The 72089-nt window shown below is 33.4% G+C and overlaps 7 protein-coding genes and 1 long non-coding RNA gene across 9 annotated transcripts; 4 read left to right on the top strand and 4 right to left on the bottom strand.

Annotated features, from left to right (window-relative positions):
- The first annotated feature begins 5742 nt into the window (after positions 1-5742).
- On the top strand, positions 5743-11804 carry LOC105804767 (casein kinase 1-like protein HD16). 2 transcript variants are annotated; one of them, XM_012637519.2, is made up of 17 exons: positions 5743-6072; positions 6887-7349; positions 7689-7814; positions 7901-7974; positions 8078-8147; positions 8247-8302; positions 8416-8487; positions 8586-8680; positions 8887-8953; positions 9036-9165; positions 9255-9473; positions 9560-9690; positions 10138-10312; positions 10405-10495; positions 10863-11020; positions 11125-11313; positions 11470-11804. In XM_012637519.2, the coding sequence occupies exons 2-17, from the start codon at positions 6942-6944 to the stop codon at positions 11527-11529; spliced, it is 2121 nt and encodes a 706-aa protein (XP_012492973.1). In that variant the 5' UTR covers positions 5743-6072; positions 6887-6941; the 3' UTR covers positions 11530-11804. The 2 variants fall into 2 exon arrangements, with proteins under 2 accessions (XP_012492973.1, XP_012492970.1); XM_012637516.2 differs by having other exon boundaries at positions 5744-6143.
- Positions 11805-21068: 9264 nt separating this feature from the next.
- Positions 21069-25576, bottom strand: LOC105804772 (uncharacterized). The gene is made up of 3 exons (XR_008190633.1): positions 25506-25576; positions 24960-25044; positions 21069-21516 (listed from the first exon to the last, which is right to left on the bottom strand). It is a non-coding gene; the product is annotated as an uncharacterized LOC105804772 (long non-coding RNA).
- Positions 25577-28140: 2564 nt separating this feature from the next.
- LOC105804768 (receptor-like protein 46) lies at positions 28141-29615 on the top strand. Its single transcript, XM_052623568.1, has 2 exons — positions 28141-28337; positions 28391-29615. The coding sequence occupies exons 1-2, from the start codon at positions 28141-28143 to the stop codon at positions 29613-29615; spliced, it is 1422 nt and encodes a 473-aa protein (XP_052479528.1).
- Positions 29616-33637: 4022 nt separating this feature from the next.
- LOC105804769 (glutamate dehydrogenase 1) lies at positions 33638-36084 on the bottom strand. Its single transcript, XM_012637521.2, has 10 exons — positions 35973-36084; positions 35746-35879; positions 35549-35662; positions 35254-35475; positions 35110-35184; positions 34874-34990; positions 34535-34785; positions 34378-34453; positions 34205-34291; positions 33638-34093 (listed from the first exon to the last, which is right to left on the bottom strand). The coding sequence occupies exons 2-10, from the start codon at positions 35851-35853 to the stop codon at positions 33908-33910; spliced, it is 1236 nt and encodes a 411-aa protein (XP_012492975.1). The 5' UTR covers positions 35854-35879; positions 35973-36084; the 3' UTR covers positions 33638-33907.
- Positions 36085-55640: 19556 nt separating this feature from the next.
- On the top strand, positions 55641-56519 carry LOC105804775 (uncharacterized). The gene is made up of 2 exons (XM_012637527.2): positions 55641-56140; positions 56260-56519. Exons 1-2 carry the CDS (start codon positions 55982-55984, stop codon positions 56362-56364), a joined length of 264 nt encoding a protein of 87 aa, XP_012492981.1. The 5' UTR covers positions 55641-55981; the 3' UTR covers positions 56365-56519.
- LOC105804774 (uncharacterized) lies at positions 56407-59540 on the bottom strand. Its single transcript, XM_012637525.2, has 2 exons — positions 59446-59540; positions 56407-58890 (listed from the first exon to the last, which is right to left on the bottom strand). The coding sequence occupies exons 1-2, from the start codon at positions 59456-59458 to the stop codon at positions 56678-56680; spliced, it is 2226 nt and encodes a 741-aa protein (XP_012492979.1). The 5' UTR covers positions 59459-59540; the 3' UTR covers positions 56407-56677.
- Positions 59541-60010: 470 nt separating this feature from the next.
- On the bottom strand, positions 60011-61467 carry LOC128034953 (uncharacterized). The gene is made up of 2 exons (XM_052624516.1): positions 60572-61467; positions 60011-60480 (listed from the first exon to the last, which is right to left on the bottom strand). The coding sequence occupies exons 1-2, from the start codon at positions 61335-61337 to the stop codon at positions 60206-60208; spliced, it is 1041 nt and encodes a 346-aa protein (XP_052480476.1). The 5' UTR covers positions 61338-61467; the 3' UTR covers positions 60011-60205.
- A 624-nt stretch (positions 61468-62091) lies between these two features.
- LOC105804773 (putative disease resistance protein At1g59780) lies at positions 62092-67019 on the top strand. The gene is made up of 2 exons (XM_012637524.2): positions 62092-66714; positions 66794-67019. The coding sequence occupies exons 1-2, from the start codon at positions 62746-62748 to the stop codon at positions 66800-66802; spliced, it is 3978 nt and encodes a 1325-aa protein (XP_012492978.1). The 5' UTR covers positions 62092-62745; the 3' UTR covers positions 66803-67019.
- The last annotated feature ends 5070 nt before the right edge of the window (positions 67020-72089 follow it).

Raw genomic sequence — 72089 nt, 5'->3', positions numbered from 1 at the left:
AACTTACTTGAGAATCTCTATGTAACACCCCTAACCCTTATCCGTCACCGGAATAGGGGTACGGAGCATTACCAAAAATCTATAACATAAAAGACATTTATTTCTAAACATTAGATAAATCATATCACAATTCAATTAAATACATGCATATCGTCCCTTATTCGAGCCATCGAGGCCTTAGAAACACTTTAGAAATGATTCGAGACTAAATAAAAAACAATCAGAAAGTTTAGGAAAAAGTCAGAAAATTTAAACTGCAGGGGTCATACGGCTGTGTAACCAGGTTGTGTGGCTCACATGGCTAAGACACACGTCTGTTTCTCAGGCCGTGTAACATTCAAAATGGCCTCACATGCCCATGTGCCAGGCCGTGTGCTAGACCATGCAACTTTTGAAAAATAACCATTAACAACCTACATGGGACACACACCCGTGTCTTAGGCCGCATGGACAAGAAACAGGCCAAAATCAAGCTTTTTCTTTCACTCAATTTCAACGATTACCAATATGCCAAATGAACCTATGATCAATGCACCAAAACATGCCAAAATATGCATAATAAGACCATTTCAATATACCATAAGCCCATTCAACCAATATGCCATTTAGGCACCTCAATCACAACCAAGCATTCATACTTACATTTGCATCAAAAGGATCATGTTTCATCCAAACAAACTTAACTAAATTCTATATCAACACATAACCTAATTGACCACATTTCAACCATGCCAACACATACCACTTTGGCCATTTAACCCATGCATCAATTTGGCAATAAAAACACCAATCATCAAAACATCAAATGCCAAAAGCACACCAATCATATTACTATATTTACAAGCCAAACATAACAACTAGTTCATCAAACACAAGTTCACATCTACATGCCATTATAACCTTGATCAAGATATCAAATCTACCGATATAATCGCTGGATAGTGTGATAGATCACCGACAAGCTTCCAACCTGACCGAGCTTCCAATAATCTGTAAAGTAAGAGAAAGATGACTACGTAAGAAATGAATGCTTAGTAAGCTCGACGAAATAAAATGATAAATTTTACCAAAGTAAATACAATAGTTCAAACAATAATAATCAACCATGAGAATTCCCTATCATCCACAATTTCAACCAATGAATTCATCTATGTTTAGATCAATATTCAATAAATAGCAAATCTTTCAAATTCATTAAACAAATTACCTTATAGAGATTTTCCATTTGAAGAATGACTTACGGATAAGAGTACATCGTTAGATCAACCAAACATACCAGACAGAAGCTCATAAGAGCTGATCCAACCGAAACACACCAGACAGAAGCTCATAAGAGCTGATCCAACTGAAACACACCAAACATAGAGTATAACACGAGAGTTCACAACAAATGTTGAACATTGATTTACTCGGGTAATATACAGATATCTCCCTCCAATACCATCTCCACTCCAAGCCCCCGTAACACACCAAATCACAATTATACTCTATCCTGCTTTGAATCCAAACTGAGTATCAAATTCAATATTATATCTCAAATTACCATTAACTATCAATAATTAAAAATAAATATACAAGTTGTACCATGTTAATCTACTCAACAATTCATATTGATGTTAAATTCTAACCATACGAACTTACTTGGCCAAATCACAGAAATGTCAAAGTATAGGGGCTATTTGATAATTTTTCATTCTCCTCGATTTTCTATTCGATCTTGATCATGCAATGGTATAGCCATAGCCAAAGAAGCATGTCCATGGTGAATTCGGTGGTGAACAAAACCAAAAATGAAGAAGAAAACCTTATGTTTTCTTATTTTAACATTATTATATTATTTTAATATTAGAAAATAATATATAAAACATATAAAATTAAAGGAAATTAAAACTTAAACCGTCCACCATCTTAAGAATGAGTAATTTACCCATTAAAATTTAAAGGAAATTAAAACTTAAACTTTTACACTAATAGCGATTGACTTTTTCAACTATTACGATTTAGTACTTTTTGCTTAATTAACTATCGAAACGTTAAAATTTCTTAATGAAACTTTAACAAATTCACATTAAATAAAATAAGAGATTGCTTGCAAGTTAATTTAAACACAATATATTTTTTTCTAGAAGATTTAACATTTATTAGTATAAATAAACTCTTTTACAACATTAGAAAACACATTCGTTAAAATATTAGAACTCATAACACTTTTGGAGGAGAATTTTGCGTTTACGTGTTTGGTTTTTTTATCTCCATCTTTTGTACTCTTCGTTTTTTTGCTATTATAGTAAATTATCTTTACTCGTGATTTTTTATCCTCTTTAGAGGGGTTTTTCCATGTTAAATTTGTGTGTTTAATTTCTCAATTTCTTCCTCTATTTTTATTTATTCGTTGCTTAATTGAGTCAATCCCTAACAATTTTATTTGTTCTTTATTTTCAATCTTTTTTATTTTATAACACGTTACCAACACTATTCTTTTTTATTTTATAATATGACCACTCCAAATCTGTTGCTTAAGTTGTTGTCGATTGCCTTCTAGAGCTATTACAATTTCTATCTTTAATTGAGGCCTGCGCACTATGGATAATAATTATCCAAAGAAATTAAATTTATATAATCCATACGTAGGTGATGATGATGTTAAAGAACTTTAGTATATTTTACTATGATTTATTTATTATACAATGTTTATTATAACATGTTAAACATTTTCTTTAAATATAATTTTTTTCCTTATTTTCCTCTTTTTATGCTTACGCTAATTGTACAGCCCAATATATTGCCCGGGCCCACTACCCAAAATTTCAGTACCAAACCCATCTAATCTAAAAACCCCATCAGCCCAATTACAATTAAACCAAGCCCAATACCCAAAAACAAACCCTAATAGCCCAAATCACAAAAGAACAAAAATAAACAAAACCCTAGGTGCGCCGCACCTAGGGCTCTCTGTCTTCTGACTTCGGCGCCGCCTCCACTGCCACCATCGCTCTGCTTTGGCCAGCGACGTCCCATTGCCATCACCCCACTTGCATCATCAAGTACACGCAAAGCAACCAAAGCGATGTGAAAGAAGAAAAAGAAATAAAAGAATATTTTTTGTATTTTTTGGGGGGGTAGGAGAATCGGTTTAAAAACCGACCTTGGCATCTGTAATGGGGCTTTTTTGATTTTGTAAGAGCACTTTAGCAAAAAATATACAAAAGATTCAAAACAAACGAATAGATTTACACCAAGGTGGTTTCCGCTTAGATTTCTTTTATTTTATTACTTATTTACTTTTGTCTTTTTTCTTTCTCTCCAAAAAAGAGAGTTCATGTTCGAGCAAAGAAATATATAAAAAGAAAGGTGCGAAAAGGGGGAAAAATACCTTTTTCTGAAATTTTCGGCCATCGTACACGGTGGCCGGCGCGACGCCAGTTTTTCTTTCTTTCTTCTGTTTTTTTTTCTTTTCAATGTTCAAATGATTTTTTTTCTCAAAACACTAATTTTTATACCCCAGTGAAACGGCGCCGTTTTGGCTCAACTCCAAAACACCCAAAACGACGTAGTTTCACTCCCAGTCCTGCGCGGTGACCCAACCCAGGGGGAGGATCCGCGTGTTTTCTTTAAATGAGTTATTTATGCACGCAGTCCCTCCTATTTTTCAACGCATTACAGTTTGGTCCTATTTTGCTATTTTCTTTTATTTCTAATTCGGCCCCAAAGTTTTATTTTTCTCTCAATTTAGTCCACTGCAGATGCTTTTTGGGACTTTGGTTTATTCTTGTTTTGGCCCTTCTACTTTTCGCCTCACATTTTAATCCCTTACTTTATTTTATTTTGATTTCATACGAGATTTCGTTTCCATTTTGATTTAGTCCTATTATTATTATTATTATTATTATTATTATTATTATTATTATTATTATTATTATTATATATAGGAGTATATTTTTTATATTTTTATATATACTTATATACATATCTACTTTTTATGTATTGTATAATTTTGTACATATCCATATACATATTTATATATGTATTTTATTTTCATATATATATATATATATTTACATATTCTTCATTTTTTTAAATATCTATTTTATATATGTATTTTATATTTTATGATTCATATATATATACCTATATGTATATACTTTTCATATTTTAATTTACATACGTATATATGTATGAATATGCTTACTTATATATATATTTTTATATAGTAATTTTAAAATATATACTTATATATATTTTTATATTTTATAATTTTATGTATATACATATATAGTCCCTTTATGTACATACATATTTTCATATTTTATAAATTTCATATCTTTTCCTTTATTTTTATGTTCATTTATGTATTTAATTATATGTTTATTTCTATGCTTTAGTTTATTTATTTGTGTATTTGTTATGGTATATGCATGATTGATTTATTATTCGTTTTTGTTCATTTTATTTACATAATCATGTTTATTACTCCATCATACATATAAATATCATACTTCAAAAAAAGGAAAATATTTCTAATTGAGGCAATATTTAGCGTTTGGAAATTGAGAAACGTGCCCTAAGGTCTTTGGGTGTCGATTTTCTCGTTCAACCAAATAGCTAAATATCCTTTTAAAATTTTACAATAAGGCAATGTTTTGCGTTTGGAAATTCGAGAAAACATGCCCTAAGGTGCTGGGTGTCGATTTTTCTCCTTCAACCAAATTGCTAAATATCCTTTCAAAAATTTCAAAATAAGGCAATGTTTTGCGTTTGGAAATTCGAGGAACGTGCCCTAAGGTGCTTGCCAAATATCCTCTTGAATTTTAATCTATGCTATTCGAGTTTTTTCAAGGATCGTATTTTTAAAATTCTTCAAAGTTTTCAATTTTTGACATCAAGACATTAACTAATCAACTAGGTACCAATTTTGGGCGTTACGAGGGTGCTAATCCTTCCTCGTATGTAACCGACTCCCGAACCCGTTTTCTGAATTTCGTGGACCAAAATCGTTGTTTTAATAAAATCAAACTGTTTGTTAAAAACAACCACTTTTCAAGGTGATCCAATCACACCTCATTAAAAAGGATTGGTGGTGACTCCCGTTTTTTTTGTTTTCGTCAAAACCCAAGTCGACCCCGTTTTCCATCCAAAAAATGGTGTCAACACTAATTTTTTAATTAGATTATCTTCACGTTCGATAAAAAATAATTATTTTGAGTTTGGTTACTATTTCTCTTAATAATATTATTTTAAAAGTTTGAATCAGGTTGTTCTTCAATACAAGAATGTGCTTTTATATTGCATTTTAATTTTAATTTTATATATGCAAGTGGTAATATATAAATAATTGTATTAATATTTAGGGTAAATTATATAAATAGTCACTTAATTATAAAAAATATTTTAGGAATTAAAAGATATACAATTTAAGTACTCAAGTTACATAATTCGATCATTGTAGTCGTTTAAGATTTTTTTGGCATTTTTTAAAGCATTATCCTGTGAATTTAAAAATGAAAGAGTTATCTTTTAATGTGAGTAATTTTAAAAGAGTGATCAAAATGATCGAATTATATAACGTATGCATTTAAATTATAAAATTATAAAATACTTGCCTAAAATTAAAATTTTAAATAATTAAATTACTATAAAATAGTTTACCCTAACAATTATTGAAAATAAGAGAAACTTAAAAAAAGAAGAAGATATTGATAATTTTTAAGAGACATCCATATTTATGTTGATAAACTAGCTAACAACATCAAAGAACACCACTGTCACCACCATTTTCATTTTCACACAAAAATTTTGTTTTTCTTTTTTCCTTTTTGTTTGACCTATTAAAGACTCACCCATTTCTCCACCAAAAAAACTTCTTTGTATCATCTTTTACATCCCATTTCAATCAATCTCTCAAAATTTCCCCCTTTTTTCTGTCTGTAATCGCCCTGAGTTTTGTATCTTCGTTTTTTATCCCCAAAATCCAAGGAGCAAGGCTGCCTTGTTTCCCCCAAGTATTGATTTTTATTTCTGGGGTTTTCCCCTTTATTTAAGTTGAGCCCCAAAAATTATTTTTCTCAACATTTCGTAAGGATCTGAGCTTGACCCAACAAGTTGTTTTGAGGATATTTGATCTGCGAGTTCTTTTGTTTTTGTTGGTACATGTTTTTTTCCTAAGCTTGTTTGATGATCAGTTTTACCCTTGATTATTTATATTTGATGAAAATTTGAATGATCTGTTCTAGAATTGTTTGGTTACTGAGAACCTGATCTTAACTGATTGTGAAATGAAAAGTTTTTATGTGAAAATTTCAATTTTTCTGGTTCTTATATCATATTTTGGGGGTGATGAAATTTGAATATTGCTGATTGAGCATTGTTGTTTTGTTTGATAGATTTAAAGAGCTGAAATATTATTTCTTATATTGTAAATTTTTTATGTTTATTTTGTTTGATACTGAATGACTGATTCCCGCGATCTATGAAGTTTGATTTTTTTATTATCAAATATGTGATGTACTTGCATTGATTTTTGTATGGTTGCAGCTACATTTGCTTTGTAATTGGTAAAAATAAAATCTCTTTTGAAGGGTATTTGCTAAATTGTCTATTTGGTATCCGCTTTGAGAGAAATCTAATGGATGATTTATAGCAAGTATTGCATGTTTCCACATTTTGGTAAATTACTCAATGATTGTGTTTTTATTGTTTATAATTTGGTATCTGGCAATGTCATGACAGCAAAAGCTTATGTAAATCTTGGTTTTTTTTTTTCATAAGGGCGCGTTAAAAAATTTCATTACTTAGTCATTGATCATTTGATCTTTGCAAATCTGCGGTGCTTTGCTATATGTGTTTATTAGTTTCTATGTTGGTAAAGTTGGTTACTTTTTGGTTACAGGAGATCTGGAGTGGTGCTGAGGGAAGTCGGGCAATGTGAATTGCATGGAGTGAGGATGCCAGAATTGCGAAGTGGAGCCCGGAGATCGAAACGCCTTGGTGATCTTGAGCCTCCTTCTCAGCCTGTTGTTCAAGCAGAGAATTGGGTACTGCCTGCTCAAAACAGATCAAGGAGGAGAGTTGGTGGAAGAGGAAGGGGTAATGCTGTAGGTGTGGCCAAAGGACCCTCACCAGCGGTACCCACAAGGCCAAGAGCTGCTGGTAGAGGCCGGGGCATTAGGTTGACAGATTTTGACCCTGAGCTTTGTCAAGTTCTTCCTGAGGCTGCACCTTTGGCTGCGGCTGAACCTGTTTTCAACCAAGCAGAGGTAGTGGCAGATAAAGATATTGCGATGGAGGGTGGAAGTGGTGACAAAATAGTGGGAGTTGAAGAAGAAGCTAGCACAACCCCGGTTCCTGAAATGGTGCTTCATATTACTAATTTAATATTTCCTTTTTGCTAGATATATTTATTTTTAGCTTAAGTCTTCCATATTAAGTTGCCTCACTCTTGATGAGAAAAGCAGCTGAGTACAATTTTTTTCCTGTATGCTTTTTTTCAGTTAAGAGCTGACTATGTTGCTAATACAATTTCAGATATAGTGGTTTCTTTATTTCAGCATTTAAAATTTGCTGAAAACTATTTGGATAATCATTTCTGTTTTGAGTTTATCATTAGTTTCTTACCAACAAAAACATTCCTCGTTAGTGTCGTTCTTCTTAAGGAAGCTCTTGACTGAATATCACTTTGTTACTCATTGCAGGTACAAGTGGGCAATTCTCCTGCATATAAGGTAGAAAGGAAATTGGGTAAGGGTGGTTTTGGCCAAGTTTATGTCGGCCGAAGGGTAAGTGGCGGTAGTGATAGAATTGGACCAGATGCAATTGAGGTATGGCTTGGAAACTCATGCCTTGTTTAAGGGTTTTCCAGGTTAATCCACTTGGGATGTAATGTTATGAGATGTTTTCATCACAGGTAGCCTTGAAGTTAGAGCACCGAAACAGTAAAGGTTGCAATTATGGTCCACCTTATGAGTGGCAAGTCTACAAGTATGGCATTTTTATCATAAAAATTATTAAACATTACTATCTATTTTGGTGCAGTGAGGAAATTCTAACTGTTTTCCTTTTAATCTAATTGTGAAATGAAAAGTACCCTAAATGGATGCTATGGGATTCCTGGGGTGCACTACAAGGGTCGCCAGGGAGACTTCTACATTCTGGTGATTTTTCATTTTCATTTTGTTTTTGTTTTTAGCTCTGTAGTGTCTTAACTCACTAATTACTTAATGTATCTTACAAAACTATAATGAATGTTTCAGGTAATGGATATGCTTGGTCCTAGTCTCTGGGATGTTTGGAATTCTCTAGGACAATCGTAAGAAATAGAATCTTCTTCTTTTCTCTTTGCTGTACCTACCCGTACATTTCTACCCGAGTACATATGTCTGCTATACTCTTTCAGCTTTGTAACATGTTGTACTGTGACAGGATGTCACCAAATATGGTTGCCTGCATTGCAGTGGAGGCAATATCAATTCTTGAAAAGCTTCATTTAAAGGGGTTGGTCATACATTACCCTTCTGCATTTTACTAAATTCACCTTCCTGTTTTGCATAGTAGCAACTTATTGTTATTGTTTATTGTCTGCTTGAAGAAAGGTTTGTGCATGGCGACGTGAAACCTGAGAATTTTCTATTAGGTCAACCAGGATCAGTCGATGAGAAGAAGCTATATCTTATTGATCTTGGTTTAGGTATATTTGCCTCTGTCCTCTCTTCCCTGCTAATTGTATTTTCTTCCTGAACTGTCAACCATGATCACATCATGGTTAACTACTAGTTTATATTCTCTTCAATGGAAGATTTCTATTTTATTTTCAGTCATGTCTTATTGAATTGTAATAAATGCTATTCAAGATTTAGTACTTATTACTGCCTGCCTCCCATGTTCTTGGATCAGCCTCTAGATGGAAAGATGCACACTCTGATAAACACATTGATTATGATCAGAGGCCTGATGTATTCAGGTGCGTATACCTGTTTTTTTTTAAATGTCATTAATTATTGCTTAAGCTTGGTATTAATATCTTTGGATATTTCTTCTGTCAGGGGAACAATTAGGTATGCTAGTGTACATGCTCATTTAGGTCGGACTGGAAGTCGTAGGGATGACCTTGAGTCATTGGCATACACATTGATATTTCTCATAAAAGGACGGTTACCATGGCAGGGTTATCAGGTTTCGTTTGTTGTTTTGATTGATGATTTACATAATCTGATTTTATTTCCTGCCTGAGTTATTCTTGTTTACTTTTTGGAACTGCACAGGGGGATGACAAAAGTTTTCTGGTTTGCAAGAAAAAGATGGGTACATCTCCAGAGTTGATGTGCTGCTTTTGTCCTGCCCCGTTCAAGCAGTTTCTTGAAGCTGTTATAAATATGAAGTTTGATGAGGAGCCCAATTATGCCAAGCTCATATCCTTCTTTGAAAGCCTAATTGATCCATGCATACCATTGAGACCAATTAGAATTGATGGAGCTCTTAAGGTTGTTGTTTTCCCCCCTCAATTAAACTGGATTGCATAGGGTATTCAAATGAACAACCTTTCTCTGTTTGCTTTTTGTATAAATAGGTTGGGCAAAAGCGTGGAAGATTAGTCATTAATTTGGAAGAAGATGAGCAACCTAAGAAAAAAGTACGACTGGGTAGTCCTGCTACTCAGTGGGTTTCTGTTTACAATGCACGACGTCCCATGAAGCAGCGGTAAAGTTGCATTTTCTTGTTAAATATAATATTCATTTGTACTTCTGCTTTTATCATGTACCACTCTATCATTATATCTCCACTGCTGGGTTTAATTGAGTGGTATGAATATCAACATTTGCCAGAAGCCATTCAGGCATTGCGTTAATCTCGTTGTTTCTGCATGTTTTCATCTTCACAGTAATATTGTAGCATATTTGGAGAACACTTCCCATTATTGATGTCTCATATGTGATGACGAAACATATATGGTGTTCAAAGTTGAAAATGGTCCACTCAAATCAGATTGCCGCTCTTTGATGTTGTTTTTATGGTGCATGCTTCTTTGTTAAAAATATGAGATATTGAGCCATGAGGTTTACAAATTGTTCTGCATAGAGTTTGTTCTTTGTCGGGTAGTTCTCAAATGTTGTTCCACGTTTCCGTAACTTTTTATCAATCTTGTAGATATCACTACAACGTAGCAGATTCAAGGTTGCATCAGCATGTAGAGAAGGGTAATGAAGATGCATTGTTTATTAGTTGTGTGGCTTCAGCGGCAAATCTCTGGGCCCTGATCATGGATGCGGGAACAGGTTTCACTTCCCAGGTTTATGAATTGTCAGCAGTCTTTCTGCACAAGGTTATTATTCTAAAGCACTAGTTCCTGTCAATTTTTCTTTTCGGATTACATACATTTTGACTTACTTTAATATCCCAATTGGATTTCATTAGGATTGGATTATGGAGCAGTGGGAAAGGAACTACTATATTAGTTCAATAGCTGGAGCAAATAACGGGAGTTCCTTGGTTGTTATGTCGAAAGGTTGGTAATTTCCTACCAAATATATTTATGCCACTGAATTTTCTAAGACCATAGTCTTGCACTAACTTCATATTTACAATTTAGCCTGGATGATACACTTCCAATTTATGTGCATATTCCTGTACCTGCTGCGAAGATGCTGCAGCCATTGATAGCTTGATGATTATTAACAGATGAATTTGAATATATTTTCAAATCAGCCTAGAGATTGTATCATTGAGGCTTGTTTGATGTAATTAAACCTTAAGCAAGGAAGTGCGCGTAACGTCTAGCTTTGTCAGCTGCAAGCTGAGATTGGCTAAAGTAATGAGTTTTGAGCATGCCTCAGATTGTTACTAAGCTGCTTTCGAAATTCTGTGATTTGTAGGAACTCCTTACACTCAGCAGTCCTACAAAGTAAGCGAATCTTTTCCCTTCAAATGGATAAACAAGAAGTGGAAAGAGGGGTTTCATGTAACATCAATGACAACTGCTGGGAGTCGCTGGGGTGTAGTGATGTCGAGGAACGCTGGATTCTCTGACCAGGTATTCCTTTCTTTTGCTCTTTATGTACATCTATTTCTCTACTGCCCTCCATTTCCAAAATAGCTGGTTATAACTTCATTGTGTATTTAATTTAATGATTCAAGGTTGTGGAGCTTGATTTTTTGTATCCAAGCGAAGGAATACATCGGCGATGGGAAAGTGGTTACCGGATAACATCTATGGCTGCGACCGTAGATCAAGCTGCCTTCATACTGAGCATTCCAAAACGAAAAACGATGGATGAAACTCAGGAAACTCTTCGCACATCTGCCTTTCCAAGCACCCATGTAAAGGTGGGCATAAGCCGATATTCATCCCCTTGTTATCTTTTTAAAACCTCTGGCAATGCAGTTTTTAACTTGTTCATGCATTAAAAGCTCCACCTCTTTGAGGAGTTTAGTTTTTGAATATGTGACGATTATTCACTGTTTCTGGTGGTGTTATTGTAGGAAAAATGGGCAAAAAATCTCTACATTGCATCGATTTGTTATGGGCGGACGGTCTGCTAACTCTGGACTGTAAATTACGAGAGTCCAAAAATGTTAAAAATCTGAAGCTGTTGAGGTATATTTGGTGTTGAGATAATGGGTGGTGGGGGGTTAATTCAGCTATAGAAACCTCTCATATGTAAAAAGGGAGAAAGAAAAGAGCACAAATACAAATTGAGAACCTCAGAAAGTAATGGCAGCTGTTTATTGAATCATAAAATGCTTTGAATTTATTATAAATGGCTGCTACTAAATTGCAATTGTTTTTTCCTTAAGTTGGAAACCATTCAGCTTCACACCGCGGGGGTTCTTTTCAATATACTCATCATCCTCTTCATTCACATTGCTGATCTTATTTATTAATTACGAAAATCATTGTGATTAATCATAAAAATAATGGGAAGTCTGACCACTTCTCCATCCTTTATTACTTCCTTTGATTTCCCCTCGAAACAAATCTGCCCAAGAAATGCATTTTGACATTTCAGAATATGGTTTATAACTCAATTGTTTTTTGTAGTTAGACTATTGGTTTTCAGATTGATTATCGATTTAATAATAATTAAATAAAAGATTTATAAATCGGGTATAGTACCAATAAAGTTCTATTTTTGAAACTATTTATAGAAATGGGTCGTTCCAAAAAAGAATAACGGGTATGGATTGAAAATTCAAAAACGTGCTGACGTGGACGCGTTTTTAGGGGATAACGCAGAAAAGCGTTGACGGGATTGTATTTTTCTTGTGTCAGGCAAAAGCGCATTGACGTGGACGCGCTTTAGTAAAAAGCCCTGACGGGGACGCGTTTTTCCCCCTGTAATCCCCCAACAGTCATCTCCAACGGCCGTTTAAAAAATCTGACCGTTGGGCACAACGGTAAGGAAAAAAAGATAATAAAACCCCCACCCATTTTTCACACCAATTTTATATTTTTTTCAAATTTCTCTCTAAATTTCTCAAAAAAGCTCTCTAAAATTTTAATTTTTGTTTGAATTAGTATTTTTTTTATAATTTCTAAGAAATTTGATCGTGTTAGCAAAGACTCGACAATTAATTCGTCTCGATGATAAACATATCTCTGTTGACCAAATGAAAATGGTAAGGGTTAATTTTACTTTTAATATTATTTAATATTTTTATTTTATTTTTATAATTCAATTAATATTTTTTTATAATTTTTTTATAATAGTCGGTAGATCGAGTGTTACAATGTTTTATTTGTAATCTGCCTGGTCCTCCATCATCGTTGATTGAAAATTACTTGAGTGAAGCGGGTTTTGGCATATGACCAATATAGGCCGAGAGTGAAAGTTGGACCCGAAACTCATTAGCGCGTTTGTGGAGAGGTGGAGACCCGAGACGCACACATTCCATCTTCCATGTGAGGAGTGTACCGTTACTTTAAAGGATGTGCAATTACAGTTGGGGTTATCGGTGGATGAGTCCGTACTCATCGGGCCCGCTCAATCTGCTGATTGGGGAGCCATATGTTATGGTCTTTTAGGTGCAATTCTAGATATTATTTACGGAGGCCGGATCGATATGGGCTAGCTATGAGAGACATTCCTGGTGCCAAGGGATGGTTCGACTGAAGTACAAAGAGTACGATATGCTAGGGTGTACATCCTTCAGATCATCGGAGGTTATCTGATCCCGGACAAGTCACGAAACCTCGTACATCTAAGGTGGCCGCTAAAACTCATCGATTTTAGAGCAGCTGACGAACTCAGTTGGGGGTCTATCGTGTTGGCGACATTGTACCGAGAGATGTGTCGAGCGACGCAACCAAATAAATCAAAATCAGAGGTTGCCTCTCACTGCTACAATCATGGACTCGGTTTCGCTTTCCATTTTTACGTCCTCAAGTGGACCATTTGTATACATTCTCACTCTTAATAAGGTAAAATTTATTTTAGATTTTATAATTATTAAATAGATTTAAAATAAAATTTTATGCTAAAATTTTATTTAAATAGGTGGAACCATTCGTCGAGTTACGAGAGAATACCTACCGCTCTTGAAGATATACAACTTCTATTAGACCAACGGTCGGAAGTGCATTAAGTATTTATTTCATTTTGAACTATATAGACATAACATAGTCAATTTCGTATTTAGTATTTTCTATATAACTAATATTTTTATCACGTTCATATAGTTTCAATGGATATCATACGAGGATCCGGCAATTCGGGCAGTAATTCTAGATGAATTCCTACAGAATCTGAACATCTGGCACATTAGGGTTCGATTGGTCAGCTACGCTACCATTGAGATGCACCAGACAGATAGAGTGTTGCAGCAATTTGAATTTCGAAAACCGATTCCCGTGGCACCTGAAGTGCTCGATGATGAGCACAAAATCGACTTACGACGACCAGATACGCATTGGCGACTTTTCCACTCGAAATATATCGAAATGTGGGAAAATCGGTACGATAATATACCTACTCGCAAACCGATTATCGTTCCGAAGTTAGCGTGTGATCCAGATTATGTGCCATGGTTTAGGATCCATGGCAAGCCATATTTGCCCTCGGAAGAGGAGAGGCATCGGCTAATTTGTGTCGAAAGAGAACGACAGGGCCCTTTAAATCCAATGACAAGGGATGGCGAGGCGGGTGCATCAATAGCGCCTATGCAATCACTAGTCCCAATGAAGCAAGCGATGATACCTACACCATTGCCTTTTCAGACTATGCAAGGTGCGTATCTTAACCCTTATGTGTATCCTAATCCTTATATGTATACTTTTTCCAGTCTTATGCAAGGTTGGCATGTATGACCCAGTGCAACTCATTTCCTGATGACTCCGAGTCAACCGATGATATATAGGCCATCGTCCAAGGAGGGACCATACCAGACACCGTCGGAGAGCTCAACTCATTTCTAATCCCCATTGCCTTATAAGATTCAAGCCGGTTACATTCATTCGCCGTGGGTAATGCAAACACCTCCGTGATCTTTGTTCTATCAAGGTGGGTCATCTTCCCAACACCCACAACCATAAGCTGATCCCGAACAACCACAACCCCGACCAAAAACTGAACCCAGAAGGAATCCAGCACGTAACTATCGACCACTCCTATGTGGCACTGATTTCGACCGACACATGCATTGATTTATTTTTGAATATTTTTGTACAAATTATTTTTATATTGTTTCATTTAATAAAATAGAAGTTTTTTTTTGAATATTTTTGTATAAATTATTTTTATATTGTTTCATTTAATAAATTAGAAGTTGTTGAAACCCTTTTTTAGAAATCGACTTTAAATTTTAAAAACGAAAATGGAGTCGCCACCAATCCTTTTTATTAGATGTGATCGGATCACTTCGTAATTTGATCATTTTAATAAAAGGTTAGATTTACTAAAACGATGATTTTCGGTCTACAAAATCCATGAAATGAGTTCGTGATTGGGTTACGCATGAGGAAGGATTAGCAAACTCATAGCGCCCAAAATTGGTATCTAGTTGATTACTTGATGTCTTAGTGTCGAGAATTGAGAATTCAAAGAAAATTTAAAGTATGATCCCCTTTTTTTGCATAATGTTATTTGATTAAAATATCGCTAACTAAATTAAATTTTATGAAAAATGCATTCTTATTTCGAGTTAATCGAGAAGAAAAGATCATGCCCTGTAAGTCAGGGCACGAGGTCTTAAATCCTCGAAAACAAGAATAATAGTCATTTAATTATTACCGAAGTCCTATGTGTACTGAATTTTAAAAGGATGTTTGATTATTTTGATTCTAGGAAGAGGCCATACTCTGTAAGTTAGGAGCATGACTCCTTGAATCCCAAAAATAACAAACATTGCCTTGGTTTTAATTATTTTTTCTCTTTATGCGCTTGAGCCGAAAAACAGATGAATGTATGTAGCAATATTTACAATGCACGATGATGGCAAAATTATGATATTAACAAAATAACAACATAAATAATGAAATAAAATGACAAACTACAGTGAATACAATAATAATAAATAATAACAATAAAAAATATTCAATTAATAATACTATATAATAATGATAATAATAATGAAATAATACAAAATGTATGATAATAATATAATTACATAAAATATTGATATTTGAGCAAATTTTAACAAAAATAATATTAATTAGCAACGATAATCACTTAATAGTATTAATAGCATCAATAATTAAAAATAAAGGACTAAAGTAAAATAATTAGGAAATTGAGGGAAAAATGTAAATTATGCAACTTGGGTGAAAATTTAAAAAAAAGCAAGTACAGAGATTTAATTAAATGAACAAGGGACTAGATTGAAAATGCAATAAATTTTAAAGTATAAATTATAAAAATAGAACATAAAGGCTCAAATTAAAATAAAATAGAAAAGTACAGGGACTAAAAATGAAATTATCCCAAACCCATTTCATTCCCTTAGGCCAACACTGGGTTAAGGGACTAACTTGTAAAGAAATTAAAATTAAAGGGGTGAAAGTAAAACAAATAAAAAAGAAATAGGACGTAATTAAAAAGGGGAAAAAACGGAAGGACCAAAGTGGCAATTAGACCCATCCCTTGCGAAAACACGCGGATCCTAGGAGGATCAAGTCGGATATTCAGGTCAGGCTTGAAATGACATCGTTTTGGGCGTTTGAAGCCAAGCTTAAAGTGCAGCCGTTTTGTGGGGGCTATATAAGTTAAAATGTTTAAAAAAAATTCATTTTTATCAGTTTTTAAAAAAAAACTATTCCCTTTCTTATTTTTTCTCTCAAATTCTCTCTCCGCCTCTGGCCACAAGGCTGCCGCATGCTGCTACAGCTACCGATCATTGGCATCGGCGATCGCCACCTTTGGTGGTCGAAAATTCTCAAAAAATTCTCTTTTTGCCCCATTTTCACTTGGAATACAAATCCGAGGTTAAAATCCTCAAAAACTCAGCCAAATTTCGGCTATGGACCAAGAAACCCTTCGGCTTCTCCCTTTTCAGATGAGGCCCTTGACAGAACCCTAGGGGTTTCGAGGCTTCTCAAGTCAAGGAAAAGGGGGGTTCCACGACGACACTTTAACAGGTAAAAAAAGTTAAAATTTTTTTCTTTTTTTTGTTTGCTTCGAAAATTAAAAAAAATAAAAGAACTACCTTTTTTTTTTTCAAACTTCTGTTCTGTTTTTTTTTTCTATTTCATTCTCTCCCCTTTGTGTTACATGGTGGCTTAGGCTTTATAGCCGAATATTACAACATATTTCCTTTTTCTTTTTTTCTTTATCTATGTTTCTGTCTTTCCTCTGTCTCTGTTATTTTTGCAGGTAACATGGCGATAGTGGCTAGGGGCGTGCTTACTGACATGGCGTGGGGAGCAGTGCTGGAGGGATTAGGGTTTTGTTGTTAGTTTAAGACAGTGGGCAAATGGGCTTTAGGTTTTTTGGGCTTTTAGGGTTTTTTTTGTATTTGTAAATGGATTTTTAATGAACTATTTATTATTTTTATTTGTTTGTTTTTCTTTGTGGGGCCGGATGAAATTGGGCCTTTACAGAAGTTATTTCGATGTGGGCATGTTGGCATTGTATGACCCGAGTTCCTACACCATCCGTATAACCTCTATTGGTTAGTTTTTTCCCAGATATCCATATTATCACGTATTCTAGTCGAGAACGGTCGATCTTTTGGTTTGCGACGCAATTCTCTATCCGGTAACAACTTAAACGGAGTAAGCGATACAGATGGGCACTTATAGTCATCTGGGATTGGTAGGAATACATGTCTCTACACGTTGTACATGTATTCTAATTTGTACACGTCGTCGACATAGCTCATGGGATCGAAACGGAGATTCTGACAAGCTGCAATTAGATGAGTGCATGGATAACAAAGTGTGTCAAACCTCCCACAACCGCAAGTCCTATTTATGAGGTGTACACGATATTGTTCGCTGGGAATACCTTGGTTCGATCTATCGAACTCTGTCGTACGAAACCATAGGTTGTTTCGATCGTGATAGACTACGTGCATGAAGTTGGACTGCGCCTTGGCCTTATTAATTTCTTGAACTACCTTCCAGCACCATACATGGCCTCCTTACATTAGGCCTTTATAACTCACTACTTGGTTTGGGAACAACTAAGGTTATTGGCAACCGAGGTTATCGGCAAATAACTCGTTCCTTTTAAAAACAAAATTGATGCATTCAACTAGGTTTGAGGTCATCTGACCATATCGTAGGCCGCTGTCGTATGATTGTGTCCACTGATTAAAAGGTATGTTACAGAGGTAGTTTGCACCTTGATCGTTAATTGACCGTAAAATCGTAAACATCTCATGAAAATAGTCCTTATTGATCTCATACCCTGACAATATAAGTGGATAGCGATAATTACATACCACTCTTCCATTCAGAACAAATTGAATGTTACAAACCAAATAATATTGGTTGCGATTAAATATCCATGTTGGTCACTTGTCGTCGTTCAACAGTAGACCGATATTGCTCGTAGTAGTTGGACGTAACGTGCCTTAGACAATATCAATGGTGTGTACGATCCAAAGGTTTTCCTGTAGTTCAATTGTGGCTAGTATTCCAGGGCCCCGATCCGATATGACATAGATATTAGGTTGGGGGCATACATGCCTCCTCAACCCAGAAAGAAAGAAATCTCATTCGTCACCTGACTCCCCCAGTGTTATTGCAAATGCAATTTGAAGGATCCTCCCATCACAATCCTTTGCCACAACTAGCAATAGCCAATGGGTATATCTACTATACATAAAGGTACCGTTAATTTGTACCAATGGCTTGCAGTACTAAAATGAATCCCAACATTGCTTAAAACTCCAAAATAGACGCTTGAATGCTTGGCATCCACGGAGCAAGCGGTCGTTGTAGTACGCAGGAACCTTTTCAATGTCTGTTACATAACCTGGGATGCACCTCTCCAGCACCTGACACCACTACCACACCTCATTATATGAAGCATCTCACCCACTGTGCACTTTCTCCAACGCCTTTTACTTAGCTATCCAAGCCTTGAGGTAAGAAGGTGTGTGTTTGAATTGGTTACGAATATTGACAATTAAGACCGACATAGCAGTGCTGGGTTCCGCTTTCACCATCGGCAGTATTAAGCCCTCTACCATATCTGAATCTAGCTTGGGATGATCTTGTGAAACACCTACCAATGTATGAGTACGTTAAATAATGTAACATTAAATAATATCCATAATATTGAAAAACCCTAAACACCTAGTGATATTGTACAAGAGGCAACACATATATGGGGATCGGTGAACTTCTTTATCTCCCACAACCCTGTCCTCTTCTTAACCGAAGCCATGATTTTCCATGAACATGTACCGTCTCGCACTACACACTTGGTCTCGAACTTTTCAGATTGGAATTTAACCACATGGTAGTTAACCCTATTTTTGATGCTATCTTGCTTCAATGCACTGAGAAAACCTTCCTTATCTAAACCCCCTTCACCATCTTCAGGTTCAGTTGGAACATACTCCGATTCAAAAAATAATGCAACTTCTGCACAATTGGCAGTGGGCTCCCTGGGTGGATCCACATCGGAGTCATCATTTGACCCACCAACATCTGTAATGTAGGAGGTCCCTTTGTCGGTAGACGTCATAGGGAGTACATCATCCCTCATCGTGTACGTTTTAGAACGTCCCCAATCAGATGTGGATTGCCAACCACTAGAAGTTGATGCCATTCCCCAGTAAGTATTTCTAGCATTGAACATCGACCCATCGAGGTGCATGTCCGATCCACTAACGGAGTGTCAGGCAAGGGTCGTGTATTCCGTCTTGCCACAAAAAATAGACGATTCCGTGTTCTACCTCCCACTAGAGGGTATCGGGCAGGGGTTGTGTATTCCTCTCGAACATTAGTAGATGTTGAAGTAGCTAGTGCAACACCCCTAACCCGTGTCCGTCGTTGGATTAGGGTTGCGAGGCATTACCGATCAAAATACAACTCAGAACAGACATTCATTTCAATTCAAGTTCCAAAAAATATAATCATTTCAATTCTATTCATCTAGTATAATTTTAAACCAAACTAACGTGCTTCGATTCTATAATTCATACTCTGCCCAAATTAATATTCAAACATTATAACCAATGAATCATGGCAATCAAATACTTAACTTATAACCAAGTATAATTTTTTTTTCATATACCGATCATATATTAAGACATCCATTCATATAAATCTATTTCATTAACTACTTTCCAAAAGTGTTATTTATAATTATGCACTTCTTCATATTTTACTAAGTCAAGCCAAACCACATGATTTATTAAACGTTAATATATATATATATATATATATATATATATATATATACGATGTTAACAACTTCACATAATGGTCAAGTATAAAATTTGGTTTTACCATATTATGCATATTTTACCAAAATAATAACTACCAATTTTATATATAAAAGAGCCGAATCAAATCATACCATAATTACAATACCCTTGACTAATAAATATCCAAAATACCTATCTATCCTTTACCAAATTCACAAATCACATATATGGTATATTTTAAACTCAAGCATTTGACTTAACAACTTAACCATTAATTACCAAAATCACGAACAAAACATATCACAGGCATGGATAAGTATATTTTTCCTATTATTAGCCAAATATAAATACACACCCTTTACCGTTTCCAAAATACATATGCACAATCGATCTTTTAACCATATATTCGGTCATAAAATTTATCCTCCGATAATCCAACCAATTTCACAATTCGAATCAAAAGCTAATTATACCATTTATAACCGTACCTAAATGACCATCAAATAAATTACAATATATGTTCATATTTTTACTATCACAATCTGTACTTTAACAATCAATATGCAAGCTATCACACATACATAACTTATGTGAGCATATGTATTATGTCAAAAACACATCATTTACCACTTTCAAACCTCTATACAAGACAAATTATACATCCAAAATGAGCTACTTTCATGGCCGATTATACATCATCATTAACATTTCTCATTGCCGAATCATATAACCAACATCACAAACATATTTAACATGAAACATACCTCCAAATTAAGCTTATAACATGACCGAATATATTTATACCAACATTAGTATCATGATCAAGCCATTTTCGCATGGCTATATACATATATACAAATTTCAAAACCAAACTTATCAAAACAAGCCTATACATGCCACTTAACCAAAAACTCAAAGCTTATATTTATCGAAGCGATAACCGAATAGTGTGATGAGGTCTCCTATGACTTTCAACCCGAGCAAGTCTCTGAAACTCTATAAACATAGTAAAAAAGCACACATAGTAAGCTTAGAAGGCTTAGTAAGCCATAAGCAAATAAATCATCTCAATGATATTTATAATTCAATTTAACTGGGCAGAATTTAGCAAATCTCAACCACATATACATTCATCATACTCGTAAATTCTTATGACCACATTAAGTAACTTCACTTATCTTATTTATCAATGAACATATAAACCATGCTTTCAAATTCGAATAGCAAATGTTAGCTTAATCATATAAATTAAATTTGCACATATTAATTACATAACCAACCAGAACAAGTCATGCTTTACTAGCCATTTCACATATATGCTAACCATGCATCATAACACCACCATCTCGATATCAATTATCTAATCCAAATTTCAAACCAAATTAGCATACCTCAACACCATGTTTCATGTTTCATAATTCCCATGTTCGAACATATGACAACAATTTCATATAATGAGCATATGTAACACAACGTTCATTTGTATACATTCATTTCATTCATTATCATATATTTCACATATCGTCATTTTAAACATACTCACCTTTCAATTTTTGAATAACATATACACTTCGTATGTACCTGAATCGGATATACTTTCACATAGTCATCCATTTCTCAATATTACCTGTTGAACCATTCGAAATCAATAAGGATACTTGTAATGGCCTGAATTTTCAGTGATGTCGGAATGGTGATTCGAGATCACTAAATCTGACAAATGAGTAGAAAATATTATTAATTTAGTGAGAATGAGTAAATGTGAAGTTGGGAAAATTTTTGAAATAGTGAATAGTGTACTAGGAATAAATATTAAAAAAATTAAAATTGAAAACGAGGTATCGAGACCTCAAAGATTTTAAACCGAGCCATAAGTATTTTTAGAAATATTTTTAGAGTGTCATTGAGTTGGTATTAAAGTTTCAGTTAGAAAATTTTAACGCTTGGATAGTCAATTAACTAAAAGGACTAAATTGAAAATAGTGTAAAATTTGTTAAATTGTGATTAAATAGCTTAAGTGATTAAAAGGAGGATTTAAAGGAAATTAGGCCCAAACTATATGGGCTAGACGGTTGGGCAAGAAAAATCTGGAAAAGTGATGTAATAAGGGTAAAATTGGAAATTTTGTAAAAGTTAACAAATAAAAATCTCAATTAAAAGAGTTTCTAGGCAATTCTTCATAATTATCAGCCATAAAATGCCATTGAAGAGTCCCTCCAAGCTGGTTTTTCATATATTTGAATCACGTAAGTTTAATTCTTGATTATTTCTTCTAATTTTTGTGGTTTTGATACTTTTACAATTACGTCCAACTAATTGTTTCATTAGTTATTGATCTTATGGCTGATTTGAAAGTTACCATTGATGAGTACTGAATTTTTATGATGAATAAGCATGTAATTAAAGATTTGATTTTGTTATATGATGATTCTATTAAAGTAATTTTGATAGAAATTGATTTTAGGGACCTAATTGTGAAAAAGTTGGGAATTAGGGTTTGGTGTTGCGGTTTTGAATATGAAAGGCTATGTAGTAGTCTAAAATAGTTGGAAAAGGTGTTGATTGAGAAAAATTAGATCAATTGAGGGGTTAATTGAGTAGGGACCAAATTGTAAAAACTATAAAGTTTGGGGTAAAAGTGTAATTTCGAAAATTTAAGGGCATAAATTGTGAAATGGATTAGAATAGAATTATATGCTGATGAATGAATAAATTTGTATTTTAGATCGAGAACCCGAAGCAAGCCGAGGAAAAGAAAAAGTAGTTGATTAGTCCCTGAACTTTTACAAATTCTGCAAATCGACCCAGGTAAGTTCATATGGCTGAAATTTAATGATTAAATGTTAATTTCATGAATTATATAATGTATGATGAAATGTATTTAGTGTTGAAAAGAGAGTAAAATAAAAATGCGAAAATCGAATAAATGATCAAATTAAGCGGAACGCCGGATTTGAGTACTTCTGATCAAGAGATAAAGTGATAAGTGGTAGCTTTAGCTACACTTATCTGATCAAGCGAAAAAGTGATAAGTGCTACACTTATCTGATCAAGAGACAAAGTGATAAGTGGTAGCTATAGCTACACTTATCTGATCAAGTGAAAAAGTGATAAGTGTTATACTTATTTGATCAAGTGAAAAAGTGATAAGTGTTATACTTATCTGATCAAGTGAAAAAGTGATAAGTGCTACACTTATCTGATCAAGAGACAAAGTGATAAGTGGTAGCTTTAGCTACACTGATCTGATCAAGTGAAAAAGTGATAAGTGTTATACTTATCTGATCAAGTGAAAAAGTGATAAGTGCTATACTTATCTGATCAAGTGACAAAGTGATAAGTGGTAGCTTAGCTACACTTATCTGATCAGGGACAAATGATAAATGATCATACGTAAGACCATAGTTATACTATGGCAAAGTGAAAGTGAAGTACTCAATTTTCCGTGACCGTTCCTTAATTTTGATCAAGGATGGTAAGTGACAAATGGGCCCAAAGGAATTATGGTCAAAGAATAAGTAGTAGTGAGTTTATACCAAGGAACTCACCAAAGATTGTGGTTGACAGGTAAATTTAGTAATGGTGTATATTGTATAAGTGTACAAGTGTTTGGTAAGATTTATGTTTTATGCCTATGAACTTACTAAGCTTTTCTATAAGCTTACATGTGTGTGTTTATTGTTTTTGTAGATTAACGTATTTATACATTCGGAGGATCGGATCTACATCAAGAATCACACTATCCAGATATACTCCGTAGATTATGTTAAGCAACTTTTGGATTTATATGGCATGTATAGGAATTGAAGTAAAAGTAATAGAATGAATGACTAAGTATGCAAAGTAAATTTGAATGTTATGGTTGTGTTAGATATCGAAATATATACATGTCTTTAGTTTGAAATGGTTGATTGGTCGAACTTCATTAGTATTTAAATGAAGTAGATGAAATACTGGAATTGGTTGTGATTTGAAATTTGCAGGGAAGGTTAGACAATTATAAAGGGGTTGTATTGAATTTTTTTTAAAAATTGCAATGGAGTAGTTCTTGGACAGCAGCATTGATGTAACTTTGAAAAATCACCAAAAATAGTGGAAATAGAATTAGAAGTTGAGTGAGATATGAAATCAAAGCTGAAAGAGTATACTTTCACATGAAAGAAATGGAGTAAGAAAAAGAATTATATACTTTCACATGAAAGAAATGGAGTAAGAAAAAGAATTATATACTTTTAGATATTTGAATTTTAGTGAAACAGGCAAGAATGTTTTGAAGTCCCTGTTCGACTTTAGAAATTCATTAAAATTGTAAAGAAGTAATTATGAGTTATAATTTATATTTATAGATTCCTTAATGAGTCTATTTTCAGTCGAAATAATTTTAAGCACCATATGAACTCTATAATAAGAGATAATTAAATTTTAGTGATGAGTGGTCAGGATAGTCAATCAGTGAAACAGGGGATAATTCAACTAAGAAACTGTACTAATTGGATAAACCAAAAATTCTTAAAAATTTATGGTGAATAGATATATGAGTCTAGTTTCAGGGAAAATTTACGGATCTAAATTTAGAGTTTTGTAGCTTAAATTATAATTATTTTAGTGGCTTCTGCGCAAGTGGACAGCTTTATTATGAATGATGAAATTAAATTTGAAAGTAAATTTTTATGCCCCGAACTTTAAAGTTAAGTCAAGTAACGCCTCATGCTCGACTCCGGCAACGGTATTGGGTAAGAGGTGTTACAATACTCGGATAGCTCGGAAAGCTCATACAGCGCCATATCCCAGATATGGTCTTACATGTTATCACATATCGGTGCCACTGTCCCAGACAGGGTCTTACACGAAATCATATACGATACCGATGTCCCAGACATATCTTACACGTAAATCACAAATTGATGCCAATATCCCAGACGTGGTCTTACACGATGACACATCTCGGAATCCTATGTCATGACATATATATCCTATACTATTCCTATAGTTCGTACGGGGCTTTCGGACGTCATAATTCAATCAATTCTAGCTCGAAACACGTCATTCCATGCTCAATTCAATTCAGCAATATGTATATAAATACAATTCAATTCGGTAATATATAAAACATATACATTTGAATTCAAGAACATTTATTCACTTATGAACTTACCTCGTATGGACACGAACGGACCGGAACGACTATTCAATAACTTTCGACTTCCCCCGATCCAATTCTGATTTCTTCCTTTCTTGATCTAAATTAATACAAAATTTACTTATTTAATCACTAATTCACTAAATTTAACACAATTTACACATTAGGGTAATTTTACACTTTTGCCACTATACTTTCACATTTTTGCAATTTAGTCCTTATCACATAAAATCACAATTTCATGAAATTAAACACAAATCCAAGCTAGCCGAATTTTATTATTTCCATAACAGCCCATATTTTCATTTATTCACACTTTTACCACACGATTTATTATTTTTCTCCAAAATTGACATTTTTACTCAAAATCACTTTTCCAAACATGTAAAACTATCATCAAAATTTCATATTTAATCATCAAACATCAATTAACACATGTATTCAACAATGGAAACTATCAAAATCTTTAACAGTTTCGAAATCGGAGGTACGGGCTAGCTAGATTACGAAACAACGATCTCAAAAACATAAATATCATAAAAAATCGAGCAAAAAACTTACCTTGATCAAAGATAGAAGTGCCGAATGCATGAGAGCTCAAAAATGGTGTTTTCTTTCTTTAGAAATTCGACATTCACCAAAAAGATGGAATAAAGTCATGTTTTGGTTTATTTAATTAACCATTATTTATTTAATTACCAAAATGTCCATTAATAAAACATAAATAAAACACTTAATGGTTTTCCATCTTTGTCCACTCAATTATTCAATGGTCAAATCACAACATAAGGACCTCACCTTTAATTAAGTAAAGCAAATAAGCACTTTAACTTATAGCATGCTACTTTTCAATTTTACGCGATTAAGTCCTTTTTATCGAATTAACCACTCAAACGGTAAAATTTCTTTACGAAATTTTCACACAAACATTCTATCATGCTGTAAACATTAATAAAATAATAAAATAATAATTTTGACCTCAGATTGTAGTCCCAAAACCACTATTCTGACTAACCCTAAAATCAGGCTGTTACAGCAAGTGCTTTTTATGACCTTGAAAATTCAACATATAACTCAAGATCGGGTGATCAACTAGCGAGGTGTGTTTGAACCATCGCCTTCAAGCCACAAGCACCTTTGATATCAAACGAGTCATATGTCACGGGATTAGCCGAAGCACAAAATTGATACTTAATAGACGAAACTCTCATTGGCGTCATTCTGAATATTTTGCGCTTAATTCTTTTACGAAGTTCTGTCAATTCTATGTTTTGGTTAAAAACTAGTCATGCTGTGTTCTCCAATAAAAAAACAACGTCGTTCTCGGTGTTTATGACCTCACCGTCGTAGTAAATAACATTACTAATACGTCCACTCATTTTCAACCAAATTATCTGTCGAAAGAAATTCAAAAAAAAAACCATTATGCAAAAATATAATGATTCGTATAAATATTAACACGATAAATCAACTTATACCTTCTCAGCTTCTTCAATTTCTCTTCTTCTGAACTTCTTCAATTTTGCTTGCTACAACTTATGCAACAAGAGAATGAAATTTGGGTCATTTATAACCTAAGGGATAGTGGGATGCTCATTTCTGTATAATTCCTCAGATAGTGGGGGTTGAAATTTGTAGGGGAAAAATGCTCTAAGAAGGATGCACTATCACCAGCATTATTGAAAAGGTCGTCCAATTGGGAGCTTTGTTAGTACTTTTGCTGACAGTGCATCCTGTTTGGAGCGGTTTTCAACCCCAACTATCAGATTTCTTGGGAATCTTGAGATATTTTTTTAGAATCATCAGTACAAAACAAGTGTCTAGCTGGAAGCTTTTTCTGTACTATTACTGCCTGCGCATCCTACTTAGAGCGTTTTTTCGAAAATAAAATAAAATAAAATCCACCTCGTCAAAATAATTTTTTCAGAACACATCATGTCAAATTTATTTTTTCTAGAACAATACTTAGCAATTAAAAAAATAAACTTTAAAACCCTAAAATCCTAAACCTTAAACCCTAATTTAATTTTTCTTAAACCCTAATCAAACCCAAAACTCAAAACCCAAAACCCAAAACCTAAGCCCTAATTTGCAAATAACCCACGGGAGACTACACGGCCCAAAGTGCGTTCCTGTCAGCGGTTTTTACTAAAGCGTGTCCACGTCAGCGCGCTTTTACCTGACACAAGAAAAATACAATTTCTATTCACTTTCCCTTTGACTGCCATGTATGAATTAGTGTAGTTTACTTCCCTCCTTGAAATATAGCAATAACCAGTAGCAGATTTAGTGAAAAAAGTGAACATCAAAAAGCTAAAATGATGGCCACTTTAAGCCTACTTTCTAAATCATACTACATAGTTTTTGTTCTAAGTCTCAGCTTCATTGGTTCCTTTCCATGCCTTGATGATCAACGAGATGCTTTACTGGAATTCAAGGATTTACTATTTGGAGAGTTGATGACAGACAACTCTCATCAACTCAACAGACATGTTTCTTGGTGGCTTAAAGACATGGAATTCCAATTCAGAATGTTGTCAGTGGGCTCTGGTGGAATGTAATTCACAACAAGTGACTGGTCTGAATCTTTTCAGTGTTTTTCCTACACTAGGAAAGACTTCAATTGTTTTGGCTCCTATTTTCAGGATAAAGACCTTGATGTCACTTGACATCCTACAATTCCATACAAGATGAAATTTTAGGGATTGGATTGAGAAACTTGAGCGAGCTGGTGTATCTGGACATGGGAGGAAATAGCTTCAATGGTTTAATTCCTTTGGAGTTGTTTCATTTGGCTAACCTGGAATTCATTGATCTAAGTGATAATATGATTGAAGGGGTGTTACCTAATGATGTTGTTGGTCTTAAAAGCTTGAAACAATTGAGCTTGGATGCCAACTTCATTCATGGACAGCTTTCTGAAGAGATTGGAAATCTCATTGAACTAAAGCAGTTTACAGTTCCTGGTAATCAAATTTCTGGCAGGATTCCATTGTCAATATTGCAACTAAGAAAGCTTGAAGTTCTAAACTTGCAGAACAACTCATTTTCCTTAGAGATTCCAGCTGATATTGGGAGCCTGACGAATCTAACAACTTTAGACTTGAGCAAGAACCGGTTGAGTGGCGAAGTCCCATCATCGATAAGGAATATGCTGTCTGGTGAGTTCCCAACATAGTTATTTGATCTCAATGAGATGAAGAAGTTGCACCTTGGAGGAAACAAACTAGCATGGAACAATAATCTGGCTATCGAACCAAAATGTAAGTTATCTTCTTTATCATTGAGATCATGCAGTGTTAAGGGGCAAATTCCTAGCTGGATCTCTAATCAAACTGATCTTATTTACTTGGATTTGAGTGAGAATGATCTTGAAGGAGACTTTCCACAGCGGTTAGCTGAAAGAAATCTTGGAACTATTATTCTATCAAATAACAAACTCACAGGTTCTTTGCCATCTCAGTTGTTTCAATCTCGAAATCTATCGGTCCTTGCATTGTCAAGGAACAACTTTTCTGGGGAATTGCCAGAAATCAATACTGCTTCAATTATGGTCCACTGCCAAAATCTATCTCCAATACCCACAGGTTGTTGCTACTGGACTTGTCAAAGAACAGCTTCTCTGGCAATGAATTTCCAGCATTTGGACCAAATAGCTTAATTGCTTTTGTTGATGTTTCTTCCAACACTTTCTCCGGTAAAGTTCCTTCGAATTTCAGACTCTTTACGGTGATGCTTTCGTTAAGTCAAAACTGCTTTTACGGTCCATTGCCTAAAAATTTCAGCAATTTGATTATGCTTGAGCACCTTGATCTTCATGGCAACAATATCAGTGGTGAATTTCCAGCTTTTTTCTCTCAAATGTCCTCTTTTCAAGTTCTTAATAATCTTAGGAACAATTCCATTAAAGGATCAATCTCCAATGATCTGTCAAGTCTTAGCAGTCTCAGAATCCTAGACCTCTCCAACAACTACCTCAAGGGTGAAATCCCTCAAAGCTTGGGAAACCTTACAGGGGTGATTGAAACACCTGATGCCCCATTAACACTTTCTGAAATTTTCAAATTTCCAGTTGAAATCCATGATTTGATAGTAAATTGTAAGAAAGCAAAGCAGGGCCTTTCGATCCGAAATCGGGATATCTATACATTTCTGGACTTGTCAAAGAACAGGTTATCAGGAGAAATTCCATATTCATTGGGTGGTCTCAAAAGCTTGAAGCTACTTAACCTTTCATTCAAAGAACTTTCAGGCAAAATCCCAATCAGTTTTGGTGATCTAGAGAGTGTCGAGACCTTGGATTTGTCACACAATACCCTTGATGGTGAAATACCAGTGACATTTTCCAAGCTCCTGGAACTAAATTATTTAGACTTGAGCAACAACAAGCTTGGTGGTAAGATTCCTGGAGGACATCAAATGGATACCCTGGTTGATCCAAAAATGTATGCCAATAACAGTGGACTATGTGGGGTGCAAATTGAGGTTCCTTGTGAAAAAGATTTGGTGCCACCGGGGCCACCATTGAGGAAGAAACAGGAACCAATGTATTCATGGATAGCAACAGGAGTTGGGTACCCTGTTGGGTTCTTGTCTTCTACTGCAGTGATGTATGTTTTAGGTTATTTCAACACTGCACCGGCGTATCACCGTCGTAGTTCCCTGAGATGATTGACCCAAAGATACACTAGAAATACTAATTAATCTTAGACAAAAGTTATGAGCTAAGAAGCACAGACACAAACACGGACGCGGGCACGGACACGGACACACAATATAAGTATAATGTGATACAAAGATGATTATACTGTGATTTTTTAAAAATAGGACAAGGATATGACAACAAAAAAATATTTTTAATATATATGTTATGTTAAAATATTTAATGTAAATGAAAATATTGATATAAGTTCGTTGAAAGTAGTAAAATATTTTTTAAAATGTGAAAAATGGAAACATCAAAGATAATAAAGCAAGTACAAAGCTTGAATGCTTTTCAAACAAATTAAATTTTTGTTCGAAACGGATTAAGAATTCCATTCAAAGAATTAAAAATAAAAAAGATACTGTTATTTTTTCACAGCCACCAAGTCTTGGGCCCCACAACCCATTTAACCAACACTAAAGTCAAAAGACAAATAAAAACAAAATAAAGACCATAAATAAAAATGGCGAAAATAGTAAATCAACACTCATAGCAACAAAGTAAATAGAAGGACACACCAAAAAACCTAGCAACATCTCCTCTTCTTTACATTATTTTCTTCTCGCCACTTTTGAAAGCCAAAATTTCAACCGCTGCTCGTCAGTCACTGATGCGGTCGTTGAAAGCACTAAAAATATCCTATCCCTAATAAATAATGAAAAAGAATAGTAAAAGGGAAGTAAGGTCAAATCCTCAGGGACTGGATTTGCACAATATCTTGTTTCGTGAAATCCCAAGAAGAATCTTAACCAAGAAAACCTGTATTCATGGAAAAAAAATAAGAAAATAACAAAATTAAAAGTTTGGATCTGGAAACGAAAAATAAAATAAAAATAGAATTAAGAATATTGAATCGAAAATTCGAGAAATTAAAAATAGAGTTGAGAGAAAGGAAATTCTTATGGGAGGTTCCAACCTCTAGTTGTCTCATTCCGCCTTGGGTTCAATCATCGGCTTTAGATGATGATTCCCAAACCGAATAAGCCAGTTATAGTGGAAGAGGACGCCTACGACCACTAGCTCCAATGATTTAGACTTACGATTTAGTGGAACCTGACTCTAGCCAACAATCGCTTCTGTCGGATCGTCTTATGCTAGATCAATGCTTCTCAATGGCGAATCCTGCGCCATTTTGTCTCTTGGGCTCGCCAACCTCTGACGCAGTAAGCTAACGAACCGACTGTGCAACCTTCCCAAAACATACAAAGCAACCGCCTTTGCATACGTTGAAAAACTTACTTCTTAAGGGACATAGACAGAAACGTCAGCCCTGCAGTGCGGAGAAATGATAAATACTTGGCGAGGAGGCTAAGTACGGACTCTAAGCCTCAAGAACCCTTTTTGGGGAATATCAACAACCTTCGGCTAGATACGTTTAGTGGCTCATGGTTGTGGTGAAAAAGAAAATAAATAAAATAAAAATAGAGATTTTATTGAAAGGAAATATGAGAAGAACAAAAGCCTAGATTTTTGGGGAGAGAGTGTTTACAAAAAAAGATGGATCTCTTTTGAGTCACTTCACCCCCTATTTATAGTGTTAGGGGAGATAGTCTAATCCTACTTAAACTCCTAAAAGATAAATACATTTAATTGAAGATAAATAAAGATAAATAAAATAAAATTCTAAAATTAAATAATCCTTAATAATTATCTTAATATTAATTATCCTAATATAATTAAAATAGAGTCTGATAGAATAAAATCTATTCTTTTTGCATTTCAACCATTGTGTCCTCCATGCTTGCACTTTTGGCACCAACTTTTCCTTGTGTTGCATATTGGCTCATTTAATCTCTAAATTCACGCTTTTGGCCCTTAATTTTGCTTTTGCCTCAAATTTAGTCCTTATGAGATAAAAGATCATAAATAGCTCAAATTAGCAGGATCATACTCAGAATAAGTACATAATTAATACATAAAAATACGTTATTCTAGAGTGTTATCAGTCACCATTTACTTTTCCTACGTTTGTCACGTGTTCGTTTTTAGACACCCGTGTTGTGACGGTGCCGAGACCGTGTTCGATTTCTTATTTTCTTTTAATTTATTCCGACGTGTCTCGTATATATTTGGGTGTGTTTGACGAGTGTCCATATCGAACACACATATGACAGCAATACGAGGAGAGATGAATCGTGTCCGTTCTTCCTAGGTTATGAGTTATATCATTAATCTTTTATTTTTCAAGAAAGCTTGGAAGGTAAGTAAAATACTTTTAATGTATATATATATTAGGTATAATAACTTATTCGCCCTCCAATTTTATAAAAAAGTTTTTATTTATTTTTTGCGTCTTTTTAGCCTTTAAATTAGTATTGTTTGTCAAATCATCCAAAATGAATAAAAATTAACATTTGTTAACTTTCTTGATGTGACATACACGTGGATTGTCACATCAAGAATTAATTAATTTTTAAAATATTAAAAATAAAAATATTTTAAAAATTAAAAAGTTAATTTAAAAAAGTTAATTAATTATTAACGTGGTTTCTAATTTTCTATTTTTAAAATATTGCAGTTTGGCGAATTAAAGGTAAAATTATTGATGCATATTTGTACATATTTAAACTCATTTTACATGGTCGAAAAATCGTGATTTTTTATTTAAATTAAATTTATAGTTTTATGTACATTGAATGGTAGTTGATCTTAGACTTACGACTAAACAAATAAATTTTATAAACATTAAAATATAATTCTTTTGGATTTGTGACATGTTGTGGCTAAAAATATTTAAAATAAATAAATATGATTTTCTCATTAGAAGCAAACCTTTCAAGAGGTTTATGATAAAGAAATCTAAAACAAAACATCATTTGTGTAAGAAGAAGAATGTCAGACAAAGAATTAAAATGATTTTATTGATTAAATAAAATAAATGAATCCAAGCTTTAAATTTTGTATTTATTTTATTTTGTTGAAATAAGATCAATAATACCCAATTTTTCTCTTCTTTTTTCCTTTTATCATGTAATTAAATTATCAAGGTAAAAAAAAGATAATATTTACTTTCAAATTTAATTTTTTTAGAGAAAGGGTAGAATGTAAAGCAAGATGTTAGGGTTATTAAGATTAATGAATTAGTGTATTTTCTTGATTTAAGTTAGATCTCGAACTTAGCAATTGTTTACATATTAAGTTTTGAACTATGTAACTATTCCCACATCAGATTTGAACATTTTTGTTATTCAAGTTAAGGTTTAAACTTGACAATTATTCTCACATTAAGGTTTAAACTTGACAATTATTCCCACAAACAATTGTCAAGTTTAAGGCTTAACTTAAATAAAAAAATTAAGTCCTAATATAGAAACTATAGTGCAACTTAAAAAAAAGCCAAAATATAATTTAACCCTAAGAGAAATGTTAAGCTAATTATTTTTCATTTCAATCCACCAAGCCAAACACAAAGTAATGGTGCAGTTGATTGATAAAAGAGGTCAACTAGATTTCACCGACACCAATTAATTATTTAAGAAAAAAATTATTTTACTTCTTCTCCTCTTTATTACATCATTCGTAATCCCTATCAATTAAAATAAACATAACACATGTATAATTGGTAAAGAAAGATCATAGATAATATAGAAAAGAACCATGCCTTTATTTTTAATTAGTAGAAATCATTTTTAATTGGATACGAGGCTGGCAGGGTCTCGCCTCCCCTTAAAATATAAATTTTGTCAATATAAAAAAAATTAAATTAATAAAAGTAAAATTGTAATTTATCCCCTAAAAATAGTAAAATTTAATTTAATCTTTTAAAATTATAAAGATAACAATTTAATTTCAGCCCTAAAACTTTTTCTCCTCCATATGAATACCCATATGCTTTGATTTATATAATTTACCAATTTTGGAGTAATAACAAATGGTAATATTACCAATGCCCTCTTCTGCTATCCCATTAGGAAGCCATAAGGATACAACTTATGAAAAATTAGATACAAACTTCAATTGTAACTCAGTTCTATTCTTCAGAGATATATTTATTTCATAATTTTTGTTTATCGAAGATGCAATATATGGATTTTGTTGCTATCAATTATGAATATGATTCAGCCATAAACCTTATCAAAATCATACTAAGTAATGAAACATCTTTTGGGGGACAAAACTGCTGGTCATAAAGCAGCAAACGAAAATGGTAAAACTAATTTTGTTGCTCCTCATGAATGAGGGTTTACAGCAATACTGTGGACAAAAATCAGGGGCTTCATGGTAGCTTCCCTCTTTATTCAACCCAGCATATAGCATCTTATGCTTCCCAACCTCGCATAACAGTCGCTCGCGCAACACGGTTAACCCCGAGAGTGAAGGCTCCCATACGGAGGTCGCAGTTGTGCACCTGGCACATTTTTTTAACATCTTTGAATGCTTTGGTCATGTATGTCTTTAGCTCATTGTTCACCTTTTCCTCATCCCACAAGAAGCCTTGAATGTTCTGCAACAAAAAGTAATGACCTTAGACTATTTATGTGCATCTTGTGTGAAGAATGGTAATGGAAATGAGGATTGGCCTGTAACATAGGCACACGAGGTTCGAATACGGTACCTGCACCCACTCGAAGTAACTAACCGTCACTCCACCGGAGTTGGCGTATATGTCGGGAAGGATAATGACCCCTTTCTTCGACAAGATCTGTAGGTAAAGAAGATAATGAAATGAAACTGTTTGCACATTTTTATAGTTGATTGTAGTTCAGAACTTGATAAACAAGCACTAACCTCGTCAGCCTCGGGATCGGTTGGATGATTAGCAGCTTCAATGATGAACTTAGCTTTAATCTCATTTGCATTTTCCCTTCATTAAGATCAAAGGGCAACATTTAGTTTCAAATATCAAAAGAAACAAATCATTTTCTTGATTGCAGAAAAAAGAAACCTGTTGATGATGCCACCAAGTGCTGCTGGTATGAGTATGTCACAGTCTTCGACCAGAATTGACTCCGGATCTAACGAATCCGCGCCCTCAAATCCTTTGACACCCTTGTTTTCTTTGACATGGTTGAGTAGCCTGGGAATATCAATCCCTTTGCTGTTCTTTATGGCTCCTGTGATATCACTTACAGCAACAATCTTCCCACCCTTTTCATGGATGAGTCTAGCAGCCCAGGAACCGACATTTCCAAAACCCTGAAACCGAATTTACATTCATCAGTTTAACAACTTATACTTTGAAGTGTATCTCAGTATTTAAGTTTGTGCGGCATAAAAGGTGCACCTGTATTACAATTTTTTTCCCAGAGATGGCCTTTCCATGCTCATTAAGAAGGGCTTCTGTGGCAAAGAGCACTCCTCTTCCTGTAGCTGCATCTCTGCCGAGTGATCCTCCAAGATCCTAATGGAAAAAATTAATAATACAATGTGGAGTTTTGTAGTCTATTTACTCTATGCTTAAAATTTTCATATATACAATGTGAAGTTGAATGCTCTCTCTCTTTTTCCAGATATACTTACAATCGGTTTTCCAGTCACTACAGCAGGTGAATAACCATGGAATTTGGAGTATTCATCTAGCATCCATGCCATTGTCTGTTTAACCAAACAGAAAATGTCATCATTGATTAACAATGAGATACTTGAAGCATATATAAATTGTACCTGTGGACCTGTACCCATATCAGGTGCTGGAACATCAGCGTGGATACCAATCAGGTCATGTATCTTCTGGGTGAAAACTCGAGTAAGCCGTTCTAACTCAGATATGCTTAAGTCTCTTGGATCACATCCTATCCCACCTTTAGCACCACCATATGGGATATTAGCAACTGCAGTCTTCCATGTCATTAGTTGTGCTAAAGCATTCACTTCATCATGTTCAACCTGTACATATCATTCAAAGGATTATCAGAATGACATGTTTCCAAAAGATTTCAAGTAGAATAATGTAGATTACCTCAGGGTGATATCTTATTCCTCCTTTCATGGGACCTCTTGCATTGTCATGTTGAACCCTGAACCCAACAAAAGACGCCAAGGTGCCGTCGTCTTTCGGTATGGTGCATTCAACCTGCAAAATATGTAAAAAAAAAAATAGTGTTTCTGCAGATTAGAATAGAGTAATGGAGAAAAAAAAGGGAGAAATTTAACCACCTTGATTTCCCTGAAAGGGATGAGCAAACTTTTTTCAAGCTTAGAGTCCAAACCAAGAAGCCTGGCTGCTAGCTTAAAGTTTCTGTTGGTTGCTACTAATGCATTCATTGTTGTTCTTTAGGATATAACACTTTCTGAAGAGAAACAAAATGGATTCAGAATTCAAAAGATGAAGAAGATAACACAGGCACTCCAAAGCTGTTACAAAAGAACATAAGAGACGTTACCTTTGTAATTGTGAATTACTGAGTATTTTCAGATTGGCATCAACATTTGTTTAAATAAGGTATTTTAAAGTAATTAATGGTGTGGGATTGTGGAGTACTGGTAGAGCTGGAGATCTTATCTTTAAATGAGCATTGATTCGTAGCCCAATCATGAGGCAAAAATTGTAGGAAAGATAAAGGTTAAGAATCAAATAAGGTAAGTTTTCCTCAGAGTTTGATTTGAGTTATTTATTAATTTGGTAATACAGGTCATATTGAGGCTGGCGATTAGTTAATTTCTTACCAGGCAGGGCGTAATAGGGAGGTTGGTAGGAGCTTGCCTAAAATGAAAAAAAAATTATTTGTTTTTTTTTAGAATTTTTATAATTTTAAATTAATAAATATAAAATTATACTTTGATCTTTATTTAAAATAACAAAATTTGATTCAATTCTTTAAACATTATAAAGATATAAGTTATTAAAATGCTGAAATTATATGCATTTCCTGAAGGCAGCATTAAGGTTTTTAAGCTGATCGAATACACCATTAGTTTTTGTTCAACTAGTTCAACCGATTGGTCTAGTTTTAATTAAATAAATTGTTAAAAATTTATAAAAAATAAAAAGAAAAGACAAAATCGGTTCAACTAATTTCAGCATTTTGTTCAAAACTAACCCTAGATCGATATGCTATCCGATTTCTAATCTAATCAATTGCCCTGGTTGGATTCTAAAGGTAACATCAAAAACTAAAATATTTATATTTAAGATAAAATATATCATATATCTTATCCGAGTTTTTTATTTTCTTAATGTATTTTTATTTGACAATTGTTTTCACAAATATTTAGACATGACAAGAAAGTATAATGTCCAAAAATATATGAATTTGACAGTAAAGACAATATGTAAAAACAATAGATTTCACGGGATTGGTGGTGTATGCATTGAATCGATCCATTATTGACGATTCGAAATTCGGTTGTTTAATTTTGGACTATTTAAAGCTGAATACTTTGTTTCAGCACTGATTCTTGAATTAGGTACGTCGGTTGACCAATAAAGTAACTCATTCACTTTCTCGAATTCACTTTCTCGAATAGCCTTATTACATGTCACTCATATTGGATGCTCTACTTTATTGTCTTCGTTTTTAAGAGCATGTTTGGTTGGGGGAATAGAAGGGGAATAGAAATGCATTCCCCCTATTCCCTGGGCCCACCACCAAACAGACGTTTAGTTGGGTGTAATCCTATTACACCCCTATTCCCTTCCGTGTCTATTACTGATATTGGCTGTAATAGCCATTCAGAGTTTGAAGCGGGGAATAGAGATTCCCCATCAATTCCCAATTTTATTTTCTTTTTTCTGCCCTCATCCTCTCCCGACGTTTCCCAATTTTTTCCCTTCCAGATTTCTACTTCTTCTTCTGGTACGGTACGCTTCTTTTCTTCTCACATTTATTTTCTTTTCTCCATTTTCTTTTCTCTAGATTTCTGCTTCTTCTTCCAAATTTTTTTCCCTGTTTTTCTTTTCTTTTCTGTAAAATCGATTTTGATTTTGTTTTGCTTTTGGTTTTGCTTGTGCTCAAATCTGGAATATTTCTTTTCTGTAATATTTTCATCGCTTTATAGCTTTGTTAATGTACTACATTTCATACTTTTTTTAGAACAAAAGTTCTTTTTTTTGTTGTGTTCTTGAACAGTCCTTCAGAAAGCTAGTTCAGATCGAGCACGCCTTGACAAAGAGAGGATCAGTCAAACATCTCTTGGAATCAAAGGTTTCTTTGTTTTCTTTTTAAAAAGGGTTTTGGGATTTTAGAAGTAGTAAAAAGTTGTTGATGGTTTTGATTTTTATGCTAATAAATGGTTTTAAATTACAATTGCTAATGGGGTAGTAATTGCTTGAGAAGAAATTGCCTTCAATCTTGGTTGATGAAACCTCTGTGAGTATATTATTTAGTACCATACATTCACACTTTCTATCTGCATTTGAATTTCTAGATTTTCCCATGTTACATCGACCTCGGTGTTAATATGACCTTGGGTATTGGGTTTACCAAAAATTAGGGAATGGTTGAATGCACTCACTTCCTAGCGATAGAAACATGCAATGCTTGTACTTGCTTAATTACATTTAGTTTTTGTTTTGAGAAAATATGTGAGGCTCTATGTTATCATGTAAAAGATAACTAATAATTGATGATGCTTTAGTTTTCTTTTCCTGGTAGAATTAGTTAGTTCTTTTGAAGCAATTCAACTTTATAATGTATGAAGATTAAAAGCCTAGGGTATTCAATTTCTAGTTCCATGCTGATGATTTTTTTGTTAATTACCACAAAATGTGGACATTTGATGTCTGATTTCAGGTTTAGAAAATACAGTGTCTGACCCCAAATATTGGAGTTGTTTACAGGTTTCTTTTCATTCTGCAATTATCTGGAAAGCTCGGTTATTTTGTTCTTTTATTTGGAGATATATTGGATCTGATTAACATGCATATTGCATTAAACTGCTTGAAAATCAAATCTGCAATTATCTCTATGTTTCGCCAATGTCTTGAGCAAGTACCAGTTCATGTGCATCTATGACATTGTTGACTTACCAAACAGGGAGTTCAAAAGGAGCACCCTAAGTTACTAACTTCACGTTTCATAAGTTGGACTATCGTAGAATACTCATTTTCTAAATATCGACTATCCAGTACATGACCATTTTTTGTTTCATGGAATTTATTCCTTTTTTAAAAAGCTTTCCTTCCTTTTCTTTTTGTTCTATGCCTTGATTGATATATGAAGAATTCATTTACTCATATCCTATTTGTCGAGAATTTTTATTTATGATCTTCTTTGTCTTGTTATGGTTTTTTGTAAGGAAGTTCTGTAAGTTGTTAACCATGTAATATAGTTTTTTTTAGGGTTTATTATTTTGTGCCACGTATTGCTATATCCAACAAAAGAAAGGAGACTGTGCTTTTGATTTTGAAAGACGGTTAGGCATGTAGAAAGGTGAAATGCGTTTCTTTCAAAATACGTAGGTTTGATTACTAGGCTACTAAGTAAGTAGCTCATCACCATTTCTATGTTTTAATACAGTTCTTTGCTGCTAATATAACTTCTATATTTCTTGATATATAGATTCACATAAATCTTCATATTGTTCTGCAGTGGTATGGGCCCTGATTTTTGAGTTTTGGTTCGTAAAAGTAGAAAGCAAAAGTAATAAAGATCATAGATTGTATAAGGTATTGATGGCTCTTAATGACGCTTAGTTTACTTAATTTCTAACCTATGTGCATCTGGGAAAAAATTATGTCAGATCAAATCGTGGTATTGTAGCTTTGGTATGTTCTATTGATCAAAGTTAATATTTTGGCCTTAATATTTTTGCATTATGTCGGAGCTGAAAGTGGAATATGAGAAGGGAACTTTAGAGAAAAATGGCAATGTTGTAGATCACTATTTTTTCACATGCCTTATGATCCATGGCCTTGCTGCTATGTTTTGAGTCCGTTTGAATTGGACCAAAAAAGTGGAAATGCTAAATTGTGCAATCCTCTTGCTTTGATGGTAAGTTTGATGTATCTTTCTTTTTCTTTGTAGTGGTGTAAGGCCTTTTGGTGTATCTCTACTAGTTGCTGGATATGATGACAATGGTCCACAATTGTATCAGGTATTTCTCATAGATAATAGTTGATTATATTTCTCATAGACCAAAATTAATGGTCTTCTTAACTGCTCCATTTTTGGGCATTATTTTTGTATCTCTTTTATATTATCAGGTTTTTGGATTTTTCTAAGCTCGGGTATATGTGCACAAGTCATAGAATTTTAAAAGTTTTCCCTTGGATCACGTTTAGGACGTGAAAGCAGTTGGATTAACACAGGGTGATGCGACTATGGAATCTTCCCTAGTTTCTCAAACAACAGATCTGAGGCCTACTTTTTCAGATAATGTACCTAATCTAGGTAATGGTGGAAATGTTCCGACAATGAATGTGAATAATAAACTGCCCACATTATAGATTTGTAACATTCTATACCCGACTCGATTGTCGAATTCGAGTTACGGGATATCATACTTGTTGTCGGAACAATTATGATCAATTTCAATTCAATTTAACAATTAGTATATATTATAAAGTTCAAAATATCATTTTGTCATGTTATACAATCGTATACGAGACTTGTACAAGTTTACGAAAGCTCAATAGATAATTTAAGATTGAATAAGGATCAAATTGTAAAAATTTTAAAATATCGAGTTGATGACATGATTTTGGGGGTTCTAAGTCGAGATGTAACTGATTAACTTGTCCTCATTATGACATTGAGAGCTTGACATCACGATGCTTGTGCAAAGAATAAACAAACCGCACGCTAAGTGAAAAAGCTCAGTGGTACTTTCAAGGCTCAAATCATATAAATTAAAACATTAACATAATAAGCATATAAGAGATGCATAATTCAATTTTAACCAATTCAAACAATGTATTCATGATTCATATGCTAATTTCATTCACTATCTCATTTAGCAATTCAATAAAAACATGACATGACAAATTTTCTACCATTAAGGATGTATGTGATACCATTTGATTATACCAATATCACATTTCTTTATCGAATCTACTGATTCGCTAAGTTTCCATATCGACCCTCCAAGATTTTATAAACCTATTCGCTTGGTCTTTTACATGCTACTGATAATCACATATCTCATATATGCATTAGTAGTACTATTTCATATTATCAAATCAATTCAAATATCATTTAATCGATTCAAATTTTATTAATTTAAATTATATTTTATAGTATTATATATTATGATTTTAGTAAATTTATATAAGAATATTTAATATTAAGAATTTTATTAAATTATATATTTTTATTAAATTATATTTAAAAATAATTAATTTAAATTATATTTTATAGTATTATATATTATGATTTTAGTAAATTCTAAGAATATTTAATATTAAGAATCTTATTAAATTATATATTTTGCTAAATTATATTTTTAATAATAATTATTTTAAATTATATTTTATAGTATTATATATTATGATTTTAGTAAATTCATTTAAGAATATTTAATATTAAGAATTTTATTAAATTATATATTTTTACTAAATTATATTTTAATAATAATTAATTTAAATTATATTTTATAGTATTATATATTATGATTTTAGTAAATTCATTTAAGAATATTTAATATTAAGAATTTTATTAAATTATATATTTTTATTAAATTATATTTAATAATAATTATTTTAAATTATATTTTATAGTATTATATATTATGATTTTAGTAAATTCATTTAAGAATATTTAATATTAAGAATTTTATTAAATTATATATTTTTACTAAATTATATTTTAATAATAATTAATTTAAATTATATTTTATAGTATTATATATTATGATTTTAGTAAATTCATTTAAGAATATTTAATATTAAGAATTTTATTAAATTATATATTTTATTAAATTATATTTAATAATAATTATTTTAAATTATATTTTATAGTATTATATATTATGATTTTAGTAAATTCATTTAAGAATATTTAATATTAAGAATTTTGTTAAATTATATATTTTACTAAATTATATTTTTAATAATAATTATTTTAAATTTTATTTTATAGTATTATATATTATGATTTTGGTAAATTCATTTAAGAATATTTAATATTAAGAATTTTAGTAAATTATATATTTTTATTAAATTATATTTAATAATAATTATTTTAAATTATATTTTATAGTATTATATATTATGATTTTAGTAAATTCATTTAAGAATATTTTAATATTAAGAATTTTATTAAATTATATATTTTATTAAATTATATTTAATAACAATTATTTTAAATTATATTTTATAGTATTATATATTATGATTTTATTAAATTCATATAACAATATTTAATATTAAGAATTTTATTAAATTATATATTTTATTAAATTATATTTAATAATAATTATGTTAAAATATGATTAAATTATTTATTATTTATATTAATAAGCTTATTAAAATTTAATAACAATAACAATAATCATCCACCTAAAAAAAATCTGCTAAGGGTATTCTAGTCATTTTAATTTTTTTCCTTATGCTATTATACCTCTATTTTATTCAACCAAACACAAGAATACCATTACGCCTCTATTCCATTCCATTCAACCAAACAAAAGAATTACCTATTACGCCTCTATTCCATTACGCATCTATTCCATAACGCCTCTATTCCAATACAGCAAACCAAACGTGCTGTAAATGTTTTAAATGATAATAAGTTCCTGTTTCATCGAATGGAAATACTAGATAATAGAATATGGGTGTATGGAATGAATTTGCTGGCTCCGGTCATAGTATTGTTTCTCGTTAATTGTTGATTTCTATCGTTAAATTTTTTTTTTTTATTTCTATCGTTAATCAGAAAAAATAGCATACAAATGAAGTTGATTAGCGTAATGCACATTTAAGATTATTATTTTATAGAATTTTGAAAATAAACATTTAACATTATTATTTTTATTGCATTAACATTCAAAAGAGAAGAATAAACTACGTCATAAATCATTAATTATTGCTATTTTTTTGTCACTCAACTATTAATTCTTTTAATTTGGTTACTCAATTATTGTTTTTTTGGTCACCTAATTATCATTTTTTAATTTGATCATTCAACTAATTCCATGAGCTGCCGTTGATGTGACAGTAAAAAGTTTGATTTAATAACAAATTTATCGATTATTTTATTAAAAAAGGCATATTTCCTACTTTATTAACAGAAATGAGACACTTTAAACTTTATTTACTGGAATGAGCCAAAAAATTAAAAACGCGTTCACGTAGGCGTATTTTAAGGGGAAATTTCAAAAAAGCGCGTCTCTAGAGGAGCGCTTTTGCCATGTCAGCATCAAACGCGCTAGCATGGATGCGCTTTGTTGACATGGCAAAAGTGATCCCTCAAGGACAGTCTTTAACTCGTGTTTTTGGCCCCAATGGTCACCCCAACGGTCATTTAAAAATTTGACCATTAGGGGGCGAATGGTTATGAAAAAAATATATAAACCCCACCTATTTTTTTCACACAATTTTCTTTAATTTCATCTAAATTTATTTTTAATTTCTCAAAAAAGCTCTCAAATTTCTCTCTAAATTTCTCAAAGCTCTCTTTAAATCACAATTTCCTTTAAATTTTTTTCTAAATCAGTATTATTTTTTTTATAATTTCTAAAATATTTGATCATATTAGCAATGGTTGGGGAATTAATTCGTCTCGATCATAAACATATCTCCGTCGAGCAAATGAAAATGGTAATGGTTAATTTCAATTTTTGAATATTATTTAATATTTTTTTCATTTATGTAATTTTAATTAATATTTATTTTATAATTTTTTTATAACAACTGATAGATTGAATGTTACAATGTTATATTCGTAATATGTCTGGTCCTCCATCACCGTTGATAGAAAATTACTTAAGGGAAGCGGGTTTTTGGGATGTGGCCAATATAGGCCGGGGATGCAAGTTGAACCCGAAACTCATCAGCACGTTCATAGAGAGGTGGAGACTCGAGATGCACACATTCCATCTTCCATGCGGGGAGTGTACCATCACTTTGGAGGACGTGTAGTTATAATTAGGGTTACTGATGAATGGGCCCGTACTCACCGGGTTCGCTCAATCTGTTGATTGGGGAGCCGTATGCTACGATCTTTTGGGTGCGATTTCAGATAATATTTACGGAGGTTGGATCGAGATGGGTTAGTTATGAAACACATTCCTGGAATCAGGGGATGATTCGACTGAAGTAGAAAGAATACGATATGCTCAAGCATACATCCTTGAGATCATTGGAGGTTATTTGATGCCAGACTTGTCACGGAACCTCGTACATCTAAGGTGGCTGCTGAAACTCGTCAATTTTAGAGCAGTTGGCAAACTCAGTTTGGGGTCTACCGTGTTATCGGTATTGTACTGGGAGATGTGTCGAGTGACGCAACCAAGTAAAGCCAAAATTGGAGGTTGCCTATCACTGCTACAATCATGGGCTCAATTTCACTTTCTATTTTTACATCATTGAGTGAACCACTCGTATACATTCCCACTCTTAATGAGGTAAAATTTATATTAGATTTTACAATTATTATATAGATTTAAAATATGATTTCATGCTAAAATTTTATTTAATTAGGTGGAACTATTCGATGAGTTATATTGGAATACCTACCGCTCTTGAAGATATACGGCTTTTATTGGACCAACGGTCGGAAGCGCTTGTAAGTATATATATAAATGAAATATATATACATAACATAATCATTTCGTATTTAGTATTTAGTATTTTGTATTATCACGTTCATATAATTTCAATGGATACCATATGAGGATCTGGCAATTCGGGTAATAATTTCGGATGAATTCCTACAGAATCCGAACATCTGGCATGTTAGGGTCCCATTAATCGACTACACTACTGTCAAGATGCACCAAACAGATAAAGTGTTGCGGTAATTTAGATTCTGACAACCGATTCCCGTGGCACCTGAGGTGCTCGATGAAGAGCACATAATCAACTTACAACAATCGAATACGTATTGGCCAGTCTTCTGATTAGATTATATCAAAATGTGGGAAAACCGGTATGATCATATACCTACTCGCGAACCGATCATTGTTCTAGAGTTAGTGTGTGAGTCGGATTACATGTTATGGTTTAAGATCTATGACAAGCCATATTTGCTCTTCGAAGAGCAAAAGTGTAGGCAAATTCGTGTCGAAAGGGAATAGTGGGGCCCTTTAAATCCAAGGAGAATGGCTGACGAGGCGGGCCCATCAACAACACCCACGTAATCACTGGGCCCAACGCCCATACCACAGCCCTTTCAGATTATGTCAGGTGCGTATCCTAACCCTTATATGTATCCTAACCCTTATATATTTTCTTTTCCCAATTCTATTCCAGGTTGGAATGCAAGGCTCAATGCATCTATTTTCCCGATGACTCTGACTCAACCTACAACATATAGGCTATTATCGTAAGAGGGATCGCATGAGGCACCATCAGCGAGCTTATCTTATTTCCAATCTCCATCACCTTATAGGATTCAAACACCTACGCTGAGGGTGATGCAAGCACCTCTGCAGTATTTGTTCTATCAAGGTGGGTCATCCTCCCAACACCCACAACCAGAACAACCACAACCCTCGCCGAAACAACCACAACCCCCGTCGAAAGCTCAACCAAAAAAGAATCCAGCGCGTAACCGTCAACCACCCGCATGTGGCATTGATTCCAACCGTCACATGTATTAATTTTTTTAATATATTTGTACGAACTATTTTTATATTGTTTCATTTAATAAAATAAAAGTTGTTTTGAATATATTTATACAAATTATTTTTATATTTGATCCTATTTAATAAAATAGGAGTTGTTTTGAATATTTTAATAGTCAATTATTTTTATATTTTGTCCTATTTAATAAAATAGAAGTTTTTTTTAATAAGGCAATAGAAATAATGCAACATAGTTTTATTTAATCAATTATGAACTATTTCAATTTGGACATATTTGAATTGTATGACCTGGGTTCCTACACCATCCGCACAACTTTTGTTAGTTCGTTCTTTCCCGGACATCCATATTATCACGTATTTTAATCGAGCAAAGTCGACCTTTTGGTTTGCGACGCAATTCTCTATCCGGTAACAACTTAAATGGAGTAAGCCATACAAACAATCACTTACATTCATCTAGGATCGGTAGGAATACATGTCTCCACACGTTGTACATGTATTCTAATTTGTACACTTCGTCGACATAACTCATGGAATCCAAATGAAGATTCTGACAAGCTAGAATTACATGAGCGCATGGATAATGAAGTGCATTAAACCTCCCATAGTAGCAAGTCCTATTTCTCAGGCGTACACGATATTACCCACCGATAATACCTTGGTTCGGTCTGTCAAACTCTGTCACACAAAATCATAGGTTGTCACGGTTGTGAGACACTGTGTGTATGGTGTTGGCCCGCACATTCGCCTTGTTAATTTCTTACACTACCTTCCGGCACCATACACGGCCTCCTTACATTTGACCTTTATAACTCGTTACTCGCTTTAGAAATAGTACCGCCAAACGGAAGTATGTCTCTCGCACAACGGAGGTTATCGACAAATGACGTGTTCCTTTTAGAATAGAATTTATGAATTCAGCCAAGTTTGAGGTTATATGACCATATCGTAGGCCACCGTCATATGCTTGTGTCCACTGATCAAAAGGTATGTTACAGAGGTAGTTTGTACCTTGATCGTTAATTGACCACAAAATCGCTAACATCTCATGAAAATGGTCCTTATTGATCTCATTCCTTGTTAATATAAGTGGATAGTGATAATTGCATACCACTCTTCTATTCAAAACAAATTGAATATTACAAATGAAATAATATTAGTAATGATTAAATTTATTATCGTTCAGTGGTAGACTGATATTTCCCGTAGTAGTTGGACGCAACGTGCCTTAGACAATACTGATAGTGTGTGCAATCCCATAGGCTTCCCTGTGGCTCAATTGCGGCTAGTATTCCAGTATCCTGATCCGATATAATGCAGATATTAGGCTAGGGGTAAACATGTCTCCTCAACCTAGAAAGAAAAAAATCTCAGTCGACACATGACTCCCCTAGTGTTATTGTAAATGCAATTGGAAGGATTCTCCCACCACCATCCTGTGCCACAGCTAGCAATAACCGATGGGTATATCTATCATACATAAATGTACTGTCAATTTGTACCAATGGCTTGCAGTACACAAATAGGTCTCGGTATTGCTTAAAGCTCCAAAATAGACTCTTGAACACTTGGCATCCGGAGCAAGTGGCCGTTATAGTATGCATGGCTCGTTTTAAGGTCTGTTACGCAACCTGAGACGTACCTCTCCAGCACCTGACACCACTGTCACACCTCATTATATGAAACGTCCCGCCCACTGTGCATCTTATCCAACGCCTTCTGCTTAGCTATCGAGGCCTTGCAGTAAGAAGGCGTGTACTTGAATTGGCTACGAATATTGACGATTAAGACCGACACAGAAGTCTTGAGATCCGCCTTCACCATCGGTAATATTAACCTCGTTATCATATCTGAATCCATTTTGGGATGATCTTGTGAAACACTAGTCAACCCATAAGTACGTTAAATAATGCAACATTAAATAATAACAGTAATATTTAAAAACCCTAAACACCCAGTGATACTGTATCGACAATGCACATATGTAGACCTTTAAACTTCTTTATCTCTCACAACCCTATCATTTTTTTAACTGAAGCCATGATTTTCCATGAACATGTACTGTCTCGCGCTGCACACTTGGCCTCAAACTTCTTGAATTTGGATTTAACCACGTGGTAATTAACCCCGTTCATGATGCTATATTATTTTAATGCACCGATAAAACTATCCTTACTGGAAAACTCCTTACCAACTTTTAATTCACCTGAATTCAACGACGAACTTGTGTGGTCACAAATTCTGTGTGGTTGATCTGGAAAATCCAACGTATCATCTATCGGTAGATCAACATTACGTATGTAGGCTGGAGACAAGTACGTCGTTAATCGCGAATCTTCTTCTTCTTCATCTGAACCCCTTTCACTTTTTTCAGGTTCAGTTGGAACAGGCTCCGGTTCAGAAAATAATGCAACTTTTACACTATCGGGGTCGGGCTCTCTAGATGTATCCACATTGGACTCATCATTCGACCCACCATCATCTGCAACGTATGAGGTCCCCTTGACGGTGGATGTCGTAGGGAGTACATCATCCCTTCTCGTGGACGTTTCATAACGTCCCCAATCAGATGTGGATTGCCAACCACTAGAATTTGATGTCATTCCCCAGTACGTATTTTCAGTATCGAACATCGACCCACCAAGGTGCATGTCCCATCCACTAACGGAGTGTCTTGTAGGGGTCGTGTATTCTATATTGCAACCAAACACGGACACTTCCGTGTTTTGCCTCTCACTAACAAAGTGTTGGGCAGAGGTTGTGTATTCCTCTCAAACAATAGCAGATGTTGAAGTCGCAAGTGCTTCATCTGGCGATGAAAATTGTACATATAACTCAAGATAGGGTGATCCACTAGCAAGATGAGTCTGCACCATCGCCTCCAAGCTACTACCACATTTGATATCAAATGAGTTATATGTCACGGGATCAATCGAAGCACAAAATCGATACTTAATAGATGAAACTCTCATTGGCGTCGTTCTGAAGATTTTGCGCCTAACTCTTTTACGAAGTTCTGTTAAATTTATATTCTAGTTAAAAATCAGTCGCGCTATGTTCTCTGGTAAAAAAATAACGCCGTTCTCAGTGTCACGGACCTGACCGTCATAGTAAATAATGACTCTAATATGTTCACTCATTTTCAACCAAATGATCTGTTGAAAGAAATTCAAAACAAAAAAATATTATGCAAAAATATAATGATTCGTATAAATATTAATACGATAAACCAACTTATACCTTCTGAACTTCTTCAATTTCTATTCTTCTGAACTTCTCTAATTTCTCTTGCTGTAACTTATGCAACATGAGAATGAAATTTGACGCATTTATAGCCTAAGGTCAAGTAGGATGTACTGTAGAAAAAGAGCGTCCAGGTGGGAATTTTTTTCAGTACTTTTGTTGACAGTGCATCTTGCTTGAAGTGTTTTTACCCTATTTTTTCAGAACCATCTTCTCAAAATTATTTTTTTCAAAAACTACTATAGAAAAAAAAGGTCCATTTGGGAGCTTTTTTTAGTACTTTTGCTAACGGTGCATCCTGTTTGAAGCGTTTTTGACCCTATTTTTTTAGAATCATCTTCTCAAAATTATTTTTTCAGAAACTACTGTAGAAAAATAACGTCCAGCTGGGAGCTTTTTTAGTACTTTTGCTGGCAGTGCATCTTGCTTGAAGCGTTTTTTACCCTATTTTTTCAGAACCATATTCTCAAAATTATTTTTTAGAAATTACTGTAGAAAAATAGCATCCAGCTGGGAGCTTTTGTCAATACTTTTGCTGACTGAACAAAAAATAAAATAAAATCCATCTTGTCAAAATAATTTTTTCAGAACTCATCCCTAAAACTATTACAAAAATCTTAAAACCCTAAACAGAAATTTATTTTTAAAAATTCCTAAACCTTAATTTATTTTTTTTAAAACAATAAACCCTAATTTAATTTATTTTTTAAAAACCATAAACCCTAATTTATTTTCTCCAAAACCCTAAACCTTAAATAAATAAAACCCTAATTTATTTTAACAAAAACCATAACCCTAAAATCCTAAACACCTAAACCATAAGCCCTAAACATGCAAATAACTCACCCTAGAAAAAACACGGGATAAAGCGCGTCCTTGGGGGAGTGCTTTTGTCATGTCAGCAAAGCGCATCTACATCAACACGTTTTATACTGACATGGCAAAAACGCTCTCTCAGGGACGCGTTTTTCTGAAATTTTCTCTTGAAATGAGCGTACATGGACTCGTTTTTTGTTTTTTGGCCTATTCCGGAAAATAAAGTTTAAAGTGGCTCATTTCTATAAATAAGGTAGGAAATTGGTCTTTTTTTAGTAAAATAGTCAAATTTATCCTTCAATTTCTATATATTATATTGATTTAGTCAAAAATTTTAAAAGTTAACCCTTAAATGCGCTTAAAAGATGAGGAAAAAACATACACCAGGATTTAATGGATATTATATTGAAGCTTACCTGTTGAATGCTTTTGTGAGAACTAAAGAATAAAACAAAAAGGAAAATTAGGATCTTGAAAATGGCCTCAGACGGGAGCTCAGTAGTTTGAATTTTGAACGGTGGAGCTACATAATCATGTCTAATACCACCGTAAATTAGGTTCAAATAGAAAAAAAAAGGGGATATTTTTTTGAGAAACGTGAAGGAAGAGGTAGGGGTGGAGGGAACAATGGTAGTGGAAGTAGGAGTAATGAAAGAGTAAGGTAAATTTTGAGGGTCAAGTTGAAATAATTTATGAACTTTGGGAGTTAATATTTTAAAATTATAACTAAATCGATATAATATTTAAAAATTTAGAGGATAAATTTGTTATTAGATTGCTTAGTTTTTTTTTTTTTTTGATGAATAGATTGCTTAGTTGAGTGACAGAAAAAGGGGGGCAATAGTTAGGTGACCAAATTAAAAGAATTGATAGTTAAGTGGCTAAAAAAGAAATAGAGGCAATAATCAGGTGACCTGTGCTGTAGTTTACCCAAAAAACTTTTTACCGGACTCGACTTCGTCGTTCAAAGTTTTGAAGGCTTTAGGCAATTGAGCTCGCTTATCTGTAATTCGATTTTAGGTTCATAATTTCTTATATTTTCGACTTTTTTTTTTGGTTTTGTTTGATGCTAGTGAACATGCTCAATAACATTAAAATGATTATTCAAAATTAATATATATATATAACTAAATTAAATTTCAAATATTCAGTATGTATTTGTATAAAATTTTAAAAATAAATAAAATCTAAAAAAGAAAAGAAAATATAATTATCATTAATAACAATTTTATAAAAATAAACTTACATAGTGAATCAGATTTTAGCTTAATAACAATGTTAAAGCCTTAAGTGTTTTAGATCACATGTTTGAAATTCACTCTGTATAAAACATGTATGAGTTTTTAGTTCATATTTATTTCAATTTATGTTCCACTAAATGTGGGTTCTTTTTAGATTTATTTTAGTTTAAGTTTAAAGGTATTATGATTATAAGTTTAATCAAGTTTTATAATAATTAATTGGATTATACTTATTCGATGACTTCATGTAATTACAATTATGAATATACTTGTAACTACAAAAGATACATATATGGATTGAAAAAACACTATGTTTAACGATGATTATATTAAAATATAATAAAATTATAATATAATTAATTAATTAAAATATTTTATAACTAATTAGACTTTTATTATTTTTAATTAAAATTATGGCATATAAAATTTAATATAACAATAATAAATAGAATAATTAATAATTAATAAATGATAAAATTATTCTTTATTTAAAATTTGTCTAATAAATAAAACCTTATGGGTTAGCAATCAAACTTTAGGTGTAAGAGGATGCTTTTCAAACCATAAAGGGGTTCAATGAACTTTTATCATATTTGAATACTTTTTCCTATTGGATATTTATATAGCTCTAAAAAGTAAGTTTTATTTTTTGAGCAAATTATATTAATAACCACTCAATTATTAGTAATTTTTCTATAATTCAACTATTAAAATTTTCTTTAGTCATCAATCGTTAAATGATTAATCATGGTAAATTTTAAAATTGTCATAATTATAAATTTAACACTCAACGTCTATACATTATGTCAATTTAATTTTAAATTTTTAAAAATTAGGTTCAACATTTACACGTTACCTTATTTTATTCTCTTTTTTTCACATGAAAACAAGGTGTAAATTAGAAATAAAATAAATGGTTTATTTTAAACTAGAAAATCTACAAATATGTTGTTTTCTTTGTACTTCAAATGGTTAAAAACTTAATTGATATCAAAGCTTAAATTTTTTTAACTTATTAGACTTAAAATTGGATTAAATTAGTGGAGTCAATACTATTTATTTCCAATGGATTGGATAGATACTTTTTAAAATTTGGGTTGTTTTGTTTGTTTGTTGTTCTTTGGTTTTTCATGGAGTCAAGGACAACATTGCAAAAGGATAAAGTGGTAACACTCTAATCGCTCTTATTTACCGACGAAATTCATAATTTGATATCGGTTTTGGCAATTGGTAATGTGATGAGTTCATTCACAAGTTTGTTCAAACTTCCAGATCTCGAAATCGTTCAACTTATCCACTTGGACTCAACTAAGCTTATTACCATTCCAACTTCGAAGTTGATAATTTCAAAGGCACTTTTATTTTTCTTTTAACCGTGGGTTAATGGAACAAGTGACGAGGCTCTCTATTTTCTTTAAAGATTACAATAACAATAATGAGAATAACAAGAGCAACTCGACTAAATTGAACTTGAACAATTCAAGCACAAATCTTAAGAAATCAATGATGAGTGAACCGATGAAGCTCAAGTCCTCTCAACCATTGGCTTTCTATCCAACAATGGAGGACCGGAGAATCAAGAGAAAAAAAAACATGAAAATTATGATATTGTATTTTAGGGTGTTTCCATTTTGTTATATTTTCAATCGAATTTAGTTGATAACTTTTTTGAACTTTTTAAGTAAAAGAGTTATAGAAAAAAGAAAGCAAAATTTTAGAAGGATCAAATTACACAATATGTAAAACATCAAAGGTTAAATTTTTTAGAATCAAAATTAAATTGACTCAATGTAAAAATCTTGAAGGTTAAAATTGTTATTATATTTATTTGGAAAGTTGTCATATCATTTTTTTTCATTAGTGTAACGGATAAAAAAGAGGACAAATTTAAATAATTAAGTGATATTTTGTAAATTTTTATAAATTAGTGATAAAAAGAAACAGTGATGGATGATTGATATGGTTTTGCTTTTTATTTTGTTTAATCAGGCCCTATCATCCTTGTTGCTTGAATTCCATCACGTGTCCTTTAGACTTTCACTTTGATGTTCTCCCTTCGAATATGCACGATGGGGTGTGTATCCCTTTCATGATATTTACTTTTTTTAACGTAGAAAAACATTCGGTGCTCCACCATGGAAGATAGATAAATAATTTGCTTATATTATCAAGAACACCAAAAACATTTTAAAGTTAAATAAAAAATGTTATTTTTAAAATAATTTTTAATATAAAAATTTGTTGAAATAATCCATCAAAGGAATATGCCAAAGGAATCATGAAAAATAAAAATATAAAAAACCCGTTGAAATAAACTAAAAGAAAGGTATTTATAGCTTAAAAAAGAGAGACTAAATTAGCAAAAAAAAAAAAATTCTGTTTTTTTTTTAAATTTAGGGAAATAGGTTGAATTTGGAGAGTGTGTGAAAGTGCATCCAGTTAGACGCGTTTTCTGCACAATTAGACGAGTTTTCCAAGAAAAGCACGTCCAGTCAAACACGTTTTTCCTTTAAGCCGTATTTTCTAACCTTTTAATATAATTAATTTTTTGTCAGATAGTTAAATGTTAATGGTTTTGTACTTAGTTTCAGGTTTGATTCCTCTCCTATTCACATTTGTATTTTTTTTATTTCATGTTGTTTTAAACTTTTATTATTTTTAATTAATACTTTTAACATACTAGCTCATTTGATTAGATGATTAAATAATAATTTCATCATCGAGTCCTAAGTTTAATTCCTCTTCTAAACACAACTGTAATTTTTATTATATGTTTCAAGTCTCTTTTAAATTAAGAAATATATTGTTTTCAAATTTTTATTTTAATTCATCTTTTTAATTAATAATTTTTATTTATAAAATTAAGTAAAAATTATATAATTATATAATAAAAATATATTATATATATCATTATGTTAAAATATTTGAAATCAATAACTCCTTTATATATAATATAAACATCAACTAATTTTTTATATATTTTTCTTTATATATAATATTTATTCTCTCCACGTATATTGTGAGTACAATAATTTCTAATATTATAAAATGAAATAATTATTTCAAATATAATTATGATTTTTATATGTAAAATATTTCAAATATAACTGTTTTTCATCTACATTGTGGGTATGATATTTCAAATATTTTTAAATGTGAAATATTTCAATTAATTATTTCAAATATCATTATGTTTATATGTGAAATATTTCAAATACACATACAAAAATATATAATACTAAAATTTACTACACTCATAATATGGATTAAAAATAAATATTACACATATAAAAATTAAATTTACTAAAATAATGATATTTATAATAATTATTTGATGTTATAAATAAAAGAATTATTAATTAAAAATAAAAAATTGAAAACAATATATTTATTAATTAAAAAGCTTAAAATAACATGAAATAAAAATTACAAATGTGTTTAGAAAAGGAATTGAACAATATTACACATATAAAAATTAAATTTACTAAAAATAATGATATTTATAATAATTATTTGATTTTATAAATAAAAGAGATATTAATTAAAAGTAAAAAAATTGAAAACAATATATTTATTAATTAAAAAAGCTTAAAACAATATGAAATAAAAATTACAAATGTGTTTAGAAAATGAATTGGACCTAAGAATCAAGAATGAAATCATAATTATTTAACCATTTAACTAAGGGAGCTAAAATATTTAAAATATTAATTAAAAATAATAAAAGCTTAAAACAAGCTGAAATACAAAATACAAATGTGAGTGAAAGAGGAATTGAACCCAAGATTCAAAAATAAAACCACTAACATTTAATTATCTGACCAAAGAAATTAGTTATATTAAAAAAGTTAGAAAATGCGACTTAATAAAAAAACTTGTTCAGCTAGGTGAGGTTTCATGTCAACTTTGCAAAAAATGCGTCCAGTTGGACGCGCTTTTATACACTCTTTTTAAAACCAACCTATTTTCCTAAATTTAAAGAAAAAATTTATTTTGTCAAATATTTTTTTCAACAATTTTTTTGCTAATTTAGCAAATAAAAAAAACAAAAAAAAGTAAAAAGAGATAATGATAAATAAATAATTTAATTAATTAAGCTTTAAAATTTAATATTAAAATCAAGAAACTGAAACTTTAATAAGTATTTAATAGAAGTGATTAAGAAATGCAATGCTTGCTACCTAACAAACCATGAAGACAAGAAAGTATAACTTTAGGAATCAATTCCATATAGACAATATTAGATTAATCCAATTAAAAACCTTATATTTGATACCTATTACCTATTATACCCTTAATGCCCTTACATCACAATCTTTTCCCTTTGCTTACTTGTGATCAAACCTAGCCTTCTCAATTCTCAATTTCAAGCAATTTCACATCTAATGTAAACTATGAAAATGCTTTTCTTTTTGGTTAAGGAAATGTCCATTTTGACCCTATTTACTTCATAAGATTCTTTTAGAAACTGATTTTATATGGTAATGACATAATGATAAATTTAGTCCCTAACATTGATCTCTTTAGTTACTTTTGGTCCTAATTTTTTTTATCACTTTGATACTTGACTTTCAAAATTTAATTGCACTAATGCAATAATCTACATGACAATCTATATATACGAAGACTTGAAATAATTTTAATTTTATGAAATACACTGAACAAATGACCACAGTATTATTACAATCAATTTTTCATCTACAGAAAAATTATTTAACTAAAATGTGAAAGTAAAAAGCCAAAGTGATTTGAAAAGTAATTAGGTTAGAGACCCAAAACAAAATAAAAGTTAAGGACTATTATGACTGTATTAATATAATTTATACCCAAAACTGCCATTTATCAATTAATATATAATTTGTCTACAAATACAATTTGCAAAGTTACAAAGTCATTCTCTACTTAAACCGTTTACAAATTTGCATCTGAAAAAAAAAAGGAAATAGAAATACAATTCTCTACTTTTGCAATTTACAAACAAAATTGAAAAAGTAAAATGCATAGAATTGATAATGTAGTTGGTGATTGCTGACTTGTGAGCCATTATTGACCTTGTAAAATTATTCATTAATCCCAGTACCAAATCCTCAATGCCTTTGGGGAGAAAAATTCAATCTCCAGCCACCAGCAACGTGGTTTCCACATGGATATGATTTTTGACATAATAAAATATTGCACAGTTTGCCTTCATAGAATGAATATTTCTCCCATTTCTTCTTTCCCTTGCTTTTGTTCTTATTAAATCCAATCTATATTATCTGTTATCACAGTAAGCAAAGGAAAAAAAAAAAGAGAAAAAAAAGTTTGGGGTTGTTAGAATCTTCTTTAATTCTTTGTCTATTGAAGGCAACCCAGGGCAGAGATTGTTTTTCCCCATTGGGACTGAAACTAAAAGAAAGAGAGGCGAAATGTGTCCTATGAGGTTCTTGTTGGTGTTTTTCTCGGCCATTTTAGCAGGGTATTTCGCATGGAGGACGGTACGTTCATCATCTGATATCGACGGCCAAGTTTCTGAGGATTCCGAGAAGATTATTGTAAAAGATAAGCAAGAATTCAGTTTCAAAAGGGTATGAAAATATTTTCTTTCTTTTCCAGGAATGTTTCCTTTTTTTTTTTCTGGGTTTCTGTTATTCTTGTTTGGGTTTTATTTCTTCTTGTTTCTAACATTCATATTCCTGAATTTCAGATGGTTCAGAATGGATTCTGGGTATTTGTGGATATGGCTAGTGGGAAGTATTTGTGGAGGAATTTCAAGGAACTGAAGAATGATAAAAAAATGAAGAACTCTTAACAGTTTTAACATATTGTACAAGTATGTTGAACTAGTTTTTCCTTTTTCTTTTTATTGTATCAATAATTGTACCATAAGAACATGTGAATCCTTTCTTGTTCTTCTCAGACAGAGGGAACTTGAAATATAAAGATATGAAATCCTCACTTTTTCTAGATCTATACAATGTTAGGATTGTGAATTCAATTTATTCAAGTAGAATCTTTGCTAGAACACAACTGAATCCCCAGTGAAATTGTTTCTTGAATTGTTAAAAATGAAATTCATTTTCATGGCTGCTAAAAAAATACATAATAAAATTGAAGAACTGAGGTTATTTTGCTGTCAGCAAAGCTCTTGCATAACCTTTAGATATTTGGAACTGCTCACTCATGCCAAAATGTGCCATGAGAAGCCAAACATGAGTCAGAAGCTCACCACCTCGTCTCAGCTGTTGGCAATGCTGACTCCCCCTGCTGTGACTAGCAGCATAGGTTAATATCTCCAACCAGATATCTCTAATCATATCCCACTTAACTTTCTTGTTGGTGACTCCGTTTAGTGCTGATGCTAGCCGGCATGCATCGAACAACACAGACTTGCTGCTATCCCCCTTCACTTTCCCAGGCAGAACATCAATGTTTTCTCGAAGCAACATTCTGCAAATTGCAATCATTTGGTACATTGTTGGTTCTTCCAAGAACATCATGGCTTGATTCAATGACTTCCAACATGTACTTGTGTTGCTTTCCTCTTCTTGCATTTCTAACTCACCGTCAATGGCTTGAAGAAACATTTTGTTACATGTAATCCTGTGTTTTGCCTTTGTTCTTGAAAGGGTTAATCTTTCTTTGAAGAACCTCTTGGCTTCAGCCTGAGTGTCCCGGAACCTGATAAGTCCAATCCCAATTGGCAACAGGAAAGGAAAAGTGACCAGCAGACAGAACATATAATTTGAGATGCAATAGCTCACTTCACGGGATGATTGAATATCGCTTGTTATGGTACTGAGCTCTCCCTCTGAGAAGTAGCAGAGCTCTGTGGCAATGTGCCAAATAAGGATACTCTGATCAAATTCGACATTGATACTCCACTCAAGGCTAAGGCGAGTTTGCCGCTTATACATTTGAAGTATGTTGCTTCCCCTTTGGCTGCACAAATCCCTGAAATTGCCATCATCTTGTTTCTCCTTAAACTGATTAAATTTCTCTTTGACATGCTTGAAAATCAGCCTTTTGAGATCATCATCAACTTCTGCATAAGTTTCAGGTGGCCATTTCTCCACTACCCTTTTCAGGAGTCTGAAGTAAGGCTTTTCCTTGAGGAAACTTCCAAGTAGACTTGACTGTGGCACCCGACTCGACCACCTTTTCCTTACTGGTTGTAAAGAATGGATGAGTTTGAGACATGATGTTTTGTTGTGCTTGATCAACCAATGATTGGTTTGGTCTGAGAAAAGTAGTACCAGTGCTGCATATATCTCCAGAAAAACAGCTACAACAAGGAGAAGAAAAGTAATGAATATGTCTACTTTTTTATACTTCATGTCCTCAAAAGAGAAAACCAGCAACACCAGGAAAGTGAGACAGAAAGTAGTGATGCGGCGAATCAAACCCATAGGAGTATAAATGACAGCTGCTTTTGTGTATAGCTTGTCATACATGAACCCTAGTTCAATAGCAACCACATCAAAAGCATCTTTACCAGACATTTTCTGGAACAAAGATTGGCTCTTCTCCCTGTCTTTGAAGCTTAGAATGAGATCTGCAAACAGGCACTTGAATGTTTGAAACAACACATGAGCTTTGATTATGTTTTGGTCATCAGGAGTGGTTCCTTGAGGGGCAGCTACATCCAATTCTTGCTGAACATCCTTAACCTCCTCAATTTCCATAAAGAAACCTTCAGCTTGTTTCTGCCTGTATTCATTCATCAACTTGGAATAGTTTGGACCAGGATCTGGAGAAGTCAGCATTGAGTCTCGAAGTTCATCACTGCTTGCTTTCCAAAGAGTCCAAGTCCTCTCTCCGTACTTAATTGATCCCACCACAATCATCGGAATGCTTAGCAGCGAAAGACGGCTATCTGACCAGGCCATCAAGAAGATGTATCCAGTCACAACTGTCTGTATTATCAGTCCAAAACAGTGCCTTAACCACAACTGATTGTCTTCCAAGGCATAAGCTGTAATGGTATCGGGGCCACCCAAGTGCAGCAGTAAAAAAGGCGCCCAAAATGCTGTAAGTTTAGTGTTTATGTCAACATCACCTCTTTCATCATATATATCTCCCAGGTTATTTGTTAGTATGCCAAGTGCAATGGTTGCAACAGAGTCAGCCAGCAAGTAGGAACACCAAACAATGGCTCTAATCTTTACTTTAGGAATGTATTTCCTTTGGCTGCCTAATACGATGAGAATTATTTGGACAAGAAGGCTCGTTACAACCATTGCTCGAAGCTCCCATTCTTTCCATAACTTCATTAGCTTTGGGGTAAAAACCTCCATTGTCCCCCTCCCCCTCCTCATTGTAATCAAGCCAGTAATAACTGAATAAGCATAAACAGAAAGTTAAGTTTGACAATTGTTTACATAACCTCTTCATTAAATCACAATTGGTAAGAAACTCAATCTTTTCTCTCTCTCTCTCTCTCTCTCTCTCTCTCTCTCTCTTTATATATATATGTTGTTTTGTAAACCCAGGGTATCCCCAATCCGTATTGGACTTAAGTCTAATAATCCTTGTCAGGCTGGAAGTGTTTAAAGTAAAGCCTTCCCAACAAGTGTGTTTCTTGGGGATTGAGCTTGTGTTCTCACCTTTACAAGGGAGAGATTGCTTCCAACTTGACCAACAGCTTGTTGGTTCAATCTTTATCTTTAGTCTTTTGAACTAAAATATCTAGAAATCGATTAAATGATCATTTAAAGGTTCCTAACATTGCATTCTGAAAACGTTGTACTAAATGTATATGCCAATAACTTGTTATCTCCCATGCTACAGATCTTCTTATTTTTCTTACAATGTGATGATTATCTCAACATAAACAGAAGACACTACATTTGAAACATCATTATAAAAGAAGCAGCAGAAAGCAGTTACTTACCAGCGGTAATCATTGGAAATACTAATGCTGTTCCTCTTCCTGATACCTCTTGTCAGACAAGGTATTTTGAGTTGCTCTTTAAACTACATTTTTAGACCTTCAGAAGGTTTTAATAGTTTCATTACTTTTAATGGAACTTTACATTACTTAATCTACAAAGTGTATTGCTTGTGCTTGACAGTTGATTAATGAGAGTGAGGGCTAAGTTAAATCAGATTCTTTGTTTCTAATGGGGGATAAACTGCAAGGAAAAGAAAGGGTTCATTTCTTTAACTGAGGAACTATTAAGTTCCTTATATTGATCCAAAGGAAAGGATCTTGACATTTAAAGGGTTGAGTTTTAATAAACTGAATTCAATGCCATTACCCGTGGATAAATGCTCATGAAGGATTAATATGTTCTTAATGTTTCATTGAATCTGTGTGATGAAACCGTGTTTTAGTTCGTGGCATTGATTGGTGAATCAAAGATATATCAGGTTAAACATATTTATAGCCCACCTTCCTAAGAAAATAGAATAGAAAGCATAAAATTTTAGAAAGTCTAGATTGGTTTTAAACTAAATTTGAATAAAACTGAAATCACATTTCCTGACATACAGTCTCCATAAAAGAACCATTGGCTATTTGAATTAGCCAGCAATCATACATGGTTAAAGTTGCAAACTGTGGAATTAAAATGAAAATTCTAACATTTGCTTCAATTTTGTGAGCCACCCTTGATGCTTGATCTATCCGACAACGGCTTTTTAAGACCTGGTTATCTGATTTGTGACACAATCCAAGTGAGTCGAGGATTCACATGCTGGACAGTAGTAAAACCAGTGCCCTGGATTTCTTTCCTTCTTACAAGCTTCACAATAGCTTTTCTCGAAATAACTTTGTTCAAGGGAATCATAGGTAAGCCTGAGGGGATGCTTATCGTAGTCGTACGAAACAGTTTGTGGCAGCAACATGCAGCTGACATGCAAATTAAAGTTGCAATCGTAGCATCTGTAACTAATAGAATGGCCAAAACCACCACATCCAGAACATCTAAACTCATAATTGTAAGACAATGGCATCATTAGAAGATTGAGGGGATGTGCATGAGATTCATGGTTAACAATGATTGGTAAGAATTCACCTTCCATGTTGGTTTGAAACAGGCAATCATGACAACCATCCGAGAACTCTTTGCTTTTATATTCACATATTTTGCAGTTACTCTTTTTTGGGAACAGATATTCAGGTTCAGTTACCCTTAGATATTTAGGGCAGTTTTTCCCGACTTGTTCCAAGTTACCAGGATGCTCTCCACAGTCTTTATGGAATATGTATTCATCACATCCAAGAAAACATTGATAGTACGGACCTGAAATGGTTTTCTGACAGCGACTGCACTCCACTTTAGATTCAGCAGTTAGCTTATTTTTGAATATTAAGGGATGCAAGTGCCTGTAAGATCTTTTTCTGACCTTATCCAACTCATCTGAAACAAAATTTTCAGCATCAAAGGTTGGCTTTGTGGGATCAACAATGAGCCTTGGAACTCCTTCAATGTTGAAATCATTGCTTCCATCTTTTGGCAGGCACTGAATTATCACCAGAAAAGCACCTGCAGACTTGGCCTGTTTCTTTAAATTATCCAAGTGTTCTTTTTGAGAGAGTGGTGTGCTGATGATCACCCCGAGCTTCAACTCTTTCAGTTGGATTGAAGCAATTGAAAGAGCAATCTTGAAGGATATGTTGTCGAGACATTCAGAGTTTTGGAGAACTAGGGTGATTTCATCTTGGTCAATGACAGGGTATTTCAGGTGTTTGGCAAGCTCGTAGGCTACTGTTTTCCTTGTCTGGCCTTTCACTGCTAGGATTATTGGGGCATCCAGTTGTTCAACCTCTTGTTTTTCCATTTTCTTTCTGGTTTGTGTGCCTATGGAAAGAGATTAATTGCAACTGTGAGGCTAGGTTACTCGAATTCAGGGATGTGGGACTTGGGCATATATCAAAAGGACACGGTTACGTGAAGGAAAAATAAAAGTATCTGAGAAACATGGCTTCTGAAATTATGAATACTTGCTGTCCAAGGCCTCTGAGAATCTTTCTTTTCCCTTTTCTTTTACAACTTTAAATGAAATCCAAGGAAAAAGCAGAAAATAAATAATATGATTAATGTTAAATTCTATTCTTAACAGACAAAAAGGATTTGGAGGTAAAGTTGATTTTGATTTCAAAACAACAAAAAACTTTGTCAATTGCCATCTCACCGATTATACATCCTCCCTGGAACTTCTAAGAGGCTTCTGCCATTTTCCTGGAAGTTACTGCCTCGAAACTTCTAACAGCCCAAAGCTCCAATATGAAACAATGACCATGCCAATCAACTGATCTAGGCAAGTTCTTTTCAGTTTTTTATTTTTTTTATTTTTTATTTATTGCAATCCATTTCTCTTTGTATACACTAGAATCTAGTTCCTGCTTTTTTATCTTTTAATTTGTCCTTCTAGCAATACAGAAATTCATGAGAACAGAAAATAAAAAGCAATATATATATATATATATATTAAATCTATCATTGTAATGGGATTTGATTCTAAATGAACTTTTACAAGACAATAAATAGATGATGGGGGTTAGATTATGTTTAATTGGAACAGTTCAAATGAAATCCTAATTTAAAGTTCATGAATTTGTAAATGAGCCTTATCATATTTGTAATCGAAACTTCCAAGATGAAATCCCAAATTCTAATTGTTGGGATATACGCTTGGGAATTGGTCATGTACTTGGATTATATTTGGAGAAAGAACTTATCAAAATCTAGATTTTTTTTTCTTGCATTTGCCTGAAATACTCCTCAAGCACATGAAAACCATAGAAGTTTTTGGACAAAAAGGGTTTCATTAAAACTTTTTTTTGCCGCACCCAATAAAGGAAAATGAAAAAAACTGAATATTTATGTTTGGAACAAATAAAAGATGAGTTCATTGTATGTTTCCAAATATACTTATATCCAGTTAGTTTATTTCTGGTTGGAAATTCAACAGGAAACTTTCTTCTCTTACCGTATTTCAGAAAATTAATTTTGATAATTATAGAATACAGTTCCAGAGCTAATTACTGTAAGCATGTGAAAAATGTAAAAATGCAGGGGACGAGTGAAAAACAAAAGCTGCATACCATAGAAGAAAGAGGCATGAATAAGGAAGCAAGTGATTTTCCATCTCTGGCTCAGCTCTGAATTTTTGTGCAATTCAGCCGTTTTCAGCTTTTGGTTTGGCATTCACAAGAAAGGCACACAAATACTGAGAGTTGAGTTCCATGGCGTTTGAAACAATACATATTCTGATAACCAAACTAGAATTGGTTGCAAGTCATGAACCTAACTTTCCGGGTTTGAAAACCGATGTCATCAATAACAGAATTAAAGAGCTAAAACGTTTGCGGGAAATCATTGAAACTTCAAATAAAACAATTGATGATGAGTGGGACAACCTTCTGAAAGATACTTTTTCTTTGGAGGATGATATTGAGGTCCTTTTGGGCAGAACGGTGCTGCAGAGTCACAAAGTCTGGAGAAAGAGGCGTACTTCCAGCAGCTTCTCGAGTGACGGGTCTTTAAGTAACAAGATTGAGCAACTGACAAAGGGAATAAGGTCTTACAGCAAAAAAATTCAATCAAGTCCATTAAGTGACTCTGGAGTTCCAGCAGTAGTTTTGAATCCGCCAGCAAAGCCATCTACTGACTTGGAAGATCTGCAAGTCTCAACTGACAATGAGACTGTTTCATCAATTGCATCTACGATTGTTCTCACAGATCTTGAAAAGAATTTAAGTCAACAAGTACTCAGCCGGCTTACTTTGCAATATCTCCTTTTAACAGTTAATGGGGCATACCTTGGTAAGGCGATTCTTCTGTGGAGAGTCTACAATGCAGATGATATCAAAAGGCATTTCCAGTGTCGAGCTTGGATTCGTGTCTCTGAAGAGATTGGACAAAGAGAGATATCACTTACCATTCTAAAACAGGTTACTGATGGCCAAGAGGAAGAGCAGCTACCCCTTCAGTCACCGCAGCGGACCCTCCATGATTTCTTATTTTCAAAGAGGTATTTGATAGTTTTATATGGTGTCCAAACAGCTGAGTTTTGGAACAACATCAAAGCAGCCTTCCCATACTCATTGAATGGTAGCAAGGTGATCACTGTTGTTCAGAATGAAAATGTTGCAAGGAAAATTAATTCATGGATAGGAGGGAGACACTATTTCCCCAACTTAAAAAAGCTGAAGGGGCAATTAATAGATGGATTGCCTCAATCTTCAACTTATTTGGAGGAGGAACGTGGTATGACTGGTGTGAAGGCTGCAATTGACAAGTTGACACAATCGATTCTGAATCCGCTCATTTTGCTTTTCCTCATTTCAATCAAGGGTACAGTAGGTTCTGGCAGGAGAACCTTGTTATGGCCAATCTACAATGCAAAAGACATTAAACAGCGCTTTCAATGCCGTGCTTGGGTTCATGTTCCTCAGGAGTATCACGAAATAGACATTCTGACTGACATATTTGAGCAAGTCACAAGTGTCAAGTTGAAAGAAAGGCTGACTGTGGAGTTACTACGAAAAAGGCTTCACAATTTCTTAGCTCAAAAGAGGTACCTTGTGGTTTTATGTGACGTATGGATGAGTAAAATTTGGTGCAGTTTCCAAATTTCCCTTCCAAATTCGTTGAATGGTAGCCGGGTAATTTTTACTCTAAGTGAAGGTGAAGCTAACTCTGGAATAATGAGAAAGTTTCCACACTTAGAAGATGTGCTAAAAGATTTTTCAGATCAAACAGTTGTAGAGAACTGCAATAAGCTTTCTGATGGTAAGGATGAAAAGTCAAGCATTGTTGGTTTGGCTGATAAAAGAAGGGAATTAGCAGAACTAACACTCAACAGCTACAAGTTGCATTTTCTAATTTCAGTGTTAGGGGTGGCAGGCTCAGGCAAAACAGCCCTTGTCTGGACGATTTATGACAGTGTAGCAAGTAAGAGGCACTTTGAATGTCGAGCTTGGGTTAATGTTCCCCTGAAGTTGGATGAATTCAATGAGAGACAGCTATTAATTGACTTACTGGGACAGCTTAGAAATGCCAAGCAAAAAGAGAGCTTGACTCTTGAGAAGTTGAGGGAAAGGCTTCAGCTTTTCTTAACCTGGAAGAGATTCTTGATAGTTTTGGATGATGTCCCTACACCAGATGTTTGGGAGAGACTTAATCATGTCTTTCCCAATTTATCAAATGGCAGCAGGGTGATAATCACTACTCGTAATGCATATCTAGCATACCATATCAACCCAGAGACTGTAGTTCTGCAACTACGGCCCTTAACTGATGATGAAAGCTGGGAATTGTTCTTGAACAAAGTAAAGAATATGCAGGGAGATATTAACCTAAAGGAGAAGATCTTGCAAATATGCCATGGCCTACCTCTTCGAATTGTCCTGCTTGGAGGTTTGTTATCTAGGAAGGATAATTATGTTGAATGGACAAGTGTGATCAATCATCCCATTCCTAAATTGGAAAAGAAAAAGAAGGTAAGAACTGAAGATCAAATGAACCCATCTGGCAAATCAGCTTCCTTATATACCAAGCAAAAACATGAGAAGAAAGCAATAATGATAGATCCTAAAACAGCTACTACAGATGGCAAAGATTTTCCAAATCAGTCCAAGCAAAAAGAAGAAAAGAGGACTTTGCAGAAGGAGGCAACTTCTGTCGGTGATCTCTCAAACTCAGATATTGTGGCTTTAGCCTACCAGGATTTAGCTCCAGCTTTGGGATGCTGTCTTCTTTACTTGGGTCTTTTTCCCAAGTCGTATGAGATTCCTCTTAGAAGGTTGTATCAACTTTGGCTTGCTGAGGGGTTTGTGACAGCAACAGACCAAGTGAAAACTCCTCCTGAAAAGCTAGTGGAAGAATATTTTGAAGAACTCAAGTGTAGAAACATGATTGAGGTTACAAAACACAAGTTAGATGGAAGGCCCAAGGCCTGTCGTGTGCCAAATACCATATACAATGATCTGTTTCTAGATACAGAGAAAGTTGGGTTTTTTCACTTCTCCAACAGTTCAGGTATATGTGGATCACCGTGGTTTAACATCCGACGGCTTTCAGAAGACTCAGATATTTCCTCCCACTCCAAACACTTAGAAACCCGAGTTCAACGACTGCGTTCTTATATTTCTTTCTATGGAAAAAGAAGAGATGCACCTACATATGGAGTAAATGAGCTTCTTAGCAAGGTTGTTGATAAAGGCTTTGGAATGCTTGTAGTGCTTGATCTAGAAGGTGTTTACAAACCAGTGCTTTCTGATACACTGGGCAAACTACCATATCTAAAGTATTTGGGGTTGAGGCGAACACTTTTGGATGATGTCCCACAGTCAGTTGGTGACCTGCATCACCTGGAGACTTTAGACATAAAGCACACTTTCATAACCAAGTTGCCTAGTACCATCTGGAAGGCAAAGAAACTTCAGCATTTATATATGAGTGATATTGATGTTGATTTGTCCTCTCTAAAGCCATTTTCTAGTGGTTCATTGAACAATCTTAAGATTTTGTGTGGGTTGGTGATTAAAAATGCGAGTCCCAAGAGAAACTGGATGAAGAGTTTGGTTGATCTGAGGAAATTGAAGTTAACATGCAATGAAGCATCACATGAAGTCATAGGTCCCTGGATCACTCTTATGGAAAAGCTTCAATCCTTGAAATTGAGATTAATAGATAAATTCAATAAACCTTTAGACCTCATAGTAGAGGACCTGCAGAAATGGCATCAGATGGGACTATCACAACTTTATTTGCTTGGAAAACTTCCAAAGCAAATTGGTTTTCCCGAGAATCTTGAAATACTGACACTGTCAATGACACATCTGTCAGAAGACCCAATGAAAAAGCTTGGGGAGCTGAAGCGGTTGAAGGTCCTTAGGCTTTATGCTCAATCCTTCTTGGGGACAAAGATGACTTGTGATCCACCAGGATTTCCTCAACTTAGGGTCTTAAAGTTGTGGATGTTATATAAACTGAAATGCTGGACTGTGAAGGAACGAGCCATGCCGAAGTTAAGAGAAGTAGAGATCAGAAGCTGCAAAAATCTTAAAAAGCCTGATGGGTTGGAAAATCTGGCAGCCTTGGAGGAACTGGCCCTCACAAATATGAAAGAAGACTTTATAGCAGATGTAGAAAGAAGCATGGATAGCAAAGTAACAATCATGAAAAACTTCTACTTTTCTCCTGGATGGGTGAGTTAAATTCCTCTCAATTCCTATCTCCATCCTTTTCATTTTTATGTCTCTTCACATCTCTTTCTTTTCTTTGCAGGAACAATAAATATTGTAGGAGAGACAATTGGTTCAGGTTGCAACGCAGTCTTTCCAAGTGATACATAGTTTATGGCATCTTCCTGAGATAACGGCTTGTCTTGTTTCTTCCAAATTGTAGTCCAACCCCTCAGCAACAATAACTCTTGTTGTACTAAAATTATTTCTATTGTTCTCTCTTAAAAGACCTTTTTCACCACCCATTTACAGATATACGTTTGACTTGATTTTAGTGTCCAGAGATATATATGATATATGTTTTAATTAGATACAACGCAGTTGTTGAAACACCCGAAGCAAACAAGCTAGAGAAATGTCAGATTTGCTATTCTGAGATATGATGCTTAAGAAAGAGCCTGTCAGAGAATAGCGAATAAAAGGAATAATGTTAATAAGAATACTGAAACTGTGATTTAAGGTTCAAAGTCGTTCAATCCATTTATACTTAAATTTTGTGTAGCATACGATAATTAATACTATTGAGTAATAAATTGCTCGTGTCTTATTGATATGAATATTCAAGTATTTATACATGTTATTATAGGTACTATTATAGCCCATGATAGGCCCCCTCTATTGTCTTGACTCCGCTGCCTCCAGTACTGACATTCTCTGTCCCTAGTACTGACATTATTTGCGAACTCTAGGTCTGTTGGGTAAGTGTCTACGGAGCAAGCGATCCTTTTTGCTCATGGGATTGACATTCTGGGCAAGCTTTGTACTTATTGGACACGTGTTTGAGTAGCTTGCGGAGCACGTGACCATTTTTGCGAGTTCTTTAGGTATATGTGAAGTGAGGCTGCGACTTTCCCTAGGTTCTTGTGAGTTGGGTTTGTAACCTTATCTTGTGAGTTGGTTCCACGGGTTACACCTAGGATCTTGCCCTGTGAGCTCACGTAAGGTTCTTGCGAGCTGGATCCTCAACCTCGCCTTGCGAGTTGGTTCGCCTTGTCGTCTTCTTGTGGTCGGGTCATGGTTTGGAGGCTCGGATCTTTTCTAGGATTCGGGTCTCAGGTTATTGACCTATAACAATCTACTCCCTCCCTAAATGGGCCTAAGGGGTGTTATAAAGTGACGCTCCTTAGGTCCATCACATTAGGATTAAATGCAGCTTGCTGGGTACGCTGAGAGCTGTGACGCACAATGATCGCTCTGTTACGTGTGCGAGGGATTCTCACGTATGCGTATTTGATCGTTGAAAATTGAACTGTTTCCATCTATTCACATTTGGGCCGTTGATTTCCTTTGGTTATACGAATTGTCTAAAATGCGGGAAAGGAACTTCTTCCTTAATAGGATATCTTGCATAACCCTAAATCCTTCGTTCTTAGCGATTTTTTTGCAAACAAAACAGAGGTAATTTTTAGAAACCTTGCTTTTTTCTTTTAAAATTTTTGTTTTCTTCTTTTATTGATAGTATGGTGAGGACGAGAGGAGCTGACAATCGCATCGTCCCAGTCTATCTGTCATCTCCGATTCTGGTAAAAGGTCAGATCCTGTTGATGTTATTGTCACTTTTGCTGGAACTCCGAGTCCTTGTAATTTTCAGGGACGAGCTCGCCATTTATTCCCCTTGTTCGCTTGCTGATCGCCGTTGACGAAGATACCCCTCTACTTGTCTTTTGAGGCTTTTAGTCTGTGCTTGTCATTGAGGAAGTACCAGTCGGAGTTAGTGGGAGTTCATATCTATGGCATGGGGACTTAAACTCACAAACACCCTTGACATTGAGTCTTTCCTCATCTATGGGATTCTTATTATCCGAGGCCAACATGGTTGGATTGATGTATGAAGAAGCCTGTCAGAAGAAGCTCACAGAGATTAAGACGGAGTTGGTGAGAGTTTGCGAGCAACGCAATAAGATGATAGAGGAAAACGAGATTATCAATAAGCAAAATAAAGATCTCACGGAGTGTCTGGCAATTGTGGAGGCTAAAGCTGATGGGTTAGAACTTGAGTTGATCACTGAGAAAGAAAGCAAAGAAACTTTGCAGGCTGAGCTGGATGGGACTGTAGAAGAGCACGCATTAGAAAATGATAAGATTATCGGGAGTGCCGTGATCAAATGGATAGTACGATCAGGGAACAACTTCGGGTCCTGGAGGATTTTAAGAAAAAGACAGTTAAGAATGTTGTAAAATCTATTTTGAAGTTGTAGATGAACATACTACTCCATGCCCAGGTTGCTGTTAGTCCTTTCGGTATTTGTAAAGTGGATCTCAATGCTCTCGCGGGGGTGGATATAAGCGAGTTAGGTTTTGATGTGTTATGCCCCTTGGGTGTTGCATGAGATTCCTTTGTGTCGAGTTGGAAGAGCTCTTCGGATTTTTACAAAGAAGGAGCCAACTGTGAATGAGGATGTGGCCCCTACTACTTTGAACAACAACGTTGCCCTTTCTGATGATGCAGACCAAGGTGCAGATGTAACGGATAGGGATAATATGCCTTAGTTTTGTTCAGTACTCAGTACTCTGTTATTTTCAATGAAATGAGAATATGTTTTATTTTGTAGTAATTGTTTTTGTTTTTTTGTGAGTTTAATCACATTTATCGCACAACTATACTGTTATTCGTAAAGGCTTTGAGAATATTCGAAGGTCGCTAGTTGTGAACTGTTCGAGGCATACGAAAATTTTGAAAGATAACACAGCTAGGGATGTTAATTCGCGAGCTATTTCATACTTAAAAAAATTTTAAAAGGTAACACCCCTTACCCGTATTCGACGCTGGAATAGGGTACAAGGCATTACCGAAACATACACTTGTAAACGTATTAAATCGAGTCATAAAATTTCATCCAAATTAAAACTCTTCAAATTTTTATCATGCTTTTATAATTCTTCACAATGTATCTTCAAAATATTATATTCATAATAACTAGGGCCTACGAGACCCGATACATATTCATGTAATTCACAAATCTTAACAATTCAATGCTTCATTTTCATTTCATTAAATTCACAAATTCTCATGTTCACAATTCAAATCAATTTCACCAGAATGGAAATTTTTATTTAATTCACATATAATCGATATCATTAAACTCAATACTAATACGTATTTACCATTTAACTCAACGTTTATCGATTATGATCGAACATGTGACTGATTTATACACAATTCATTCATATATTTTCAGAATTTTATTTTATTTCATTCCATTCCATTCCATAGAATTTCATTTCATCAAGCATTCATGTTTATAACTAATCAAAATCAAAACATTAATGAGCTAACGTTGGCCAATTTAACTTATACATGTCATTATAATCAGAATCAAATCATCCAAATAACACTCACTTTAATTAAAATTATACGAATATAGTTCATACGAACTTACAAAGCTAAATTGCGTAAATACCAAAATTTAGGAACATTTTAGAAATTTTCTATTTTCTCAATTTCCACCCAATCTTGATCTAAATTAATATTTATTCAATTTACTACTTTAAATAATAAAAAATTCATTTTATGCAATTTGGTCACTTTTTGACATTTTACAAATTTACCCTTAAATTTTCACTTTTGTTCAATTTAGTCCTGAAACATATAATTGGTCATTTTAATAAAAAAACTCATGCTAGTTGAACAATCATATATTTTCCTCCTCCTCCTCTCCATTCCACATCCTTATATATATATATATATATATATATATATATATATAACATGCTTATATGTAACATTATCTATAATTTCACATTTATTTATATTCATTCAAAGCTGTCCACTTGAGTCATAGTCACTAAATTATTTATATCTTGAGCTACAGAACTCCAAATTGAGATCCGTTAATTTTATATGAAACTAGACTCACATATATTATTACCATAAAATTTTCATAATTTTTGGTTCATCCAAATAGTACAGTTTATTCTTAAAATTTCCCCTGTTTCACTGTCTGACTGTTCCGACCACTCTTCACTAAAAATGAATTATCTAATTGTACAGAATTTTAATGATGTTTATGTTTGTTTCTTTTGAAAATAGACTCATCAAGGATTCTAAAATATAAATTTTATCCCATAATTATTTTTTTTACAATTTTTAATGATTTTCCAAAGTCAGAACAGGGGAACCCGAATTCATTCTGACCTTGTCTCACAAAATTCATTATATCTCATGATTTAAAATTATATTGCTTACACCGTTTCTTCTATGAGAAATTAGACTCAATAATATTTAATTTCACGTTTTATTCATCTTCTAATTGGATTTCCACAATTTATGGTGATTTTTCAAAGTTAACCTACTGCTGCTGTCCAAAACTGTTTTAGTGCAAAATATTGATTACTAAGTCTATAACACTCTTATTTTCCTTCTCTACACTATTTCTCAACACATTCTCTTATTTTCTCTTCACTAACATATCAAGAACATATAACCTTATATAATAAAACCCTACATTAACATCAATCTCATACTTTTTCGATAATATCAAACTCAAAAATATATTGAAATCATGATGTTCTTACCTTGCTCAATTGACTTCAATATTTAACTTGATTTTCTCTCTCCTCCAGCCTCTATTTCTTGAATCTAACTTGATATTCTATCTCCCCATAGTCTCCTTGTCAATTTTCTCTCTTGGTGGCTGTGGAAATTTCTTTGACTTCTAAGTGAAAATGGTGGATTTTTGGTGAAAGGACTAAATTGTAAAGAAAACAAAACTTTCTTTCCTTTTTCTCTCTTCTCACGTTGGTTGCATGGAAGAAGAAGATGATGGGTCGATTCCTTTTCATCTTTCTTTCCACATATATATACTAAATAAATTAATAATAAAATAATAAAATATTATTTAAAAATTAAATTAAAATATTAATAAACTAATAATTAATTAATTAATTAATCTAAAATATCACCAATATCATCATTGCCTTCTAGATTTCTCTCTCTTCTAATTGACCATTTTGCCCTTTATGTTCTTTTAAAATCCCATCATTGAGTCATCACTTAATTTGGTAAAATTACAATTTAGTCCCTCATAATTCCTTCATCTATTCAATTTGGTCCCAATTCATCCATCTTCCTTAGTTTCTAGATTATTCCACCCTTAAAATATTTACACTATTGGTCCTTCAACTTTTTCATATTTACACTTTAACCTCTCAAATTTTGAGTATTTACTCTTGGGTAACAAAACCTTTCTCACTTTTGCAATTTAATCCTTTCTTGGATTAATATGTCATAATATACTTTCCAATGTTGACATAACTCAATTATCCTTTTTATCACTTTATTTCCTTATTTTACCATATCAGTATTTTCATACAACCTTCCTATCATAATGCAACCCATG

The sequence above is a fragment of the Gossypium raimondii genome, chromosome 11 (assembly GCF_025698545.1).
Source record: "Gossypium raimondii isolate GPD5lz chromosome 11, ASM2569854v1, whole genome shotgun sequence".
Classification (NCBI taxonomy): domain Eukaryota; kingdom Viridiplantae; phylum Streptophyta; class Magnoliopsida; order Malvales; family Malvaceae; genus Gossypium; species Gossypium raimondii.
The sequence above is the reverse complement of the archived record's forward strand: the minus strand, read 5'-3'. Positions and strand labels throughout refer to the sequence as shown.

Bases quoted from the DNA above. Each gene is read 5' to 3' on its own strand.
- LOC105804775 (XM_012637527.2), top strand. From the start codon at position 55,982: ATGTGTCCTATGAGGTTCTTGTTGGTGTTTTTCTCGGCCATTTTAGCA. The intron at 56,141-56,259 runs GTATGAAAATAT...CCTGAATTTCAG, and splicing joins AAGAATTCAGTTTCAAAAGG to ATGGTTCAGAATGGATTCTG.
- LOC105804767 (XM_012637519.2), top strand. From the start codon at position 6,942: ATGCCAGAATTGCGAAGTGGAGCCCGGAGATCGAAACGCCTTGGTGAT. The intron at 8,488-8,585 runs GTTGGTCATACA...GCTTGAAGAAAG, and splicing joins GAAAAGCTTCATTTAAAGGG to GTTTGTGCATGGCGACGTGA. The intron at 11,314-11,469 runs GTGGGCATAAGC...GTGTTATTGTAG, and splicing joins TTCCAAGCACCCATGTAAAG to GAAAAATGGGCAAAAAATCT.
- LOC105804773 (XM_012637524.2), top strand. From the start codon at position 62,746: ATGGCGTTTGAAACAATACATATTCTGATAACCAAACTAGAATTGGTT.
- LOC105804768 (XM_052623568.1), top strand. From the start codon at position 28,141: ATGAAGAAGTTGCACCTTGGAGGAAACAAACTAGCATGGAACAATAAT. The intron at 28,338-28,390 runs GTTAGCTGAAAG...ACAAACTCACAG, and splicing joins GAAGGAGACTTTCCACAGCG to GTTCTTTGCCATCTCAGTTG.
- LOC128034953 (XM_052624516.1), bottom strand. From the start codon at position 61,337: ATGGAAAAACAAGAGGTTGAACAACTGGATGCCCCAATAATCCTAGCA. The intron at 60,481-60,571 runs GTGAATTCTTAC...TTATGAGTTTAG, and splicing joins GTTTCAAACCAACATGGAAG to ATGTTCTGGATGTGGTGGTT.
- LOC105804769 (XM_012637521.2), bottom strand. From the start codon at position 35,853: ATGAATGCATTAGTAGCAACCAACAGAAACTTTAAGCTAGCAGCCAGG. The intron at 35,476-35,548 runs GTAATCTACATT...TGATATGTACAG, and splicing joins GAATAAGATATCACCCTGAG to GTTGAACATGATGAAGTGAA. The intron at 34,454-34,534 runs GTTTCTTTTTTC...ATCTTAATGAAG, and splicing joins CTTGGTGGCATCATCAACAG to GGAAAATGCAAATGAGATTA.